The 72,089-nt window shown below is 41.1% G+C and overlaps 1 protein-coding gene and 1 pseudogene across 1 annotated transcript; both read right to left on the bottom strand.

The window, feature by feature from the left end:
* Window positions 1–11,748: 11,748 nt before the first annotated feature.
* LOC125165805 (putative olfactory receptor 2B8) lies at window positions 11,749–12,687 on the bottom strand. The gene has a single exon (XM_047859143.1). It carries the CDS (start codon window positions 12,685–12,687, stop codon window positions 11,749–11,751), a length of 939 nt encoding a protein of 312 aa, XP_047715099.1.
* A 26,351-nt stretch (window positions 12,688–39,038) lies between these two features.
* LOC125165960 (putative olfactory receptor 2B8) lies at window positions 39,039–39,992 on the bottom strand (annotated as a pseudogene).
* Window positions 39,993–72,089: the final 32,097 nt, after the last annotated feature.

Genomic DNA, 72,089 nt, shown 5'->3' with positions numbered 1-72,089 from the left:
TCTCAGGTGACTTCACAGGTCCTCATGTGACACCAGAGATCTGCACTTTGCCTCTCGGAGGTAGAAGGTGAAGGCAGTCACAAACTCTCAGTATGGTTTCCCGAATACAATGACCTGCCTGTGTGACTCTGAGACCCTTATGAGCAGGCGAGAGGGTGCCGTGACTCTGAGCTGTGGCTGGGCTGGCACACAGAACCAAGTCCCTTCCTCCTTGACGTCTCTGGGGAACGGATGCCCCACACTCTTAATGAGCCTTTGTCACTGAGCTGCCCAGACATGGCAATCCTGAGGGACAATGACTGTGGGGGACAATGCCAGAGGAGACCAATCGGACTCTTATTAGTTCACATATCTCACAGAGGACAAGTAACTCCCTAGACCTCCCAGCTACCTTAGCTCCCATCTGTGAATGACCTACATGTTTTAGAAGACTTCAGATGTTTTTCTCACCATTGCCCAAAATATTTACATATAAATATATAAGGAAGAATCCATTCAGTTACTTCATTTTAAATGTAAATATATGAATAAATTTTGTATTTAATTTCATTCATTGACAACTTGTATGGAATCACACAGCTAATAATTAGGCACATTTTAATCTTTAGCATGAAGGTAAAGGAAAGCCACCAAATTCTATGAAACTTCTAATGCTGTTGTGGGGAAAAAACTCAATTTCTCTACACCACTGTTCCGTTTATATCTATAGGTTTTAATGATGTTCTCAAAGAATTTAAAAATTTATGTCTTTTTAATAAAATGGATGTGATTTTCTTAAATTCAGCTAGTCTTGCTGTTAAAATCAAATTGATTTTGAATTATCAGGAGAGTTATAAATAATTACTGAGAAAAATGGAAGGAAGTTGATGGGTACTTTATGGCTGTTTCTCAAAGATCTATAACTTCCAGTTTCCTTTGTCATGTTCTGCCTAAAGAGATAAACCACCTCCTGCTAAAAACATTCTTACATTTAAGGGCGCCTGGGGGGTCAGTCGCTTAAGCTTCCGGCTTTGCCTCAGGTCATGATCTCCTGGCTTGTGGGTTCGAGCCCCTTGTCAGGCTCTGTGCTGACAGCTCAGAGCCTGGAGCCTGCTTCGGATTCTGTGTCTCCCTCTCTCTCTCTGCCTCTCCCTGCTCATGCTCTGTCTCTCTCTTGCTCTCTCAAAAATAAATAAACACACAAACAAAAATTTTAAAAAGCCATTCTTACATTTGAATTTTCTACGTTATTCCCATACCAGCTAGGTCCTATCCTGAGGGTTATGGGGAAAACTGGCAAAGACAATACCCCCTGGTATCACACCTGCTATTATGCTTTTCATCCCAGGCCTCACTCACTGCTGCCAGTCGTGCGTGCTCAAATCACTTTGATAACAGTGTGGCATTATCGAGTGATGCTCACCCACACTGACATTCCTACATGCGATATGACCTAGGGGAATGCTCGGTCACCTGTCCGAAGACACGTATATAAGAACGGTCAGCAGCACCATTGTTTGTATCAAGCAAAATGTGCAACCATCCTAATGCCCGACAACCATACTGGGTGAACTGTGGTGTGTTCATACAAAAGTGTGTGCTCTACAACAATATGAATGAAACCACCGCTAAACATATTGAAATGACGCTGTTCACACAAAGGTGCTGAGCAAATGATGCAAGTTACAAAGAAATCCATCCCTCCATAAAAAAACAGGTAGATGGGGCGCCTGGGTGGCGCAGTCGGTTAAGCGTCCGACTTCAGCCAGGTCACGATCTCGCGGTCTATGACGCTGTTCACACAAAGGTGCTGAGCAAATGATGCAAGTTACAAAGAAATCCATCCCTCCATAAAAAAACAGGTAGAAAGAACGGCTGTTGATGGACTCACATATGGGTGATAAGACTGTAGTCACAGTAAAAAATTGTAATTAAATCTAAAAATGGTAACAAAGGGTTGCTTATAACAAGTCACCATAAACGCCAAGAGACAGTCTGCAGTTGGGGACAGGCCAGTCGAGGTTCCGTGCGAGGTTCTAATTTACAAGGGAGGCGACAGCATGAGCATTCCTTTGTTAATTATTCTTTAAACTGAACATATTTTACATAACAGTGTGGTGCCCAATATTATAACTATGACCATAAGACAGCAGGAAACAAGGAGGCTAATAAGAGTAAGAGATATATGATCTCAGGTAGTTTTTAAATGGATGAAATGAGAATGATAAAATCACATTTAGAAAGGCTAAGCTTAGGCAAAAAAGAAACATTATAAGGAATTTCTAAGCAATCAGAAATGTGCACCAAAAGAATGCTAATTGAACTATGATTTTACAGAAAAACAACATGATAGAGAAAGGAAGGAGCAGGAAGCTTCGCCAGCAGGGACCTGACACCATCCTCTCTGTGAAGCTAAAATCGTCGGGACAGGCCTTCATCAGAAACATGCAAATTGTCACCAGTTTAATAAATTCTCAAACGGGCCATTTCTAGTCTCGAATTGTCCCAGCCATCTGCCCCTCTTCCTCACCATCATCCTCCATCTGAGGGAAGTAGCAGGAACAGTCCGACCTTCCTAAGGGAGACAGACCGTCCTGCACTGCTACCCTGCGTTTGATTTCCATGGTCACCACTGGATACATGGGTAAAGAGCTTAAGTGGGGACAGTGAAGAGGGAAAGTCTCAAAAAAGAGGGAAAGAGACAGAAGACAAATACAGACAGACAAATATCAGAAGCTGAGACAGGAAACACATACAGAGATTCGCATTAAACAGAGAACAGAAAACTCACTAAAAGTGAACACAGAAGGAAAATGGCAGCGAAAACAACACATTGATGGGCAAGACAGTCTCAAAGTTCAAAAATCTCAGAAAAGGTTGAAGTAATCACAAGTGCGGTAACAAAGGGCCAGACTGAAAGGCAGGCATCTGGTGTCATGGTTCCACACTGAGGAGTTTGTTCCTGAAGGGACCATCACCCCCAAGGATGTCTCACACAACAGGTGGGACGTGTGCACCCACATATCCACCCAGAGTCAGCGGTAACGACACCTGCTGGCTCCCTGTTTGGCATACACACAGCCCCGCACCCTCTCTTGCAGAAGGAGAGACTCTGGAGGCCCTGGGGAAGCAGTGCTCCCAGGCTGGCGCTGCACACTCCTTTGCTCCCATGGGGTTCTGGGGGCAGGTCCTCCCAAACCAGTTCATCTTCATGGGAATCTCCTGGAATCTAAACCAACTGGGTCCATGACACTGACGAGGAAGGAACTGTGAGCACTAGAGGCCCAGACATGTGGAAAGAAGCCATAGGTCACTTGCTACATTGCTGTCATCCAGCACATCCCCTCCACACCCAAAACACACAGTCACGTCCACGCGCACAAATCACGTGCATTAGGAAGATTCCAGCATTTGGTTCACTATGCCTTAGAATATTTAACCAATGAACAAATCGCTGTTCAGGCTACTAAATATACAAGAAAAATTAAAACAGTATGAACCAATCTCTATCTTTGTGTATTAAAATTATTTTAATGTTGGCCATTTGGGGACCAATGCTACAATTATAGTGTAATTAAACTCTGAACAAAATTAATAACTTTAAATGGAAAATTATAAACATAATGCTTGTGATCACTGTTAAGAAATCTTAGTTCAGTGAGCTAAATCATTAAGAACAGTTGATCACGGCCTTTTGGTAACCTGCAGTCTTCACCTGGTAGGAGGGGTGGGCTTATTAAAAGCAATTTTCAAAAATACTCCATAGTGCCATGGAAAGAGCATATTTGGAAGTCTGTATGTGTAGGTTCACATCCTGGCCCCATCATTTAAAATTCTGTCATTTCAACTAAGAACTTAACCTCTCAGTTCCAGAGTGTGCTGGGCTGTAATGTAAGGATAATATCTCTCGGTGCTATGGGACATAAATAAGAGTATATGAAAAGGCATGAAAAATTATAAAGTGCTGTGTAAATGCAAAGAACTACTACCAGTTCTGGATAAATTCACATCTAATCTCAGTCCATTTTCCCCATCACCATCCATCGAACCTTGCTATCAGCCACTCTTTGCTAAAATGGGCTTCATGCAGCTTTTATGAAACTATTCAGCCTAATAGTCTCACATATCAGTGACCATTGCTTTTTCATTCTTCTACTGCCCAATGTCCTTTACCTTTAATTCTGTCTTTACCCATTTCCCCTTTAAAAATAATCACACTTCAACTGAACCACCAGAGATCATTGTGCCAGTGTATCAAGATCCTAGCCCTCTCTCCAAGGACAATCTCATACTTCCCAGGGCCCATCCTGATATATCTACTTGGATGTTTTCAGTAATATGGTCCCCACCCAGAGTAGCTGTACACATTCCTTGGGGCTTCCATAAAAAGTACCAGTGTTGGGGACTTAAAACAAGACACTTATTCTCTCATGGCTCTGGAGGCCAGTCCAAAATCAGGTGTCATCTGGGACACCCTCTCGTTGAAGCTTCTAAAGGATGATGTGTTCTATGCCTTTCTTAGAGCTTTGGATGTTGCCAGAAATCCTTGGCATCCTTGGTTATAGACTGAACATTGTTCCAGCTCAGCCTCTATGGTCACCTGCTCTTCTCCCTGTGCCTGTGTCTCTGTCTCTGTTTTCCCTTCTTATTCTCAGGAAATAGGCCATTCTGGATGAAAGCCGCCTTATTCATGTATGGCCTCATCTGAATTTGATCACATCTGCAAAGACTCTATGTTCAAATAAAGTCACCTTCATATGCACCAGGTATTAGATTATGGTCATATCTTGGCAGGGGGTGGGCACAATTCAACCCACACAGGAGTTTTTTCTCTTGATTCTCCACTCCTCGAAAGGGACCAACTGACCTCTCAGTCACCACCTCTGGCATCATTGATCATACCGTGGATCCCTGATAATTCCCCTAGAGTCACTTATCATGTGCTGTCCTGTCTCATGCTGCCATCAAGCTCCATGAGCTGATCCAGATTTAAAGGCAGAATTCGTGATGTACTAAATTGTGTACTTGAAAATTGCCAAGAGAATAGATGTTAAAAGTTAAATACATGGCGGTTAAATAACATTCTACAAAAGAATGAATGGGTCAGCCAGGAAATTAAAGAAGAAATTTAAACATTCATGGCAGCAAATGAAAATGAAATCACAACAGTCCAAATCCTTTGGGATGCAGCAAAGGCAGTCCTAAGAAGAAATACATTGCAATCCAGGCTTATTTCAAGAAGCAAGAAAGCTCCCAAATGCAGAACCGAATATCACACTGAAAGGAGCTAGAAAAACATTAGCAAACAAAGTCCAAAGCCAGCAGGAGAAAAGAAATTATAAATATTAGAGCAGACATAAACAATATAGAATTTTAAAAAACGGTAGAAGAAATCAAGGAATCTAAGAGCTGGTCTGGTTTTTTTCTTTTTCCTTTTTTTTTTTGGAAGAATAAACAAAATTGAGAAACTTTTAGCCAAATATCTCAAAAAGAAAAGAGAGAGGACCCCAATTGATAAAATCATGAATGAAAAAGGAGAGATCACAATCAACCCCACAGAATACAAACAATTATTGGAGAATACTATGAAAAAATTTTGGCCAGCAAACAGGACAATCTGAAAGAAATCGACAAATTTCTAGACATTTACACATGCCAAAATTCAAACAGGGAGAAATAAAAAATTTGAACAGACCCATAATCCATGAAGAAATTGAATCGTTTATCAAAAATCTCCCAACAAATAAGAATCCTGGGCCAGATGGGTTTCCTGGGGAATTCTACCAGACATTTAAAGCAGAGTTCATACCCATCCTTCTCAAGCTGTTCCAAAAAAATAGAACTGGAAGAAAAGCTCCCAGACTCATTGGATGAGGCCACAATGACCTTGATTCCCATAGCAAACAGACACGCCACTAAAAAGAAGAATTACAGGCCAATCTCCCTGATGAACGTGGATGCAAAAATTCTCAAGAAGATACTAGGCAGTTGAATTCAACAGTACATTAAAAGAATTATTCACCATAATCAAGTGGGATTTATTCCTGGGCTGCAGGGCTGGGTCAATATTCATGAATCAATCAACGTGATACTTCACATTAATAGAAGAAAGGATAAGAACCAGGTGATCCTGTCAATAGATGCAGAAAAGGCATCTGACAAAATAGAGTATCTTTTCTAAAGAAAAAGCCTCAAGAAAGTTGAGATAGAAGGAACATACCTTAGTATCATAAAGCCATATATGAAAGGCCCACAGTTCATATCATCTTCAATGGGGAAAAACTAACAGCTTTCCCCCCTATGATCAGGAACACGACAGGGATGTCCACTCTCACCACTGTTGTTTAACATAGTGTTGGAAGTCTGAGCCTCAGCCATCAGACAACAAAATGAAATAAAAGGAATACAAATTTACAAAGAAGGAATCAAACTTCTACTTTTCACAGATGACATGATAGTCTACATGGAAAACTTGAAAGCTCCACGAAAAAACTGCAAGAACTGATCCATGAATTTATGAAGTCACAGGATGTGAAAACAATGTGCAGAAATTGGTTCCATTGCTATATTCCAATGATGAAGCAACAGAAAGAGATATCAAGGAATCGATCCCATTTACAAATGCACCAAAACCCACAAAATACCTAGGAACAAACCTAACCAAAGAGGTAAAAGATATGTATGCTAAAAATTAGTGAAAGCTTATGAAAGACATTGAAGAAGACACAGAGAAATGGAAAAACATCGAATGCTCAAGAATTGGAAGAAGAGCTAATATTAACATGTCAATAATGTCCAAAGCAACCAACACAGGCAATGCAATCCCCATCAAAGCAGCACCAGCATTCTTCAGAGCTAGAACAATCCTAAAATTTGTATGGAACCATAAAGACACCAAATAGTCAAAGTAATGTTGAAAAAGAAAACCAAAGCAGGAGGCATCACAATCCGGGACCTAGTCTTTGTTACAGAGTTGTAATCATCAAGACAGTATGGTATTGGCATAAAACAGACACATACTCCAGTGGAATAGAATAGGTAACCCAGAAATGGACTCACAGATATACATCCAAAATTTTTCAACAAGCATGAAAGAGTATCCAATGGGAAAAAGACAGTCTCTTTAGCAAATGGCGCTGGAAGAACTGGACAGCAACATGCATAAAAATGACATTGGGCCACTGTCTTAGACCATACACAAACATGAATTCAAAATGGATGAAAGGCCTAAATGTGAGACAGGGAATCATCAAAACCCCAGAGGAGAAAGCAGGCAGCAACTTCTTCGACCTTGGCCACAGCAACTTTGTACTTGACATGTCTCCAAAGGCAAGGGATATAAAAGCAAAAGAGAACTAGTGGGACTCATCAAGATAAAAAGTTTCAGCACAGCAAAGGAGACAATTAACAAAACTAAAAGGAAACCGATGAAATGGTAGAAGATATTTGCAAATGACATATCAGATAAAGGGTTGTATCCATAATCTATGAAGAAGAACTTGCCAAACTCAACACCAGAAAAACAAAGAGTCCAGTGAGGAAATGGAAAGGAGATATGAATAGACACTTTGCCGAAGAAGACATGCAGATGGCCAACAGACATGTGAACAGATGTTCCCCATCAGGGAGCAAATCAAATACAAATCAAAACCACAGTGAGATAAACCACACCGGTCAGAATGGCTAAAATGAACAACTCAGGAACCAACAGCTGTTGGCAAGGATGTGGACAAAAGGGAATCTTCTTGAACCGTTGGTAGGAATTCATACAGTTCAGCCACTCTGGAAAACAGCGTGGAGGTTCCTCAAAAAATTAAAAATAGGTTTACCCTACAACCCAGCAATAAAGCTACTAGGAATTTACCCAAAGGATACAGGAGGGCTGATTTGTAGGGGCACATGTACTCTGATGTTTAGAGCAGTGCTATCAACAAGAGCCAAATTATGGAAAGTGCCTGAGTATCCATCAACTGATGAATGGATAAAGAAGATGTGATATAGGTACACAATGGAAGACATCGCAGCAAGAAAAACAGAATGGAATCTTTTCATTTGCCACAACGTGGATGGAACTGGAAGGTAGCATGCTAAGGAAAAAAGGTCAGTCAGAGAAAGACAGATGTCACATCATTTCGTGCCTATGTGGAATTTGAGAAACTTAACACAAGACCACAGGGAAGGGAAGGAAAACTAAGTTATAAACAGAGAGGGAGGCAAACCGTAAAAGACTCTTAAATACAGAGAGCAAATTCAGGTTGAGGGAGGTGGGAGGTTGAGGGGGTGGGGAAAATGGGTGATGAGCATTGAGGAGGGCACTTGGGATGAGCACTGGGTTTTGTATGAAAGGGATGAATTACAGGAATCTATTCCTGAAGCCAAGATTATACTGTATGTTAGCTAACTTGACAATAAATTTTAAAAAATCTAATACATGTTATGTAAAAATTGTATGTCATTTAAAAAATGAATCCGAAGACTACCCAAAATATGTTAGCCAATAATATGAAATAGCTTTGGTAAATGGAAGTTAAGAAGAGACAATCGTTTCACTCCTAGTCAATTTGGCAGGGAAAGATTGACTACCTGCTCATCTCACACCTCCAGAGCCTTCCGTCCTCTTTGGCTGCCTTTGGGGAGCCAAACTCTGAATACTGGGACTGAGACAAATAGTTACATGGGGCAGGCCCCTCCTGGGGCTCTAAAAATACACACATCCTCGGTCCCTAGAGCACATACTTTGACTTTGGTGCTTATAAAAATATCCCTCAGATACAACATTAGCCCTTTTATTCATGGGCAGATCCATAGAATTCATAAATTCCAACTTCTGTTTACCTCCGGGCTCCATTGTCCACTCTAAACTACACCTCTTCGCTTGTGCCAAAACACTCTGCAATGAGTGGACAATCTTTCTGGGTAAACCCTGGGGATGACAGAACTTATGCTAACAGTAATGATGGAGAGAAGCATTATTACCTTGAACAGAGCCTGAACAAAGTCGTCCCTTGTGACTTCCCTTCCCTTCAATTGTGACTTCCCTTGCCTTTCAGATTCACCATTTTCAAAGACTATCCTGTCCAAGGTTGCCATACGGTAAATACACGAATCTGTCTTTATTCTAAGGGCTCTCTTCTACCTATTGTATCCCCTAACGCTTTCCTACAGATCCACAACCACACACCACTGGGCAGTGTCTGAGTGTCCAAGCTTTCACAGGGACAACGGTCATGTACTTTCATCTGCAGGACCTTCACTTTCCCATCCATATGCCAATCTCTTCACTTCTTACAACTGTAGTGGTTCTTCAAAGACCATTGGCTGCTTCCAAAAGTTAGGTGGATATCTGTAATCTTTGTTATTCTTCCTTGAAAGGAGAGGCCACATTCTTACCTAAACATGGTAACATGACCTTGTTCCCTTTACTCCTGATTGCTTAGACTCAAAAAGGTGTGGCACGACCTGCAGAACTTGTGTCTATGGATGAGGCTGCTCTTCTTTAGACCAAGTTCTAGAAGGAAGTGAAATATGAACTCCCAATTAGCCAATTACCACTTCACTGGAGAAGGAAAGACTGTAAGTATTTTCTCTTCCAGCTCAAACCAAATGCTCAGGGGCAGGTCTTTCCAGCATGCAATCTGTGTTTGTCTTTTATCTGTAAGCATAACAAATGGGAGTCAGGAGAATAGCCTTTTTTGACAATCAAGCCAGATAAGGGGAATCTGGTGATTCTTATTGCTGCGGGTTTCTGCTATCTAGACAACAATAAGAATAAAAGAAATCCCAACATTCTCAATAAGAATCGTAGCAATTACCATGACCACAATGTACCTCATTTATGAACTTGGAACAGGATAGAAATAATACCTGCATCTTGGTCTCACTACTGCATGTAGGAATTTGTGTATAATAAAGAATTTTGAAATCTGCTCAGATAATCACATTAACTATTGCTATGGGGTTGAATGCTGCATGAAATCCTAATGCCCAGCTCAAGTTAATGAGAATTTATGTGAAAATAGGGTTTTGCCGGGGGAGGGAGGGTGTGCCTAGGTGGCTCATTTGGTTGAGCAACCAACTGTTGATTTCAGCTCAGGTCATGATCTCACAGTTTGTGAGTTCAAGCCCTGCACTGGGCTCTGTGATGATGTTGCAGAGCCTGCTTGGTATTTTCTCTCTCCCCCTCTCACTCTGACCCTGCCTGGCTCACACAAACATGCAATCTTCTTCTTTCTCAAAAACAAAAGAAAGCATAAGGAAGAGTAAAGGGGATGGAAATGTAGGAGGACTCTGGGCTCTCCTCCCTAAAACACAGTTGTATTAATGTCTGATTACTTGAAATAACCAGGAAATGGATCTCCATTTCAGCTTGCTTTGGTCATTTCTTTGGGTCTCAATTTCCAGATTGGGCCTCCCTGTGCAGGTAATAAAACTCTGGGTGTTTTCTCCAGTTACTCTGTCTCATATCAGTTTGATTCCAAAACAGGTGGAAAAGCCCTGGGGAAAAAGGAAATGTCTCCTCCCCAAAACCAGGTCCTGTTCTAAGGCCACCTCAGGAACACCTGCCCCTGATTCTCTGATCTCCAGTCATTCACCATCCCCTTTCCACTTTGATACCCAGCCTCCCTTCCCAGGGAGGGAAGGTCCATACATGGTGGTTCCCAGTCTACACCATAAGGGCTCAAACATGCCACAACACCACTGTGGTGAAAGAGAGCTCTCATTCGTGTCACAAAACAAGCATCCAAAAAGCAGTCACCTGCAAAGGAGGGGTTGCCAGGGGTCTGTGACCTGTTCCTGCCTCCTCTGTGAGCCCGGTCAGAGCAGGACTCTGGCAAACAGTACCTGCGAAATGTGCAGACCAGGAGGTACAGGAGGGTCTCACAGGGGTGACAGTCCTAAGGCCAGGACAGGGCTAGGAATTAGGGATGCATGAACTGAGAATCTCCCTTCCCTTCTCTGGGCTCACTGGTGCCACAGTGGATGGTCTGGGGGGAGGGATTAAATAGGTGATGGAGATTAAAGAGAGTACATGTGATGATGAAATGTGGAATCACTGTATTGTACACCAGAAAGTAATATTAATACTGTAGTTAACTCTAATGGAATGACAATAAAAATTTAATTGAACACTAAAATCAAAAAATCAATTCTAACGAAAAAATTTTTTTGAAAAACAACTGCGTTTCAAGACGAAAACAGTATCACAAGGGCGACATTACACCACGGCTTGATAGCTGAATTGCTCTATCAGGATAGATGTTGGCATATTTTCTCTCACCTAAGTTTGATTTCCCACAGTTGTCCTCCTACTCTGGGAAAAAGCTGTGATCCAGTCAGGCCACAGACGTTGTAATTGAGCCATGATCTGACTGTGAGAAAAAGAAATAGCCTCCAGAAATTGCTAGAATTTTCTACAATATTGATATTTATTAGTGTTCTGGTCATTTTTATTCTTATATTGGTATGCTTTCATGGTGTGTGTGTCACTGTCCTTTGCAATTAGAAATGGGATAGTGTTCCCAAATGGGGGTGAACTAAGAAAATCCTCTGAAACTTTTTACAATATTAATATGATGCAGATGGTGTAGGTACATTACCTCAGCATCTCTGGAGGCTGCAATGCATCCATGAACTTAGAGTTTGAATACTCACTTGCATAAAGAATGAATTAAGAAAGTTCCCTTGAGAGTTGTCAGGGGAAATGTTGAGGACACAGAAACCATAAAGACTCTGTATTCAATGCCTTTCATGAAAGGGTCTTCCCCTCAGTCATCTGGAGTCATAGCCCCTACACAATACCTTTCTCACTGCTCCCATCACATCCTTGTTCCGCAGGGTATATATGAAGGGGTTGACCATGGGGGTGACGATGGTGTAGAAGAGAGAAATGAACTTGCCCAGATCTTGGGAGTAGTTGTTGCTGGGCTGGAGGTAAGCATAGATGGCCGTGCCATAGAACAGGGAGACCACAGTGAGGTGGGACCCACATGTCCCAAACACTTTCCTCTGTCCAGCGGCTGACTTTATTCTTAACACTGCCCTGACGATTCGACCATAGGAGAACGTGATTAATGCCACAGGTATGAGGAGAATGATCACACCGACAAAGAAGAGCTCAGACTCATTCACAGTGGTGTCAACACAGGAAAGCTTGAGCAGTGGGGGGACCTCACAAAAGAAGTGGTCTATTTTATTTCTCCCACAAAGTGGTACAAGGAAGGTGAGCACCGTCTGCAACGAGGCGTTGGCAAAACCAATGAACCATGATGCAGAAGCCATCAGGGCACAGAGACGGGGGTGCATGATCACTGTGTAGTGCAGGGGCCTGCAGACGGCTGTGTAGCGGTCAAATGCCATCACCCCTAACAGAATGCATTCTGTGGATCCCAACCCTAGAGCGATGAACAGCTGAGCTACACAGGCACCAAAGGAGATAGACTTCTCTGCTCCCCTGAGATGAACCAGCAGCTGAGGAACAGTGCTGGTTGTGTAACACAGGTCCAGAAAGCTTAGGTTGGACAGGAAAAAGTACATGGGAGTCTGCAGGTGTGGGTCCAGGCGGGCCAACGCAATGATGGTTGTGTTTCCCAGCAGGGTGAGCAGATAGAAGATGAGAAGAACCACAAAGAGGACTCGCTCCAGCTGAGGCCGGTCAGAGAAACCCAGCAGGATAAAGCCAGTGAGAGAACTTCCATTTTTTGGGTCCATCCTTTCTTACCACATGTTTCCTGTCAAGACCAAGTATTTAGCAATTTTTAAAAGAAATCTTCAAAAAGAAAACAACTTGGTAGGGGGTTGAAATGATCTTATGAAAAGACAAGGGCATGGAATTTATCAGCAATAACGTGAATAAATGCTGTACTCCCTGAAATTGACGTAGCTTATATCAATATAGTTCCACATTATCGCCAAAAGTTGATTATTAATATTTAATATGAGAAAAGTGAAATAATGGACATTTTGTTTGCATCAGTCAAAGGAATATAGGGTGTATCAGTCTGCACTTACTAGAACTTGAAGTACTGTAAAAATGTGTGTACATTCCAGACTTAAAGTTCTATAAAATGTATAAGGGAAAAGAGGAAGAGCTCAGAAAGAATCAGAAAGAGATGCAGAGAGAAGGAGAGATGTTAATACAAATATGTGTCTCCTGATTCTGCACAACTGGATTTGCACACACCTCACATGTAATAAAATATAACAACAGGGGCACGTAAGTGGCTCAGTGGGTTAAGCATCCGACTCGATTTCACCTGGGGCCATGATCTCATGCAGCATGGAATTGATCCCTATGTCAGACTCTTTGATGACAGCACTGAGTCTGCTTGAGATTCCACCTCTCTCTGTCTCTCTGCACCTTCCCTGCTCCCCTACTCTCTCTCTCCCTCTAAAATATAATAAACATTAAGATAAAATAAACATTAATAAACATTAAATAAAGAATAAAATAAACATTAAAATATATAAAATAAACGTATGTATGTATATCTACATACATATATGTATATATATGTATGTATATATAACTTAATGTGTACAAGCATTCTGACATATGAAATTATTACCTAGGATGTACTTATATGAAGAATTCAATTACATTCAAAATCTCACCACTATTTCTGCATAAACATTTTTTTTTTTTTTTCAACGTTTATTTATTTTTGGGACAGAGAGAGACAGAGCATGAACGGGGGAGGGGCAGAGAGAGAGGGAGACACAGAATCGGAAACAGGCTCCAGGCTCTGAGCCATCAGCCCAGAGCCCGACGCGGGGCTCGAACCCACGGACCGTGAGATCGTGACCTGGCTAAGTCGGACGCTTAACCGACTGCGCCACCCAGGCGCCCCTGCATAAACATTTTAGCAGTATTGCCTCTCTAACTACTGTATTATATTTGGGAAAGACACAGTTTTGGGGGGATTTTTTTGGTATTTGTAAAACAATAAACAATCAGAGAGAACCCGAAAAACCACTGTTCAATTACAGCGATCAACTTTTCCTGAAAAATGCTTCAAATGACCATACCAAGTTAACAGGAACTTGGAAAATTCATTGGCCATGCAAAGCCAGCTGGAATTTGAACTCTAAAATCCAGTGACCAACACTTTCCTCTTCCTTCTGCAGATTTCCATTGCACATATTACCAATTAGAGTTCTTAAAATTTCTGAAACAGTTAGGATTATTCCTTACCGACATCTTAATCAGAATAAACATTTTAGAAAGTTATCCGACCATGTAATTATGTACAACCTGACATGTTTTACATCACTCCCTATGATAAAATAAAGAGATAAACACACAGAGATAAAGACAGTTACGTTCTCAAAGCAATGACGGGTCAAAGAGCTATAATGCAAAACTTAAAGTAGTATAAGGAAAGGCATAAAGAAACCAATATTTTGGTATTATACAATATCAGACATCTGTCCACATTATGTCAATGATCACCTTTCTGGGAGCTACCTTGCGGAGTTAGTGACACTGGACCAAACACATTGCCAGGTTCGAGGTTGGGTGATGACCATTTTCACCAATGCTTACTGTAACTGAAGAAGATGAATAGTTATACACTGACCAAAGAGGCATCAGAAACTGAGTCCTTCAGTTGTATCATATTCAAATGGTTGGCCATAGCGTGCATTTTTAATTCTTCTAAGACTTTAAAATCTGAATCAGGTTCAATGGGGAAGACCCATTGGTGTGTGAAAGAAACAGGTACAAAATGTGCATAAAATATTCATAATATTTGAAGAGAGGATATGGTATTTCAAGCTATTTTTACCTCCTATGATTTTGTATAAACATCTGATCTGTGGTCTCCCCAAAAAAAAATCTATTCAGAAAAATTTTCTTATTAGAAATTGACAGTCTAAGTGTGCAAAACAGGACATGTCCTCTGACTAACACCTGCTCAGAAGAACAAAACAAAAAAAAACCCTGCTTCAGTCTCATGCACACACGCACACATATCGATACATTTACCTGAAAAAAATTGACCAGAAACTTTTTAATGTGCCTGCTTAAGGAAGCACTACCAAAGTGAGGAAAGACAAAAATAAAATGTAAACTCATCCCAAGAAAACACTGATATGCTACTGCACCTTTAGAATAAAATCATGATATATGTTAACAATATTATGTCAATCAGGACAAAGAAGACAGTTGAGAAAACATAAAATCCTGGTGAGATGAACTTGTACATATTATTTGCCGCTTTCCAGGATCGTGTGTGTGTGTGTGTGTATGTGTGTATGTGTAAAAGAATAAGTAATGGCTATCTATCTGACAGGGACAAAAATGATTATGATTTTCAGTTGAAAAATAAAATATCAGACAAAGGAGATGCTCACTGAAGAAGACACAAGAATGTCATCATCCCTGAGTGGTACAATTGCTCCCAGTGTCGTGCTGGAGAGCACACGGGGAGGGAACTACAGCACTCATATCATAGTCTACCATGTTACTGCTATTGTTGTTCTCAATAAAATTCAGGAAAACTATTATCCTTTAGTAACTCCAGACATGGGAAAGATCAGGCTGGGAAGCGCTTTCTCCCATTGATTCTCAGGAGTATGTTCTGGTCATCTGGGTCACTCTGTTCTTTCCTCCTCCCCTTCTCCACATCAACCCCTCTTAAAGCTTGTGCACCACACAGAGCAATCTTCCAAGAGAAAGGACATGTGTCCCCTGCGGTTAATGGGAAATTGCATTTCATTTCCTTCTTACCATATTTAAAGACTGGTGAAATTAGACTAGGAACCATCATCTGTTTGGTACCATCAAATGACTGATTGCAGTAAGAGGGATGGATTCATCTGGAAAACTACGTAATTGAAATTGGCTGGAAATATTGAACACGTCCTTCCTGGGCACAGGAGCAACGTCTGGGTCCCTAGCAACTATCATGATATGACACGATACAGGAAAGTCCAGTGATAGATTACACCTATGTAATGTTATGACTTTGCATATGAGAGATAAATATTTGGAAAAAGCACAGATCATATATGAAGAGAAAGAAATGTTATTATTGAAAATAAAATTAAACAGAACTACAAAACAAAGACATTGCCATTCTATGTAATAATTCACATCAAAAAAGTGTATTATTCAAATGACATCTCAGAAGAACACAATGTTCCAATAATTAACTGAACTGAATCAAATGTGAGAGGTTAAATGCTTAGTACTGACACACATAAGGTGATAGAGTAGGAATTTCCAATTACCGTAATAGCTCAATGCTGACATAAAATTCTAAGTTTTAGTGGAAGAATACATATGTCCACAAGACTAGATACTAGTCTATGCACACTACACATCTTAAAGGAAAAAATATCAGGATAATGTCTCCATTTAAGACATTTCAAATATAAAACATTCACTGATATATTTGACATGAACAAGCTGCCCTATCTGGTTCCTGAATGAATCCTGAAAAAGCAGGGGCAAGGTTTCCACAGCATTAGTGCTACAACTGAATCGCTGTTGTTTTCTTGATGCTTCCGTCTCATGGGTCTGAGCTGACCTCAGACATATGAGAACAGGCCCCTGATGACGAGGGAGTTTGAGCAAATGAGGGGAATGCAGCCATCACTACATAGGAAATGACAGATGTGATGAACACTGACAGGGCTGTAGGGTAGGAAGAAGACGATGAGGTAGGATTTCAACGGGGTGTTGTTTAGCCAGAGAATGCTCTCGGGATCAACAGGGTGAAGGAAGGAAAACAGCAGAAAATGTTGCTAAGCAAGGATGTAGTCTCCAGTGGAACAGCAGGATCCTGATCCCATGAGAAGCTGGCCAGAAATCTCCAGAAGAACCATCCATCTGTGATGGTAGAAATTCTCTGTCCTCACTGTCCAATACTATGCCCACTCTCTACCTGTCATACCTGAGCATTTTAAATGTCCTAGCTAAGAGACTCAATTTTACATTTTATTTAATTCTAATGAATTTGAGTTTAAAAAACGTATGTGTCTACTTAATAAACTATTGGGCAGCACAGCTCTGGAGCATGGATTGCATCAGATTCAGGCCTGCCTTGGCATTGGCAACTATTGTACATCCCATAGTCTGTCACTGGCTGTGAGCTGTCCCCACAATGTATGTCCCCCAGACTGCTTGGCAATGTGGCTCCCTTACAGCTGAGGGCAATTCTCTCAAAGAGGGAATGGCTCTGAACCTTGGAGCCCATACTCATAATAAGTAGGGTTTGGATTGGAGGCACAGCAGGTAAACAGCATCTGGGCAGGTCACCAACAGCGTTGATGCAAGAGTCCATTCATGATCGTGTGCAAGGAGAGAAGGATGGAACCTAGTGTATTTTACACAACACCTCAGTGCAATCACACACACACACATTCACACACACATACACACTACGTCATTTCTCTAATTCATCAATATGTAAATGTTTAGGTTTGTTATTACTTTTTTCTCTCCAAATGGTATTTTTAGAATTTATTGTCAGAGAGGGAGAGAGACAGAAAGAGAGGGAAAGTGGGGGAGGGGCAGAGAGAAGAACAGAGAGAATCTCAAGCAGGCACTGCACTCTCAGCACAGAGAGATGCGGGTCTCAAACCCACAAGCCATGAGATCATGGCCTGGCTGAAATCAAGAGTCAGACGCCTAACTGATTGAGCCACCAGGCTGCCCGTTGAAATCGGTATTAGAACTCATTTGAAGGATCACCACTTCTTGTGAAAATAAAGTCAAAATTATTTTCCTTGACAAAATATACATGGAACTTCCCTGTTGTAATTTTCAACATCGGTTTTTAAAATTCCATGAACACTTTAGATATTTGGGGAGAAAATACATATTTACTAATGATAGCCACTGACAATAAGTTTTACGCATAGAGAAGAAATATTATCTAAATGCACACACAATAAGGAACCAAAGGGAAAGTATGAAAGCATATAGTGTCATACTCTAGTATTCTAATACTGAAGGCCATATGTTATTCCCAGAAACAAGGCATATTTAATTATTTTCCACATGTACACAGAGAGTGCAATGCATGTACTACATTAATCAAAAGTCTAGGAATTACCTGGTGGCATCAGTAAAGAACAATTACACTCAGTTCTTATATTTCATGACCTTTCAGGGTCTGTTACGTTACACAATTCACCATGTAAGCATACAGATAAACCACTTTGTTTTGTGAACAATTGCAACTGAAAATAATCTATTCCTAGAGCAACACAGAGACTTAGTGCCATTTTACCCACCTTTACTCACCTTCTCAGTGGGATCTAAGCCACTTTCCTACCTCATTCCAAGTTACTGCCTAATTACAGCTCTACGGATAGGAACACGGACATGTAGGATCAGTGTCTCCAGGAAATGCAAAGGCTAACTATACCAGAACTGGGCCATCCATGCATTTTTCTTAAGCAAAAGGACACTATCTCAGGATGACTTCACAGATCCTCATGTCGCACCAGAGATCTGCCCTTTGCCTCTGGGAGGTAGAAGATGAAGGCAGTCACAAACTCTCAGTATCGTTTCCTGAGTACGGTGACCTGCCAGTGTGACACTGAGACCCTTATGAGCAGGCAAGAGGGTGCCTTGACTCTGCGCTGTGGCTGGGCTGGCACAGAGAACCAAGTCCCTTACCCTGCTGATGTCTCTGGGGAACGGATGCCCCACACTCTTAATGAGCCCTGCCCAGACATGGCAATCCTCAGGGACAATGACTATGGAGGACAAGGCCAGAGGAGACATAATCTGTCTCTTCTATTGGTTCACAGATCTGACAGAGGACAAGTAACCGCCTAGACCAACCCAGCTACACTAGCTTTCATCTGTGCTTACCTAGAGGTTTTACAAAGCAGTTAAGATTGTCTTCACAATTGCCAAATATTTACATATACATCTATAAGGAGGAACCATTGACTTACTTAATTTTAAATGTGAATGAATTCTGGATGGGGGATGGGGCGCTGACCTGGACTGGGTTGTGGACCAGGATTCTTCCAGACATCAGGGTTGGAATCCCAGTGAAGCACCTGGGAGATGCCAGTTCTGCAGAGCAGGACACCCCGGGGCACTGGCACCCCCGCGACACTGAGAGGACGGCCTCAACAGGGAGGCTTCTGATAACCTGTCCCGGGAGCGAGGCTGAGGTGGCATCATTGTTCTCCCCATCACCGCATGGCAGGGCTTCAGGGATGGGACAGCAGGGCCACAGGGGACCGGGACCACACCCCTGGCCAAACCCTGACCCACCCCACCTGCTAACTGCAGATCCACAGGAGCGGCATTGACACTGACCGAACCAGGTGGCCCCTCCCCCAGGCCAGCGCTGTCACCGGCTCCAAAGCACCATCAGATATCGGTCCAGCCCATTTACATTTTCTGATTTGATTGTTGGAAAATTCTTATTATACATATATTTTTTTTCCTTTTCTTCCTCTTCTTTCTTCCCTTCTCGATCCTCGATCCTCATTGTTAGTTTCTTTAAACAGACATTTTTAATATATTATGTTTATACCTCTTGTGTATCACCTTTTAATGTTCCTCTCTCTCTGGATTAAGCTACAAAGTTTCTCTGATTCCCTCCTGGGTCAATTCTTTCCCGTTTTTTCCTTTACTTTTTCCCCTCCCCTGTCATTTCACTCTTTGTGTGGGGTAAGGTTTCTTCCACCACCACACCCCCCCCTTTTAAAATTTTCCAGGGTTACTTTAATGAACACATCAAAGCACACCTGGTGGAAAGTCCAAACCACCACTATAACTAGGGACATAAAGGAACCAGACTCACAACAACAGAGAGCAAGCAACACGCTCAAAAACACACCCTGAAGTGCCAGGCCCTAGACAGCATTATGACCCCTTTTAAATATAGTACTACTCGCTGGTACAGGACACATAACAAATTGTTAAAATACATAAAGGACAGAAAACTAGCCAAAATGACAAAAAGGAAGAATTCTCCTCAAAAGAAATTCCAGGGAAAATGACACTAGAGAATTGCTCACAACAGATATAAATAATATATCTGATCAAGAGCTTAACATAATAATCGTAAGATTAATCACCAGGCTTGAAAAGCATAGAAGAGCAGAGAATCTATTGCTGCAGACATCAAGGAACTAAGAAAGAGTTATGATGAGTCAAGAAATGTTGTAAATGACTGTAAAATAAACTAGAGGCAGTGACAGCAAGGAAGGAGGAAGCAGAGGGGAAAATTAGTGAAACAGAAGTTAAAGTAATGGAAAAGAGGAAGCCGCGAAAAACAGGTAAGAAAATAGTAGCCCATGAAGGGATCATTAGAGAAATAAGCAATTCAAAGAAACGTAGTAATAGTCCATGTCATCTGAGTTCCAGAGGAAGTGGAAGAGATTGAGAAAGGGGCAGAAGGTTTATCTGAACAAGTTATAGCTGAGAACTTCCCTCAGCTGGGGAAGAAAGCAGACATCCACATCCAGGAGGCACAGAGAACTCCCTTCAGATTCAACAGGAATAGGCCTTCTCCATGGCATATCATTATGAAAATGGCAAAACACAAAGATAGAGACTTCTGAAAGCAGCTAGGGACAAACAGGCCTTAGCCACACGGGTAGATGCATAAGGGTAGTACACACCTGACCCTGTCCACTGAAACTTGGCAGGCCAGAAGGGAGTGGCAGGAAATATTCAATGTGCTGAATAGGAAAACCATGCAGCCAATAATCCTTTATCCAGCAAGGGAGCCTGTCACTCAGAATGGAATGAAAGATAAAGGTTTTCCCACACAAACAAAAACTGAAGGAGTTCATGACCACTATACAAACCCCGCAAGAGATCCTGAAGGGCATTCTGTGAGTGGAACAATGCAAAGACTACAAAGGACTAGAGACATCTCCAGAAACATGAAACCTGCAGATAACACAATGACACTAAATCCCTAGCTTTCAATAATAACTCTGAATGTACACAGACTAAATGCCCCAAACAAAATGCATAGGATATCAGAATGGATAAAAAATGAGACCCGTCTATATGTTGTCTACAAGAGGTCAATTTTAGACCTGAGGACACCTTCAGCTTGAAAGTCAGGGGATGGAGAACCATCTATCATGCTACTGGAAGTCAAAAGAATGCTGGAGTAGCCATCCTTATATCAGACAAACTAGGTTTTAAACTAAAGACTGAAACAAGAGGTGAAGACCGGCATTATATCATAATTATGGGGTCTATCCAAAAAGAAGAGCTAACATTTGTAAATGTTTAAGCCACCAACATGAAAGAACCCGAATGTATAAACCCACTAATGATAAACATACATGAACTGATTGGTAAGAATATGGTAATTACAGGAAATTTTAACACTCCACTAACAACAATGGAGAAATCATGTAGGCAGAAACTCAAGAAGGAAACAATCAACAAAGAAGTTAAAGGCCTGATAGACTGGACAGATATATTCAGAAGTTTTCATCCAAAAGCAGCAGAACACACATTCTTCTTGAGTACACATGGAACATTCTCCAAGATAGATCACATGCTGGCTCACAAAACGGCCCTCAATAAATGTAAAAGAATGAGATAATACCATAATCTAAAAGCTAGGAAACTTGAAATCAACCACAAGAAAAAATTTGGAAAGCTTCCAAATGTAGGGAGGTAAAGCACATCCTACTAAAGAATTAATGGGTCAACCAGGTAACTAAAGAAGAAATTTAAAAAAATACATGGAAGCAAATGAAAATGAAAACATGACAGTCCAACCCATTTGGAATGCAGCAAAGGCTGTCCTAGAGGAAAATTCATTGCAATCCTGGCTATCTCAAGAAACAAGAAAAATCCCAAATATAAAACCTAACTGCACACCTAAGGGAAGTAGAAAGAGAAGAGCAAAGAAATCCCAAAGCATACAGAAGAGAAATAAGAAAGATTAGAGAAGAAATAAACAACATGGAATCCAACTAAACACAGTAGAACAGGTCAATGAGTCTAAGAGTTATTCTGGAAGAAATAAACAAAATGATAAACGCCTAGCTACAGTGCTCAAACAGAAAACAGAGAGAGAACCCAAAGAGATAAAATCATGATTGAAAGAGGAGAGATCACAACTATCACCACAGAAATACAGACAATTATTACAGAATACTATGAAAAAGTATATGCCAACAACCTGGAAGAAATGGACCAACACACTACCAAAACTCATACAGAAAGAAATAGAAAATTTGAACAGACCCATAATCAGTGAGGAAATTGACGCAGTTATCAAAAATCTCCCAACAAATAAGAGTCCTGGGCCAGATGGCTTCCCTGGGGAATTCTACCAGACATTTAAAGCATAGTTAATAACTATCCTTCTCCGGTGGTTCCAAAAAATAGAAATAGAAGGAAAGCTCCCAGACTGACTCTATGAAACCAGCATGACCTTGATTCCCAAACCAGATAGAGACCCCACTAAAAAGGAGAATTACAGGGATGCAAAAATTCTCAACAAGATACTACCAAATTGAGTTCAACAGTATATTCAAAGAATTATCCACCATGATCAAGTGGGATTCATTCCTGGGCTGCAGGGCTGGCTCAATACTTGCAAGTCAATCGCTGTGATACATCACATCAAGAAGCTAGGATAAGAAACATATGATCCTGTCAAATGATGCAGAAAAACCATTTGACAAAATACAGCATTCTTTCTTAATAAATACCCTCAAGAAAGTAGGGATAGAAGGAGCATAACTTAACATCATAAAAGCCATATATGAAAAGCCCACAGCTAATATCATCCTTAATGGGGATAAACGAGAGCTTTCCCCCTGAGATCAGAAACATGACAGGGATGTCCACTCTTACCACTGTTGTTTAACATAGTGTTGGTAGTCCTAGCCTCAGGAATCAGACAACAAAAGAAATAAAAGGCATCCAAACTAGCAAAGAAGATGTCAAACTTTCACTTTTCACAGAGGACATGATACTCTACATGGAAAACCTGAAAGACTCCATCAAAAACCTGCTAGAGCTGGCCCATGACTTTAGCAGTTTCAGGATATGAAATCAATGTACAGAAATCAGTTGCATTTCTATACACCAATAGTGAGGCAACAGAAGGAGAAATCAAGAAATCAATCCCATTTACAACTGCATCAGGAACCATAAAATACCTAGGAATAAACTTAACCAAAGATGCAAAATACCTGTATGCTGAAAACTATAGAAAACTTATGAAAGAATATGAAGGATACATGAAGGAATGGAACAACATCCATGCCCATGGATTGGAACAACAAATATTGTTAAAATGTCAGCACAACCCAAACCAATCTACACATTCAATGCAATCCCAATCAAAATTGCACCGACATTCTTCTCAGAACAGGAACAAACAATCCTAAAATTTGTAGGGTAACATGAAAGACCCCGAATAGCCAAAGTTATGTTGAAAAAGGAAACCAACGGGGGAGGCATCACAATTCCCGACTGTAGCCTCTACTACAAAGCTGTAATCATCCAGACAGTAGGGTACTGGTACAAAAACAGACACAGAACAGTGGCACAGAAGAAAGAATCCAGAATTGGACTTACAAATATATGGCCAACTAATTTTGACAAAGCAGGATAGAGCATCCTATGGAAAAAAGACAGTCTCTTTAGCAAATGGTGCTGGCAGAAGTAGACAGCAACACGCAGAAGAATGAAACTAGAGCACTTTCTTACACCATACAAAAAAATAAACTCAAAATGGATGAAAGACCTAACTGTGAGACAGGAAACAGTCAAAACCCTAGAGGAGAAAGTAGGCAACAACCTCTTTGACCTCAGCCACAGCAATTTCTTGCTCAACCTGTCTCCAAAAGCAAGGGAATTAAAAGCAAAAATGAACTACTGGGACCTCATCAAGGTAAAAAGCTTCTGCACTGCAAAGAAAACAATCAACACAACTACAAGACAAGCAACAGAATGGGAGAAGATGTTTGCAAATGACCTATCAGATAAACGGTTAGTATCCAAAACCTATAAAGAACTTTCAACACTCAACACCCCAAACACAAATAATCCAGTGAAGACATGGGCAAAACATATGGATAGACACTTTTACAAAGACATCCAGATGCCAACAGACACATAACAAAAATGCTCAACGTCACTCATCATCAGGGAAATACAAATCAAAACCACACTGAGATACCACCTCACACCATTCAGAGTGGCTAAAATTAAGAACTCAGGCAAAAAGAGTAGTTGGAGAGGATGTGGACAAATGGGAACGGTCTTGCACTGTTGGTGGGAATGCAAACCGGTGCAGCCACTCTGGAAAATAGTGTGGAGATTTCTCAAAAAATTAAAAATAGAACTACCCTACGACCCAACCGTAGCACTACCAGGTATTTATCCAAAGAACACAGGAGTGCTGATGCGTAGGAACACGTGCACCCTAATGTTTATCACAGTACTTTCAATAGCTAAATTATGGAAAATTCCCAAATGTCCATCAAGTGACAGATGGATAAGGAAGATGTGATTTATATATACGATGGAATATACTTGGCAATGAGAAAGAATGAAATCTTGCCATTCGCAACAACGTGGATGGAACTGGAGGGCATTATGTTAAGTGAAAGAAGTCAGACAAAGACATTATTTTTTTTTAATTTTTTTGTAAGTTTATTTATTTTCAGAGAGGGAGAACATGAGCATGGAATGGACAGAGAGAGGGAGAGAGAGGATCCCAAGAAGGATCTGTGCTGTCAGCACAGAGCCTAATGTGGGGCATGAACCCCCGAGCCATGGGATCATGACCACAGCAGAAGACAAGAGTCGGATGCTCAACCGAGCCACCCATGTGCCTCCAGATCTCACTCTTTTGTGAATCACAGGAATAAAAGGTACACTACAGAAATTATAGTCAATGATATTGTAATCGTGTTGTATGGTCACAGATGGCGGCTACAGTTCTGACCACAGCACAGCATACAGGGTAGCTGAATCAATGTTGTACACCTGAAACTAATGTCACATCGCGTGTCCAACTATATTTAGATTAACAAATTCATTTTTAAGAAAGATGTCATTCCTTTTTAGGGCTGAGTAATGTAGAACTAAGATTGTAACACAAGTGTCTGAATGTATCAGGTTGGGTGTAAATGTCCTCACTTTTGAAATACAAATTTTATTTAAGGGGTTGTTAAAAGTCAGAATAATAACTAATATGAAGGCTGTGTGTATGTTGCTGTGTGTTCATAGATCTTTGTACACGCACAAGCATTGTGGGGGTTGTGCATAGTTACAAGTGATTGTCACTTAGAAGTAAGTTCAAAATTGTCTTGAGGTGCCTGAGTGGCTCAGTCAGTTAAACGTTGGAGTCTTGATTTGGGCTCAGGTCAGCATCTCACGGTTTGTGAGATTGAGCCTCGTGTTGGGCTCTGGGATGACAGTGAGGAGCTTGCTTGGGATTGTTTCTCTCTGTCAACTTCTCTCTCTGCCCCCTTCCCTGCTCATGTTCACTCTCTTTCAAGATAAATAAATAAACTTAAAAAAAATTCAAAAGTGTCTTCTCACTATGATTCACCTTAAGAATAAGGGTTATACCCTGGTGAGATGTTTAAATAGCTTCTTTTCAAATTAAAAACTTCAAGTAGACTCTGCTAGACATAGCTTTGGAACAACACATAAGATAAAAGTTAACAAAAGCAAAAATGAACTATTGGGACATCATCAAGATAAAAAGCTGCTACACAGTGAAGGACACAATCAACAAAACTCAGAGGCAGCATATGAAATGGGAGAAGATATTTGCAAATGGCATTCAGATAAAAGGTTAGTATCCCAAACCCATAAAGAACTTATCAAACTCACTAACCCCCCACAAGCCCTAAATAATCCAGTGAAGAAATGGGCAGAAGACATGAATAGACACTTTCCCAAAGAAGACATCCAGATGGCCAACAGACACATCAAAAAATAATCAACATCATTCATCATCAGGGAAATGCAAATCAAAACCACAATGAGATATGACCTCACACCTGTCACAGTGTCTGAAATGAACAAGTCAGGAAACAACAGAAACAGATGTTGGCGAGGATGCAGAGAAAGGCAAAGGCTTTTGCACTGCTGGTGGGAATGCAAACTGGTGCAGCCACTCTGCAAAACAAGATGGAGTTTCCTCAAAAAATTAAAAATAGAACTACCCTATGACCCAGAAATTGCACTAATAGGTATTTATCTAAAGGACACAAAAATGATGACTCGAAGGGGCACATCAACCCCAATGTTTAAAGCAGTACTATCAATAATAGCCAAATTATGGAAAGAACACATTTGTCCATTGACTGATGAACAGCGAATGAAGATGTGGTATATACACACACTGTGTCTGACAGCCTTTTTGAAAATAATTCTCAGGGTGCCTGCGTGGTGCAGCCAGTTAAGTGTCCAACTCTTGATTTAGGCTCAGGTCATGATCTCACAGCTGAGTCGCATGTTGGGCTCTGTGTTGACAGCATGGAGCCTGCTTGGGATTCTCTCTCTCTCCCTGTTTCTCTGCCCCTCCCCTACTTGTGCTCTCTGTCTCTCTCAAAACAAATAAATAAACTTAAAAAAATATTCTCTTGTTGGAGTGACTGGGTGGTTCATATGGTTGAGTGTACCACTCTTGATTTGAACTCAGGTCATGGGTCCCCAGGGTTCTTGGATCAAGCCCTGCATTGGGCTCCATTTTCATCATGGAACCTTCTTAAAATTGTCTCTCTCTTTCTCCTTCTGCCCTTCTCCCCCACTTGCACTCTCTCTTTCTAAAATAAAACCAAATTAATTAATTAATTAAATGAAATTAAAAAAAATAATTTTCTTGCTTTTTATAAGTGAGATAAAATTAGCATTACATTATATTAGTTTCAGGGGTACAATATGATTTGATAATTGTGTAGATTGCAAAATGATCACCACAATAAATATAATTAACATCATCACCATAAACACCTAATAAATTATTTTTGTGATGGAAATTTTCACATTTACACTCTTAGCAATTTTCAAATAATGCAATACAATATTATTAACTATTGTCACCACAATGTACATTATATCCTTATGACATTTATTTTGTAACTGAATGTTGATAGATTTTGACCCCTTTTACCCATGATGCTCATTCTCACCCTCCTTCCTTGGTAACGACCAGTCCATTAAGTCTGTTCTCTGTATCTATGAGCTCTGTTTTTTTAACGTTCCTTAGAGAAGTGAGAGTATTCAATATTTGTCTCTATTTCTCTGTTTATTTCATTTGGCGTAGTGCATTCAAGATTCACCGATCGTGCAGCAGATGGCAAAATGTCGTTTTTTATGGCTAAATAATATCTCATTGTATATACATATCACATTTTTTCTTTTAATTTAAATTTTAGTTAGTTAACATACAGTGCAATATTAGTTTCAGCAGAATTCAGTGATTCATCACTTACATAGAACACCCAGTGCTCATCACAACAAATGCTCTCCTGATACCCATCATCTCTCTAGCCCCTCCCCATCCACCTTCCCTCCATCAATGCTCAGTTTGTTCTCTATGGTTAAGAGTCTCTTCTGTTTGTCTCCCTTTATTCTCTTCCCCCATGCTTCCCATATGTTCATCTGTTTTATCTCTTCAATTCCACTTCTGAGTGAAATCATATGGTACTTGTCTCTTTCTGTTTTATTTCACTGAGCGTAATACATTCTAGCTCCATCCACATCATTGCCACTCCAAACGGGTTGGACTGTCATGTTTTCATTTTCATTTGCTTCCATGCATTTTTTAAATTTCTTCTTTAGTTGCCTGGTTGAGCCATTCATTCGTTAGTAGGATGTTCTTTAACCCCCATACATTAGGAGGCTTTCCAAACTTTTTCTTGAAGTTGATTTCAAGTTTCCTAGCATTGACATTACGGTATTATTTCACTTTGATATGCCATGGAGAAGGCCTATTCCCGTTGAATCTGAAGGGAGTTCTCTGTGCCTCCCGATGTGGATGGCTGCTTCCTTCCCCAGACTAGGGAAGTTCTCAGCTATAATTTGTTCAGATAAACCTTCTGCCCTTTTCTCAATCTCTTCCTCTTCCTCTGGAACTCTGATGACATGGACTATTACTACGTTTCTTTGAATTGCTTATTTCTCTAATGATCTCCGCACGGGCTCCTATTTTCTTACCTCTTTTTTGCAGCTTCCTCTTTTTCCATAACTTTAACTTCTGTTTCACTAATTTTCCCTTATGGTTCCTCCTTCCTTGCTGTCACTGCCTCTAGTTTATTTTACAGTCATTTACAACATTTCTTGACTCATCATAACTCTTTCTTAGTTCCTTGATGTCTGCAGCAATAGATTCTCTGCTATCTCCTATGCTTTTCAAGCCTGGAGATTAATCTTACGATTATTATGTTAAACTCTTGATCAGATATATTGTTTATATCTGTTGTGAGCAATTCTCTAGGTGTCATTTTTCCTGGAATTTCTTTTGAGGAGAATTCTTCCGTTTTGTCATTTTGGCTAGTTTTCTGTCCTTTATGTATTTTAACAATTTGTTATGTGTCCTGCACCAGCGAGCACTACTGTCTTATAAAGGGGTCATAATGCTGTCTAGGGCCTGGCACTTCAGGCTTGCTCTCTGTTGTTGTGAGTTTGGTTCCTTTATGTCCCTAGTTGTAGTGGTGGTTTGGACCTTCCACCAGGTGTGCTTTGATGTGTTCATTAAAGTAACCCTGGAAAAACTTAAAAGGGGGGTGTGGTGGTGGAAGAAACCTTACCCCACACGAAGAGAGAAATGACAGAGGAGGGGAAAAAGTAAAGGAAAAAACGGGAAAAAATTGACCCAGGAGGGAATCAGAGAAACTTTGAAGCTTAATCCAGAGAGAGAGGAACATTAAAAGGTGATACACAAGAGGTATAAACATAATACATTAAAAATGTCTGTTTAAAGAAACTAACAACTAGGATCGAGAAGGGAATAAAGAAGAGGAAGAAAAGGAAAAAAATAATACGTGTATAATAAGAATTTTCCATCAATCAAATCAGAAATGCAAAAGCATTAGACCGATATCTGATGGCACCATGGAACCGGTGACAGCGCTGGCCTGGGGGAGGGGCCGTCAGGTCGGTCAGTGGCAATGCTGCTCCTGTCGATCTGCAGTTAGCGGGTGGGGTGCGGTCAGGGTTTGGTGTACGGGGTCCCACCTCCTCTGTGGCCCTGCTGCCCCATCCCTGAAGCCCCGCCATGCGGTGATGGGGAGAACCATGGTGCCACCCCAGTCTCGCTCGCGGGACAGGTTGTCACAAGCCACTCTGTTGAGGCCGTCCTCTCAGTGTCGCGGGGGTGCGAGTACCCCAGGGTGTCCTGCTCTGCGGAAAAGGCACCCCCCAGGTGTTCCACTGGGATTCTAACCCTGATGTCTGGAAGAATCCTGGTCCACAACCCAGTCCAAGTCAGCGCCCCATCCCCCATCCAGAATTCATTCACATTTAAAATTAAGTAACTGAATGGTTCCTCCTTATAGATGTATATGTAAATATTTGGCAATTGTGAAGACAATCTTAACTGCTTTGTAAAACATCTAGGTAAGCACAGATGAAAGCTAGTGTAGCTGGGGTGGTCTAGGCGGTTACTTGTCCTCTGTCAGATCTGTGAACCTTAGAAGAGACAGATTATGTCTCCTCTGGCCTTGTCCTCCATAGTCATTGTCCCTGAGAATTGCCATGTCTGGGCAGCTCAGTGACAAGGGCTCATTAAGAGCGTGGGGCATCCATTCCCCAGAGACGTCAGCAGGGGAAGGGACTTGGTTCTGTGTGCCAGCCCAGCCACAGCTCAGAGTCACGGCACCCTCTCGCCTGCTCATAAGGGTCTCAGTGTCACATCTGCAGGTCACCGTACTCAGGAAACGATACTGAGAGTTTGTGACTGCCTTCATCTTCTACATCCCAGAGGCAAAGGGCAGATCTCTGGTGCGACATGAGGATCTGTGAAGTCATCCTGAGATAGTGTCCTTTTGCTTAAGAAAAATGCATGGATGAACCAGTTCTGGTATAGTCAGCCTTTGCATTTCCTGGAGACACTGATCCTACATGTCCGTGTTCCTATCCGTAGAGCTATAATTAGGCAGTAACTTGAAATGAGGTAGGAAAGTGGCTTAGATCCCACTGAGAAGGTGAGTAAAGGTGGGTAAAATGGCACTAAGTCTCTGTGTTGCTCTAGGAATAGATTACTTTATTTTCAGTTGCAATTGTTCACAAAACAAAGTGGTTTATCTGTATGCTTACATAGTGAATTGTGTAAAGTAACAGACCCTGAAAGTTCATGAAATATAAGAACTGAGTGTAATTGTTCTTTACTGATGCCACCAGGTAATTCCTAGACGTTTGATTAATGTAGTACATGCAATGCAACTCTCTGTGTACATGTGGAAAATAATTAAATATGCCTTGTTTCTGGGAATAACATATGGCCTTCAGTATTAGAATACTAGAGTATGACACTATATGCTTTCATACTTTCCCTTTGGTTCCTTATTGTGTGTGAATTTAGATAATATTTCTTCTCTATGCGTAAAACTTATTGTCAATAGCTATCATTAGTAAATATGTATTTTATCCCCAAATATCTAAAGTGTTCATGGAATTTTAAAAACCGATGTTGAAAATTACAACAGGGAAGTTCCATTTTATGTATATTTTGTCAAGGAAAATTATTTTGACTTTATTTTCACAAGAAGTGGTGATCCTTCAAATGAGTTCTAATACCGATTTGAACGGGCAGCCTGGTGGCTCAATCAGTTAGGCGTCTGACTCTTGATGTCAGCCAGGCCATGATCTCATGGCTTGTGGGTTTGACAGTGCAGAGCCTGCTTGAGATTCTCTCTATTCCTCTCTCTGCCCCTCCCCTGCTTGCGCTCCCTCTCTCTCTCCCTCTCTGAAAATAAATTTTAAAAACACCATTTTAAGAAGAAAAAAGGAATAACAAACCTAAATGTTTACATGTAGATGAATTAGAGAAGTGTCGTTGTGTTTATGTGTGTGCGTGTGTGATTGCACTGAGGTGATGTGTAAAGTCCTCTAGGTCCCTTCTTTCTGTCCTTGCACATGATCATGAATGGACTCTCGTATGAACGCTGTTGGTGACCTGCCCAGATGCTCTTCACCTGCTGGGGCTCCAATCCAAACCCTATTTCTTATCAGGGTGGGCTCCAAGTTTCAGAGCCATTCCCTTCTTGAGAGAATTACCCTCAGCTGAAAGGGAGCCACATTGACAGGCGGTCTGGGGGACATGATGGAGGCAGCTCACAGCCAGTGACAGACTATGGGAGGTACAAAAGGTGCCAAGACCAAGGCAGGCCTGAATCTGATACAATCCATGCTCCAGAGCTGCGCTGCCCAATAGTTTAGTAAGTAGACACATAAGTTTTTTAAATTTAAATTCATTAAAATTAAATAAAACGTAAAATTCAATTTCTTAGCTAGGACATTTTCAGTGCTCATGTATGACAGGTAAAGGGTGGGCATAGTATTGGACAGTGAGGACAGAGTATTTCCACCATCACAGATGGATGGTTCTTCTGGAGATTTCTGGCCAGCTTCTCATGGGATCAGGCACCTGCTCTGTTCCACGAGAGACGACATCCTTGCTTAGCAACATTCTCTGCTGCCTTCCTTCCCTCACCCCGTTTATCCCGAGAACATTCCCTGAATAAACAACACGCCCTGGAAATCCTACTTCATCGTCTTCTTCCACAGAACCTGCCCTACAGCCCTGTCAGTGTTTATTACATCTGTCATTTTCTATGTAGTGATGGCTGTATCCTCTCATTTGCTCATCCTCCCTCATCATCGGGGGCCTGTTCTCATATGTCTGAGGTCAGCTCAGACCCGTGAGACAGAAGCATCATGAAAGCAACAGCGATTCAGTCGTAGCACTAACGCTGTGGATACCTTGCCCCCGCTTTTTCAGGATTCCTTCAGGAACCAGACAGGGCAGCTTGTTCATGTCAAATATATCAGTGAATGTTTTGTATTTGAAATGTCTTAAATGGCGACATTATCCTGAGATATTTCCTTTAAGATGTGTTGTGTGCATAGACTAGTATCTAGTCTTGTGGACATATGTATTCGTCCACTAAAACTTAGAATTTTATGTCAGCATGGAGCTATTATGGTAATGGAAATTGCTACTCTATCACCTTATGTGTGTCAGTACTAAGTATTTAACCTCTCACATTTGATTCAGTTCTCCTAATTATTATTGGAACATTGCGTTCTTCGACATGTCATTTAAATTATATACTTTTTGATGTGAATTATTACATAGAATGGCAATGTCTTTGTAGTTCTGTTTAATTTTATTTTCAATAATAACATTTCTTTCTCTTCATATATGATCTGTGCTTTTTCCAAGTATTTATCTCTCATATGCAAAGTCATAATATAGGTGTAATCTATCACTGGACTTTCCTGTATCGTGTCATATCATGATAGTTGCTAGGGACCCAGACGTTGCTCCTGTGCCCCGGGAGGACGTGTTCAATATTTCCAGCCAGTTTCAATTACGTAGTTTTCCAGATGAATCCATCCCTCTTACTGCAATCAGTCATTTGATGGTACCAAACAGATGATGGTTCCTAGTCTAATTTCACCAGTCTTTAAATATGGTAAGAAGGAAATGAAATGCAATTTCCCATTAACCACAGGGGACACATGTCCTTTCTCTTGGAAGATTGCTCTGTGTGGTGCACAAGCTTTAAGAGGGGTTGATGTGGAGAAGGGGAGGAGGAAAGAACAGAGTGACCCAGATGACCAGAACATACTCCTGAGAATCAATGGGAGAAAGCGCTTCCCAGCCTGATCTTTCCCATGTCTGGAGTTACTAAAGGATAATAGTTTTCCTGAATTGTAATGAGAACAACAATAGCAGTAACATGGTACACTATGATATGAGTGCTGTAGTTCCCTCCCCGTGTGCTCTCCAGCACGACACTGGGAGCAATTGTACCACTCAGGGATGATGACATTCTTGTGTCTTCTTCAGTGAGCCTCTCCTTTGTCTGATATTTTATTTTTCAACTGAAAACCATAATCATTTTTGTCCCTGTCAGATAGATAGCCATTATTTATTCTTTCACACACACACACACACACACACACACACACACACACACACAATCCTGGAAAGCAGTAAATCATATGTACAAGTTCATCTCACCAGGATTTTATCTTTTCTCAACTGTCTTCTTTGTCCTGATTGACATAATATTGTTAATATATATCATAATTTTTATTCTAAAGGTGCAGTAGCATATCGGTGTTTTCTTGGGATGAGTTTACATTTTACTTTTGGCCTTCTTCACTTTGGTAGTGCTTCCTTTATCAGGCACATTAAAAGTTTGTGGGCAATCTATTTCAGGTAAATGTATCAGTATGTGTGCGTGTGTGCATGAGACTCAAGCATGGTTTGGTTTCATTTGTTCTTCTGAGCTGGTGTGACACAGAGGACACGTCCTGTTGTTGCACACTTAGCCTGTCACAAACACTTTATAATTGTTTCCATTAAGAAAATTTTTCTGCATAGGTTTCTTTGTGTGGAGACCACTGATCATATGTTTATACCAAATCAAAGGAGGTATGAAATAGTGTGAAATACCAACCCTCTCTTCAAATATTATGAATATTTTATGCCCGTTTTGCACCTGCTTCTTTCACACACCAATGGGTCCTCGCCATTGAACCTGATTCATATTTTAAAGTCTTAGAAGAAATAAAAATGCCCGGTATGCCCAGCCATTTGAATATGATACAACCGAAGGACTCATTTTCTGATGCCTCTTAGGTCAGAACTATTCATCTTCTTCAGTTACAGTAAGCATTGGATGAAAATGGTCAAACCCAGGCTCGTGCCTGGGAATGTGTTTGGTCCAGTGTCACTAACTCTGCAAGGTAGTTCCCAGAAAGGTGATGATTGACGTAATGTGGACAGATGTTTGAGATTTTGTATAATACCAAAATATTGGTTTCTTTATATCTTTCCTTATACTACTATAAGTGTTGCATCGATGGGAAGCTTTGTCAATTTATTTTTTTTTTTTTAATTTTTTTTTTTAACGTTTTATTTATTTTTGAGACAGAGAGAGACAGAGCATGAACAGGGGAGGGGCAGAGAGAGAGGGAGACACAGAATCGGAAACAGGCTCCGAGCCATCAGCCCAGAGCCTGACGCGGGGCTCGAACTCACAGACCGCGAGATCGTGACCTGGCTGAAGTCGGACGCTTAACCGACTGCGCCACCCAGGCGCCCCAACTTTGTCAATTTAAACTCATCAAATTTAGATAAACTGTAAACCCAGTTTCCTCTGCCTGAGCAGATAAGTGGGCGTCGGCAGAGGCCGCTGGTCCAGGCGGGAGCATCTGTCCGGCTGAGCCATGGCCTGGGCCCAGGAAGGGCTCCTCCCCGCAGCTGCAATCCAAAGGCCCAAAGATTCCCAGGATGCTAGGAGGTGCCAGCATGGTGAAGACTGAGATGTGAGGGTGTATGCACCTGTCCCTGGGGAGCCCAGCCTCCTGTAGGAAGCCCACTGGGCCCAGCCTGGCAGGACCCCGGGCAGAAGCCACGTGTTCCGTGTGCTAGACGAAAGGGGACCCCGGCAGCCCGCGTGTGTGCTCAGCCTGCATGGTGGCTGCAGCCGGCCATCCTGGTCTCACCTACAGGACACGCCCTGTCGCCCCTCTGCCGTCACCTGTGTCCAGGGTCAGCCGGGAAGGGTGACAGACACTACCCAGCTCCTTCCCATCCACCAGGAGCAAGGAGAAGGGGCGGGCAGAGCCCTTTGTGTGAGAAGCACAACCAGATCCTGACCCTGCTCCATGAGGAGGACCTGCAGGTGACCCGCGTGCATGCTGGCAAGGCCCTGGGGCAGACTGCCCCTCACCGCAGGCCAAGGCTCTCGGATCCCTGAAAAGCAGGTGGCTGATATGTCAGAGATTAATAAGCATTCAAAGCAAAACACCCTCAGAGCGGAGAAGGAAGGTGCAAAGGAAGGCCGGAATTACCCTCTGAATTTGAGGGCCGGAAGCAACTTCTAGAATCTGGCCAAGAAGCAGTTCTTCCGAGGTTAGCCCAGGAAGAGAAGGACATTCAGGGGAAACACAGTGCAAACATACCAGCATTTTCAAAGGACACCTGCACACCCACAGGTCTGCTGAGTAAAGTAGCAGAGGACAGTGTGCTGTCTGAACGGGACCGGCTGTCACCCATTCAACACTAATGATGTCTGTTTTGAATGAAGAGGAGGAGGCTGCAGGTTTCCTCCCCCGAATCCTGCTTGGCAGAAAAGTGTCTAAAAATTTTGAGTGGACACTCTCTGAACCCTGAGACAGCATACCCTCTGTTGATTGTCTCCGAGGACAAGAACCAGGTGAGATGTCTTTCAGAGAGAAAACAAAATGTTCCTTTTCTTCCAAAAAGATTTTCAGCTAACACTCTTGTCCTGGGTTTCCCATCGTCCTAGGTTTCCCATGGTAGGGACCTTAGAGCTGAGAAGGCTGTAGAAAAAAACCTGCTATTTCTTTACTAACCCACTACCTCAGCCCACATTCCACTTCACATTCCCTGCTAACTGCAGCTCCAAACCCCAGTTTTTTTTCTCCTGTCAATTCCACGCTCATCTATTGTCTCTCTGTATATATATATATATATATATATATATATATATATATACACACACACACACACACACACACACACACACATACATACAATGGAGTATTACTCGGCGATCAAAAGAAATGAAATATTGCCATTTGCAAGCACGTGTATGGAACTGGAAGGTATTATGCTAAGTGAAATTAATCAGTCAAGAAAGACAAAAATCATATGACTTCACTCATATAAGGAGTTTAAGAGACAAAACAGATGAAAACTGGGTAAATACATTCTGAGAAATGAAACTGGAGGCTGATAGGACACCATTCACAAAAAGGAGCTTGAAATGGATTAACATGTAAACTAAGACCTGAAAGTGTAAAGCTCCTAGAAGACAACGTAGAGAAAACAATTCTTGACATTGGACACATTGACAGTTACTAAGTGAGGCTGTTCTAGCATTGTCCTATCTCTAAAATAGCCGACTCTTTGTGATCCAAATATCAAAGCAAACACTGAAAGACTGTGACTTCTAAATTTTTTAACTTACTGTGTCTCTAGGCGTATAGTTTGTTCCATGGGGCTCTTGAGTGGTACCAGATTCTACCAATAGCCAATACCCCCACCACCCCCTGGAAAGTGTTTTTTTTTTCCTTTCAATGTGACCTGCAGGGATAAACTGTTACCACATAGTCTAGGATATGTTTGTATCTCAGAACATATTGGAAATACATCATGTATGAGCCTGGCACTTCTAAGTAGGATAAGCTCAAGGAAACATATTTTCTTGTAGTAATCATCTTCACAAAAGGGTTCAGAGATTGGCCTACAGGTGATTGGATATGGAGCACATTTTGTGCACGAGCATGTTCATGGGTGTATATGTTTAATAATATATATATATATATATATGTATATATATATATATATAAATATAAATATATATATATTGCTTCTACCTAAATGAAAACCAAAATGTAACACGTTGTGGCAGACTATGAGGAGAATCATTCTGCGGGAATAGAGATGGTTTTTCTAAGAGGGAGGGTGAAACCTGGGAGAGGTTGATTTCAAGCTAGAAAGAACACATTATTAGCCAACCTGCTTCCTTTAAATACATTAAAACCGAGTTCTCACTTGAGATAAGTTACTAAAGAAGCTCTCCAAAGAGAATCTTTCAAACTTTTTCATGTTTCCAAGTGCTTGAAATGGGGACATACAAATGTGAGAAAGCATTATGTGTGACCTGCTACCACAGATTCGGGGGGACAGGGCCCTGTCAAAGGCTCTGACCACTGATCAAGACAGGCCATTGATCATGGAAATCCAAAATAACCCAATCAGTAGAAACGTCCACGATGCTTCTCTGAGACTCAACACACAAGTACAACAACTGAACACCCTCATCCTGAAAAGGGATTGAAACCATTCTCAGAAATGGTTCAGGAAACAGAAGAACTTACACTTCCTAGAGATCTCATAGATTTCATTCCCTCCAGTGGTTCAAATAAATCCACCCAACAATGTAAATCAATAGAATTAAATTTTTTAAACGGAGCAAGTGTGGGAACCCAGGGAGGCCCCCCAACGTGGACCTCAACAGCATATTGATCACTTTGAATAGAAGAAACTAGGGAAAGAGCAGGTGTGAGGACATCACACCCTCCTCTGTCCCCTGGAAGCAGGAAATATCTCCCAAATGAAAGCCCCCTCCCAGGTCTAAGAAGGAAAAATGACCACTTATCACCACAGGTAGGGACCTTAGAGCTGAGAAGGCTGTAGAAATAAACCTGCTATTTCTTTACTAACCCATTACCTCAGCCCACATTCCACTTCGCATTCCCTGCTAAATGCAGCTCCAAACCCCAGTTTTCTTTCTCCTGTCAATTCCACGCTCATCTGTTGTCTCTCTATAAAAGGGGCAAAAGCCACCTGGTACTTCATTTCTTTGGTTCTTAATGTCCATATTGGGCCTCCATGTGGTGGTAATAAAACTTTGGGTGTTTTCTCCAGTTACTCTGTCTCATGTCAACTTAATTCCAAAACAGCGGGGAAAGAAGGAAATGTCTCCCTCCAGAAGCCAGTGTCCTGTGTCTAAGGCCACCTAGGGGAGCCCTTCCCCTGACCCCACTGATCTCCAGTCATTCATCCTCTCCTTTCCGCATCTACATGCAGCCCCCCTTTCCCCTGCGAACCACGAGTCCACACACAGTCGTTCCCACTCTGCACCATCAGGGCTCAAACATGCCACAACACCACTGCTGTGCAAGAAGGCTCTCACCCATATCACAAAACAAGGATCCAAAAAACAGTCACCTGTGAAGGGTGGAGTTGGCAGGGTCTGTGACCTGTTCCTGCCTCCTCCATAAGCCTGGTCAGAGCAGGACTCTGGCAAACAGTAGCTGCGAAATGTGCAGACTAGGAGGTACAGGAGGGTCTCACAGGGGTGACTGCGCTATGATGACTGATCCAGGAGTGAGTTTAGCAAGATGCAGAGGGCGTGTTCAGAGTGCTGTCACTCTACACTGCACACCCTGCCGTTATGCTAATGGGTGACTGTACTAAGGCCAGGACAGGGCTGCGAAGGTAGAAGGTACGGACACATGAACTCGGAATCTCCCCTCCCTTCTCTGGGCTCACTGGTGCCACAGGGGAGGTCCTGCGGGATGGGTAAAATACGTGATGGAGCTTAAAGAGAGTACATGTGATGATGGAAATGTAGAATCACTATATTGTACATCGGAAAGGAATATAACACTGTAGGTTAACTCTAATGGAATGACAATAAAAAAGTTAATTAAAAATAAAATTAAAAGCAATTCTATAGACAATTTTTTTGAAAAACAAAGAATTCTATTTCAAAGGGAAAACATTATCACAATGGCGAAATTATACCACAGACTGATATCTGACTAAATTTAACAGGATGGATGTTAGCAAGATTTCTATCAGCTAAATTTTTTTTCCTACAGTTGCCCTCCTACTTCTGGGGAAAAGCTGTGATCCAGTCAGGCTACGAATGTTGTAATAGAGCCGTGATCAAACTGCAAGAATAAGCAATAAGCTCCGGCAATTGCTAGAAAGTGCTAAAATATTAATATTTATTATAGTGTTCTGGTCGTTTTTATTCTTATTTTGCTATGTATTATGGTGTGTGTAACTGTCATTTGCAATTAGCCATGGAAAAGTGTTCCCAAAGGTAGTGAAACAAGGAAATCCTGAGAAACATTTTGAATATTAATAGGATGCAGATGGTCTAGGAACACTAAATCAGCATCTCTGGAGACTGCAATGCGTCCATGAACTTAGAGTTTGAACACTCACTTGCATAAAAGAGTGAATTAAGGAAGTCCCCATGAGAGTTGTCAGGGGAAATGTTGAGGACACAGAAATCTGAAAGACCGTGGCATTCAAAGTCTTTCATGACAGGGTCTTCCCCCACCTCCCGCCCAGTCATCTAGAGTCATAGTCCTGACAGAACACCTTCTTCATTGCTCCTGTCACATCCTTGTTCCACAGGGTATACACGAAGGGGTTGGCCATGGGGGTGACGATGGTGTAGAAGAGAGAAATGAATTTGCCCTGATCCTGGGAGTAGTTGCTGCTGGGCTGGACATAAATGTAGATGGCTGTGCCATAGAACAGGGAGACAACTGTGAGGTGGGATCCACATGTCCCAAACGCTTTCCTCTGCCCTGAAGCTGACTTTATTCTTAACACTGCCCTGACTATCTGACCATAGGAGAACGTGATTAATGCCACAGGTATGAGGAGAATGATCACACTGACAAAGAAGATCTCATTCTCATTCTCAGTGGTGTCAACACAGGCAAGCTTGAGCAGTGGGGTGACCTCACAAAAGAAGTGATCTATTTTATTTCTTCCACAAAGTGGTACAAGGAAGATGAGCCCCGACTGCAATGAGGAGTTGGCAAAACCAATGAACCACGACGCAGAAGCCATCAGGGCACAGAGACGGGGGTGCATGATCACTGTGTAGTGCAGGGGTCTGCAGACGGCTGCGTAGCGGTCAAATGCCATCACCCCTAACAGAATGCATTCTGTGCATCCCAATCCTAGAGAGACGAACAGCTGAGCTACACAGCCAGCAAAGGAGATAGACTTGTCTGCTCCCCTGAGATGAACCAGCAGCTGAGGAACAGTGCTGGTCGTGTAACACAGGTCCAGAAAGCTTAAGTTGGAAAGGAAAAAATACATGGGAGTCTGCAGGTGTGGGTCCAGGCGGGACAATGCAATAATGGTTGTGTTTCCCAGCAGGGTGAGCAGATAGAAGATCAGAAGAACCACAAAGAGGACTCGTTCCAGATGCGGCCGGTCAGAGAAACCCAGCAGGATAAAGCCAGTGAAAGAACTTCCATTTTTTTGGTCCATTCTTTCTTACCACATGTTTCCTGTCAAGATCAAGCATTTAGTAATTTTTAAGAGAAATCTTCAAAAAAATCAAAAGTTGGCAGGGGGTGTGTTTATCATGTTTAAGACCAGTCATGGCATTTTATAAGTAACTATTTGAATAAATGGTGTACTCATTACATTGATCAATTAGTTCCACTTTCGTTCCACATTACCATAAAAGTAAATCATTAATGAGGAGAGGAGCCAAGATGGTGAAACAGCATGGAAGTTTTTTGTGTGTCTCATATCCATGAAATACAGCCAGACCAACACTGAACCATCCTACACTCCTAGAAAACTGACTGGAGGATTAACACAACAATCTGCACAACCTGAACCACAGAATTCAGCAGGTACGTGGCATGGAGAAGTGAACTTGGGGAATGAGAAGGTGCAGGAAGGGAGGTGCTTTTGTGAGCAGAGAGAGGATGGAGACTGCGGGGGGTGGGGGCGGAGAATACGGGAAAAGCATCCCTCCCCAAAAGCAGCTGGAGGAAAGTGGAAAATTGGATACGGCCACAGGGACTAAACTAAAAAGGGAGAAAGGAGAAAGGAGAGGGTTTAATTTGAATTAAGACTGTAAACAAGGGGAGCGCAAAGGCTGCAACTCTGCAGCTGGATACCTGGCAGTGCTCTGGTGGGAAAGGTGAATCCCCAGGAAGAGAGTGGGGTCCGGGAGATTCCCAGGCCACACGGGGAAATGCGGTTCCACTGCCAGAAGGACGTTTGGTAGACACTGTTGAAGCCACCTGGTCCCAGCAGACCCAGGAAGGCAGCCATGTTCACTGATTCTGGGGCAAGGTTGTTGAAGGCAAAGCCTGGTGCCAGATGTGTGTTGCGATTTTCCATGGTCCCTGAAACACTGAGGCTACACTGTCTCGCGATCTTTCTTAGGGGTGGGCTGGCACCTGGCCACAGTCTCGGGGCACCAGCAACAGCAGAGTCCAGCGGGCGTTCCTGGGTGCAGCTGACATTCGGCCATTGCTCATTCGGCCATTGCTCAGTCAGACCCTCCCACAGAGGGGCTGAATGGGTCAAGGCCACAGTCCTTCGGAAGTAAGGGGCCAGGGAAAACAGCCGCATCTGAGACAAAACTCAGGAGAGAGGTGCTGCCTGGGGCCTGGTCACGGAGAGTGAGAAAGCGGGGAGTGGACAGAGCTGAAGACAGAGGACTGGTGCGTGATTGCTGCTCTGGGAGAACAGACTGGGTAGCTGGGTGGCGCCATTTTCACCATTCTTGCACATGCGCGTATGCACCTATGAGCGCTTGAACAATCCACCCCAGTAGTCTAGCAGCACCATCTAGTGGAGAATGGAGCTGTTACACCAAGCCCTGCCCAACTGGGTGAACTTTGCTCTTCAAGAACAAAACCTCACCACCAGATTAATTTAAGGACTATAAAGAGCTACAGGGACTGACATCTAAGGGAAAACGAAGTAGTTTCAGTCCTACTTCAATCTCTTAGCAGGTCCATCTATTCAATTTTCTTTCTTTCTTTTTTATCCTCTTTTACACTTCTTTTTCTTGAATACAGAAAGAGAAAACATTCATTTTTATTTTCAATTTTTATTAAAAATATTTTTCTTCAATTGTCATTACTATATTTTTTACTTTTGTCTAAGTTTTTTCAAATTTGACCTTACTTCCATCATTTTATTTTAGACTACTTCAGTGTATTCACCTTTTCAAATTTTCAAATGATCTCATTATTTTCTTTTTCCTTTTTTCCCTTTTTCATTTCTTTTTCTTGAATGCAGAAAGAGGAAAACTTCATTTTTACTTTCAATTTCTATTAAAATATTTTTCTTTAATTGTTTTGCCATGTTTGCTTTTATGTAAATTTTTCAAATTCTATTTTACTTCCATCATTTTATTTAGTCTAATACAGTGCATTCACTTTTTCAGATTTTCAAACAATTTCTTTTTTTCTTTTTCTTTTTTCCCTTTTTCATTTCGTTTCTTTTTCTTTTTTTTTTTTAATTTTTTTTTCAACTTTTTTAACTTATTTTTGGGACAGAGAGAGACAGAGCATGAACGGGGGAGGGGCAGAGAGAGAGGGAGACACAAAATCGGAAGCAGGCTCCACGCTCCGAGCCATCAGCCCAGAGGCTGACGCGGGGCTCGAACTCACGGACCGCGAGATAGTGACCTGGCTGAAGTCGGACGCTTAATGGACTGCGCCACCCAGGCGCCCCTCGTTTCTTTTTCTTGAATATAGAAACAGAAAAATTCATTTTTGTTTTTAATTTTTATTAAAAACATTTTTCTTTATTTTTTCCTACTATATTATTTATTTTTGTGTATATTTTTTCAAATTCTATTTTACCCCCATCATCTCATTTTAGTCTACTTCAGTGTATTCATTTTTTCAAAATCTCAAATGATTTCCTTTCCCCCTCTTTTTTCTCTCTAATCTGTCAAACCACTTTCAACACCCAGATCAAAACACACCTAGGATCTAGCATCATTTATTCAATTTGTGTGTGTTTTTAATTTTTTAACTTTAATACTTTTTTAATTTTAATTTTAATTTTTCTACCTCATTAATTCCTGTTCTCCCTTCAAAATGACAAAAATGAAGGTATACACCCCAAGAGAAACAGCACAAAGAAATGACAGGCAGGGATTTAACCAATGCAGATACAAGCAAGATGTCTGAACCACAATTTAGAATCATGATAACAAGAAATCTGGCTGGAGTCAAAAATAGATTAGAATCCCTTTCTATAGAGATAAAAAGGAGTAAAATATAGCCAGAATGAAATGAAAAATGCTATGAGTGAGCTGCAATTACTGATGGATGCAGCAGCAGCAAGGATGGATGAGGCAGAACAGAGAGTCAGCCATATAGAGGACAAACTACAGAGAATAATGAAGCAGAAAAAAAGAGGGAGATTAAGGCCAAAGAGCTTGATTTAAGAATTAGACAAATCAGTGACCATTCAAAGGAACACCAGAATCATAGGGGTCCCAGAAGAGGAAGAGAGAGAAATAGGGGTCGACAGGTGATGTGAGCAAATAATAGCGGAAAACTTTGCTAACCTGGGCAAAGACACAGACATCAAAATCCAGGAAGCACAGAGGACTCCCATTAGATTCAACCAAAACCAACTTCAACAAGGCATATCATAGTCAAATTCACAAATTACTCAGGAAAGGAGAGAATCATGAGAGCAGCAAGGGAAAAAAAGTCCCTAACCTACAAGGGAAGACAGATCAGGTTTGCAGCAGACCTATCTACAGAAACTCGGCAGACCGGAAAGGAGTGGCAGGATATATTCAGTGTGCAGAGTCAGAAAACTATGCAGCCAAGAATTCTTTATCCAGCAAGGCTGTCATTCTAAATAGAAGGAGAGATTAAAAGTTTCCCAGACAAACAAAAATTAAAGGAGTTTGTGACCACTAAACCAGCCCTGCAAGAAATTTTAAGGGGGACTCTCTGAGGCAAGAAACAATGAAAAATATAAATAAATAAATAAATAAATAAATACCCAAAGCAACAAAGATTAGAAAGGAGCAGAGAACACCACCAGAAACTCCAACTCTAATAAGCATCATAATGGCAATAAATTCATATCTTTCAGTACTCACTCTAAATGTCAATGGACTCAATGCTCCAATCAAAAAACACAGGGTAACAGAATGGATAAGAAAACAAGACCCAGCTATATCCTGTTTACAAGAGACACACTTTAGACCTAAAGACACCTTCAGATTGAAAATAAGGGGATGGAGAACCATCTGTCAAGCTAATGGTCAACAAAAGAAAGCCAGAGTAGCCATACTTATATCAGACAATCCAGACTTTAAAATAAAGACTCTATCAAGAGATGCAGAAGGGCATTATATTGTAATCATGGGGTCTATCCACCAAGAAGACCTAACAATTATAAATATTTATATGCCAAATGTGGAAGCACCCAAATATATAAAGCATTAATCACAAACATAAACAAACTCACCAATAGTAATACCATAATAGGAGGAGACTTCAATACCCCACTCACAACAATGGGCAGATCATCTAAACAAAATACCAACAAGAAAACAATGGCTTTGAATAACACACTGGCCCAGATGGACTTAACAGATATATTCAGAACATTTCATCCTAAAGCAGCAGAATATACATTCTTCTTCAGTGCACATGGAACATTCTCCAGAATAGACCATATGCTGGGACACAAAGCAGCCCTAAGTAAGTACAAAAAGACAGAGATCATACCGTGCATATTTTCAGACGACAATGTTATGACACTTGAAAGCAACCACAAGAAAAAATTTGGAAAGGTAACAAATACTTGGAGACTGAACAACATCCTACTAAAGAATGAATGAGCTAACCAAGAAGTGAAAGAGGAAATTAAAAAGTATAGGGAAGGCAATGAAAATGATAACAGCACAACCCAAAAACTCTGGGATGCAGCAAAGGCAGTCATAAGAGGAAAGTATACAGCAATCCAGGCCTTCCTAAAGAAGGAAGAAAGATCTCAGAAAACAGCCTAACATTACGCCTTAAGGAGCTGGAAAAAGAACAGCAATGAAACCCAAAACCAACAGAAGACAGGAAATAACAAAGATTAGAGCAGAAATTAGTGCAATTGAAACAAACAAACAAAAAAAAAAAAACACAGTAGAACAGATCAATGAAACCAGAAGCTCGTTCTTTGAAAGAATTAAAAAGATTGATAAACCACTAGGAAGTTTGATCAAAAAGAAAAAGGAAAGGGCCCAGATAAATACAATCAAGAATGAAAGAGGAGAGATCAAAACCAACACAGCAAAAATAAAAACAACAATAAGAGAATATTATGAGCAATTATACGCCAATAAAATGGGCAATCTGGAAGAAATGGACAAATTCCTAGAAACATATACAATACCAAAACTGAAACAGGAAGAAATAGAAAATTTGAACAGACCCATAACCAGTAAGGAAATCGAATTAGTAATAAAAAATCTGCCAAAAAAACAAGAGTCCAGGGCCAGATGGTTTCCAGGGGAATTCCCAAATATTTAAGGAAGAGTGAACACCTATTCTCTTGAAACTGTCCCAAAAAAATAGAAATGGAAAGAAAACTTCCAAACTCTTGCTATGAAGCCAGCATTACCCTGATTCCAAAACCAGACAGAGACCCCACTAAAAAGGAAAACTATAGACCAATATCCCTGATGAACATGGATGCAAAGATCCTCAACAAGATATTAGCCAACCGACTCCAACAATACATTAAAAAAATGGTTTACCACGACCAAGTGGGATTTATACTTGCGATGCAGGGCTGGTTCAATATCCACAGAACAATGAACGTGAGTCATCACATCAATAAAAGAAAGGACAAGAACCATATGATCCTCTCAATACACGCAGAGAAAGCATTTGACGAACTACAGCAAACTTTCTTGATAACAACTCGCAAGAAAGTAGGGATAGAAGGAGCATACCTCGAGACCATAAAAGCCATATATGAATAACCCAGCGCTAATATCATCCTCAATGGGGAAAAACTGAGAGCTTTTCCCATAAGGTCGGGAACAAGACAGGGATGTCCACTCTCGCCACTGTTATTCAACATGGTATTGGAAGTCTTAGCCTCTGCAATCAGACAACACAAAGAAATAAAAGGCATCCCAATCGACCAGGAGGAGGTCAAACTTTCACTCGTTGCAGATGACATGACACTCTATATGGAAAACCCAAAAGATGCCACCGAAAAGCTGCTAGAATTGATTCATGAATTCAGCAAACTTGCAGGATATAAAATCAACACACAGAAATCGGTTGCATTCCTAAACACCAACAATGAGGCGACACAAAGAGAAATCAAGGAATCTATCCCAGTTACAGTTGTACAAAAAAACCATAATATATCTATGAATAAATCTACCAAAGAGGTGAAAAATCTATACACTGAAAACTATAGAAAGCTTATGAAGGAAATTGAAAAAGACACACGAAAAAATGGAAAAAGATTCCATGCTCCTGGATAGGAAGAACAAAAATTGTTAAAACGTTGATACTACCCAAAGCAATCTACATATTCAGCGCAATCCCTATCAAAATAGCACCAGCATTCTTCACAGAGCTGGAACAAATAATCCTAAAATTTGTATGGAACCAGAAAAGACCCCGAATAGCCAAAGCGATCTTGAAAAACAAGATCACAATCCCAGACTTCAAGCTCTACTACCAAGTTGTAATCATCAAGACCGTATGGCACTGGCACAAGAACAGACACTCAGATCAGTGGAACAGAATAGAGAACTCAGAAATGGATCCACTAACGTATGGCCAACTAATCTTTGACAAAGCAGGAAAGACTATCCAATGGAATAAAGACAGTCTCTTCAGCAAGTTGTGCTGGGAAAACTGGACAGTGACATGCAGAAGAATGAACCTGGACCACTTTCCTACACCATACACAAAAATAAACTCAAAATGGATGAAAGACCTCAATGTAAGACAGGAAGCCATCAAAATCCTCGAGGAGAAAGGAGACAAAAACCTCTTTGATCTTGGCCACAGCAACTTCTCACTCAACACATCTCTGGAGGCAAGGGAAACAAAAGCAAAAATGAACTATTGGGACCTCATCAAAATAAAAACTTCTGTACAGCGAAGAAAACAAACAGCAAAACTAAAAGGCAAAAGGCTGAATGGGAGAAGATATTTGCAAAAGGCATATCAGCTAAAGGGTTAGTATCCAAAATCTACAAAGAATTTATCAAATTCAACACCCAAAAAAGAAATAATCCAGTGAAGAAATGGGCAAAAGACATGAATAGACACTTCTCCAAAGAAGACATCCAGATGGCCAACCGACACATGAAAAAAATGTTCAACATCACTCATCATCAAGGAAATACAAATCAAAACCACAATTAAATACCACCTGACACCTGTCAGAAAGGCTAACATTAACAATTCAGGCAACAACAGATGTTGGCCAGGATGCGGAGAAAGAGGATCTCTTTTGCTTTGTTGGTGGAAGTGCAAGCTGGTGCAGCCACTCTAGAAAACAGTATGGAGGTTCCTCAAAAAACTAAAAATAGAACTAGCCTACAACACAGCAATTGCGCTACTAGGCATTTATCCACGGGATACAGGTGTGCTGTTTCGAAGGGACACGTGCACCCCCAGGTTTATAGCAGCACTCTCAACAATAGCCAAAGTATGGAAAGAGCCCTAATGTCCATCGATGGATGAATGGATAAAGAAGATGTGGTATATATATACAATGGCGTATTATTTGACAATCAAAAACAATGAAATCTTGCCATTTGCAACTACATGGATGGAACTGGAGGGTATTATGCTAAGTAAACTTAGTAAGAGAAAGACAAAAATCACAAGACTTCACTCATATGAGGACTTCAAGAGACAAAACAGATGAACATTAGGGAAGGGAAACAAAAATAATATAAAAACAGGGAGGCGGACAAAACAGAAGAGATTCGTAAATATGGAGAACAAATTGAGGGTTACTGGAGGGGTTGTGGGAAGGGGGATGGGCTAAATGGGTAAGGGACACTAAGAAATCTACCCATGAAATCACTGTTGCACTATATGCTAACTAATTTGGATGTAAATTTTAAAATATAAAAAATAAAATTAAAAAAAAGAAAGCCTCAAAAAAAATAAATCATTAATATTTAATGTAAGAAAAATCAAATGATGGGCATTGTGTTCCCATCAGTGATAGGAATATAAGTTCCTTCAGTCTGTGCTTACTAGGACTTAAAGTACTATAAAATATATGTACGTTCCAGACTTAAGTTATGTAAAAATGTATAAGGGAAGACAGGAAGAGCTATCAGAAAGAATCAGAAAGAAATAGAGAGGAGAGATGCTATTATAAATCAGAAAGAGAGGAGAGATGCTATTATAAATATGTGTCTCATGATTCTACACAACTGGATTTGCATACACCACGTGTGCATTAAAACAATATAATGACACCTGGGTGGCTCAGTGGGTGAAGCATCTGACTCTTGATTTCAGCAGGGACCATGATCTCATGTTTTGAGGGTTCAAGCCCTGTGTTGGACTCTTCACTGACAGCCCTGACCCTGCTGGGGATTCTGTCTCCCTCTCTCTCTGCATCTCCCTGCTCCCTCACTCTTCTCTTTCTTAAAATAAACATTAAAAAATACATATGTATGTCTCTCTCTCTCTCTCTCCATATATATATATATATATATATATATATATATGTATATGTATATATATATGTGTGTGTATATGCTTTTTCCACAGTGTGTGGTCTTTATATATATGTGTGTGTGTGTGTGTGTGTGTATATATGTCTATATATATATATACATAGACATATATATACATATATATACACACATATATATGTATATATATGTATACATATATACACACATATATATACATATATATATATATATATATATACACACACACACATATATATATAAAGACCACACACTGTGGAAAAAGCATTCTGATATAGGAACTTATGAACAAGACAGTACTTATACGAAGAATTCAATTACATTCAAAATCTCACCACTATTTCTGCATAAACATTTTGGCAGTATTGCCTCTCTATCTAATGTATTATATTTGGGAAAGACACAGTTTCTTTTCTTGTTTTTTCTTTTTTTTTTTATGGTAGTAAAACAAAAAAATCAGACAGAACCCGAAAAACCACCATTCAATTACAGTGCTCAACTTTTCCCTGAAAAATGCCTCTAATTACCATACCAATTTAACAGGAACTCGAAAAATTCATTGGCCATGCAGAGCCAGCTGGAATCAGAACTCTAAAATCCACTGACCAACGCTTTCCTCTTCCTTCTACAGATTTCCATTGCACATATTACCAATTAGAGTTTGTAAAATTCCTCAAAGAGGTAGGATTATTCCTTATTGACATCTTAAGCAGCATAAATATTTTAGAAAGTTATCCAACCATGTAATTATGTACAACCTGACATGTTTTACATCACTCCCCAGGATAAAATAAAGAGATAAAGACACAGAGATAAAGACAGATACATTCTAAAGCAATGACGGGTCAAAGAGCTATAATGCAAAACTTAAAGTAGTATAAGGAAAGGCATAAAGAAACCAATATTTTGGTATTATACAAAACCAGACATCTGTCCACATTATGTCAATGATCATCTTTCTGGGAGCTACCCTGCAGTATGGTAGTAAAACCAGTGACACTGGACCAAACACATTGCCAGGTTCAAGGCTGGGTGATGACCATTTTCATCCAATGCTTACTGTAACTGAAGAAAATGAATAGTTATAGACTGACCTATGAGGCATCAGAAAATGAGACCTTCAGTTGTATCATACTCAAATGGTTGGGCATACTGTGAATTTTTATCTTCTAAGACTTTACAATCTGAATCAGGTTTAGGGGAGGACCCATTTAAGTGTGAAAGAAACAGGTACAAAACGGGCATAAAATATTCATACTATTTGAAGAGAGGATACGGTATTTCACACTGTTTTATACCTCCTTTGATTTCATATAAACATATGATCAGTGGTCTCCATGCAAAAAAACCTGTGCAAAAATTTTTCTTAATGGAAACAATTATAAAGTGATTTGTGACAGGCTAAGTGTGCAACAGCAGGACGTGTCCTCTGAGTCACACCAGCTCAGAAGAACAAATGAAACCAAACCATGCTTGAGTCTCATGCACACACTCACACATATCGATACATTTACCTGAAATAGATTGCCCACAACTTTTAATGTGCCTGATAAAGGAAACACTACCTAAGCGAAGAAGGGCAAAAGTAGAATGAAAACTCATCCCAAGAAAACACCGATACACTACTGCACCTTTAGAATAAAAGCACGATATATGTTAACAATATTATGTCAATCAGGACAAAGAAGACAGTTGAGAAAAGATAAAATCCTGGTGAGATGAACTTGTGAATATGATTTGCTGCTTTCCAGGATCGTGTGTGTGTGTGTGTGTGTGTGTGTGTGTGTGTGTGTGTGTGTAAAAGAATACATAATGGCTATCTATCTGACAGGTACAAAAATGGTTATGATTTTCAGTTGAAAAATAAAATATCAGACAAAGGAGATGCTCACTGAAGCAGACACAAGAATGTCATCATCCCTGTGTGGTACAATTGCTCCCAATGTCGTGCTGGAGAGCACACGGGGAGGAAACTACAGGACTCATATCATAGTCTACCATGTTACTGCTATTGTTTTTCTCAATACAATTCAGGAAAATTATTATCCTTTAGTAACTCTACACATGGGAAAGATCAGACTTCGAAATGCATTCTCCCATCGATACTCAGGAGTATGTTCTGGTCATCTGGGTCACTCTGTTCCTTCCTCCTCTCCTTTTCCGTATCCACCCCTCTTAAAGCTTGTGCACCACACAGAGCAATCTTCCAAGAGAAGGGACATGTGTCCACTGAGTTTAATGGAAAATTGCATTTCATTTCCTTCTTACAATATTTAAAGACTGGTGAAATTAGACTTAGAACCATCATCTATGATTGGTACCATCAAATAACTGATTGCAGTAAGAGGAATGGATTCATCTGAGAAAACTATGTAATTAAAACTTGCTGGAAATATTGAACATGCCCTTCCTGTGCAAAGGAGCAAAGTATGGGTCCCTAGCAACTATCATAATATGACACGATACAGGAAAGTCCAGTGATAGATTACACCTATATTATGACTTTGCATATGAGAGATAAATACTTGGAAAAAGCACAGATCATATATGGAGAGAAAGAAAGGTTATTAATGAAAATAAAATTATACAGAACCTACAAAACAAACACATTGCCATTCTATGTAATAATTCACATGAAAAAAGTATATAATTCAATGACATGTCAGAAGAACGCAATGTTCCAATAATAATTAAGAGAACTGAATCAAATGTGAGAGGTTAAATACGTAGTACTGACACACATAAGGTGATAAAGTAGGAATTTCCAATTACCATAATAGCTCAATGTTGACATACAATTCTAAGTTTTAGTGGAAAAAATACATAGTTTCACAAAACTGGATACTAGTCTATGCACACTACACATCTTAAAGGAAAAGATCTCAAGCTAATGTCTCTAAGACATTTCAAATATATAATATTCACTGATATATTTAGCATACACATGCTGCCCTATCCGGTTCCTGAATGAATCCTGAAAAAGTGGGGGCAAGATTTCCACAGCCTCAGGGCTATGACTGAATCACTGTTGTTTTCTTGATGCTTCTGTCTCATGGGTCTGAGCTGACCTCAGATATATGAGAAGAGCCCCCGGATGATGATGGGGGACAAGCAAATGCGGGGAATGCAGCCATCAGTACATAGGAAATGACAGATGTGATGAACACTGATAGGGCAGTAGGGCAAGGTTCTATGGAAGAAGACAATGAAGTAGGATTTCCACTGCATGTTGTTTATTCAGGGAATGCTCTCGGGATAAACGGGGTGAGAGAAGGAAAACAGCAGAGAATGTTGCTAAGCAAGGATGTGGTCTCCAGTGGAACAGAGCAGGAGACTGATCCCATGAGAAGCTGGCCAGAAATCTCCAGAAGAACCATCCATCTGCGATGGTAGAAATTCTCTGTCCTCACTGTCCAATACTATGCCCACTCTCTACCTGTCATACCTGAGCATTTTAAATGTCCTAGCTAAGAAACTCAATTTTACATTTTATTTAATTCTAATGAATTTGAATTTTAAAAACTTATGTGTCTACTTACTAAACTATAGGGCAGCACAGCTCTGGAGCATGGATTGTATCAGATTCAGTCCTGCCCTGGCATTGGCACCTTTTGTACATCCCATAAGTCTGTCACTGGCTATAAGCTGCCCCCACCATGTCCCCAGAGCTCTTGGCAATGTGGCTCCCTCTCAGCTGAGGGAAATTCTCTTAAGAAGAGAATGGCTCTGAACCTTGGAGCCCACACTCATACCCAGTAGGGTTTGGATAGGAGCCCCAGCAGGTAAAGAGCATCTGGGCAGGTCACCAACAGCGTTCATACAAGAGTCCATTCATGATCGTGTGCAAGGACAGAAAGAAGGGACCTAGAGGACTTTACACATCACCTCAGTGCAATCACACACACACACACATACACACAACGACACTTCTCTAATTCATCTACATGTAAACATTTAGGTTTGTTATTCCTTTTTTCTTCTTAAAATGGTGTTTTTAAAATTTATTTTCAGAGAGGGAGAGAGAGAGAGGGAGCGCAAGCAGGGGAGGGGCAGAGAGAGGAATAGAGAGAATCTCAAGCAGGCTCTGCACTGTCAGCACAGAGACAGGTGTGGGTCTCGAACCCACAAGCCATGAGATCATGGCCTGGCTGAAATCAAGAGTCAGACGCCTAACTGATTGAGCCACCAGGCTGCCCGTTCAAATCAGTATTAGAACTCATTTGAAGGATCACCACTTCTTGTGAAAATAAAGTCAAAATAATTTTCCTTGACAAAATATACATAAAATGGAACTTCCCTGTTGTAATTTTCAACATCGGTTTTTAAAATTCCATGAACACTTTAGATATTTGGGGAGAAAATACATATTTAATAATGATAGCCACTGACAATAAGTTTTATGCACAGAGAAGAAATATTATCTAAATTCACACATAATAAGGAACCAAAGGGAAAGTATGAAAGCATATAGTGTCATACTCTAGTATTCTAATACTGAAGGCTATATATTATTCCCAGAAACAAGGCATATTTTTTTCCACATGTACACAGAGAGTTGCATTGCATGTACTACATTAATCAAAAGTCTAGGAATTACCTGGTGGCATCAGTAAAGAACAATTACACTCAGTTCTTATATTTCATGAACTTTCAGGGTCTGTTACATTACACAATTCACCATGTAAGCATACAAATAAACCACCTTGTTTGTGAACAATTGCAACTGAAAATAAAGTAATCTATTCCTAGAGCAACACAGAGACTTAGTGCCATTTTACCCACCTTTACTCACCTTCTCAGTGGGATCTAAGCCACTTTCCTACCTCATTCCAAGTTACTGCCTAATTACAGCTCTGGGGATGGAAGCAGGAACATGTAGGATCAGTGTCTCCAGGAAATACAAAGGCTGACTATACCAGAACTGGTTCATCCATGCATTTTTCTTAAGCAAAAGGACACTTTCTCAGGATGACTTCACAGATCCTCATGTCGCACCAGAGATCTGCCCTTTGCCTCTGGGAGGTAGAAGATGAAGGCAGTCACAAACTCTCAGTATTGTTTCCCGAGTACGGTGACCTGCTGGTGTGACAGTGAGACCCTTATGAGCAGGTGAGAGGGTTCTCTGACTCTGAGCTGTGGCTGGGCTGGCACAGAGAACCAAGTCCCTTACCCTGCTGATGTCTCTGGGGAACGGATGCCCCACACTCTTAATGAGCCCTTGTCATTAAGCTTCCCAGACATGGCAATCCTCAGGGACAATGACTGTGGAGGACAATGACAGAGGAGACGTAATCTGTCTCATCTATTGGTTCACAGATCTGACAGAGGACAAGTAACTCCCTAGACCACACCAGCTACACTAGCTTTCATCTGTGCTTACCTAGATGTTTTACAAAGCAGTTAAGATTTTCTTCACATTGGCCCAAATATTTACATATACATCTATAAGTAGGAAGCATTCAGTTATTAATTTTAAATGTGAATGAATTCTGGCTGGGGGATGTGGCACTGACATGGACTGGGTTGTTGAGCAGGATTCTTCCAGACATCAGGGTTAGAATTCCAGTGGAGCAGCTGGGTGGTGCCTATTGAGCAGAGTGGGACACCCCGGGGCACGCGCACCCCTGCAACACCGCGAGGATGGCCTGAACAGAGTGGCTTGTGACACCCGGTCTGGGGAGGAGAGACTGGGGTGGCACTATTGTTCTCCCCATCACTATACGCCTGGGCTTCAGGGATGGGACAGCAGGGCCACAGAGGAGGTGGGTCCCGTACACCAAACCCTGACCGCACCCCACCTGCTAACTGCAGATCCACAGGAGCAGCATTGACACTGACCGAACCAGACGGCCCCTCCCCCAGGTCAGTGCTGTCACCGGCTCCAAGGCGCCATCAGATATCGGTCCAGCACTTTTACATTTTCTGATTTGATTGTTGGAAAATTCTTATTATACATATATTATTTTTTTCCTTCTCTTCCTCTTATTTCTTCCCTTCTCGATCCTAGTTGTTAGTTACTTTAAGCAGACATTTTTAATCTATTCTGTCTATACCTCTTGTGTATTGCCTTTTTATTTTTCTCTCTCTCTGTATTAAGCTATATAGTTTCTCTGATTCTCTCCTGGGTCAATTTTTTCCCGTTTTTTCCTTTACGTTTTCCCCTCCCCTGTCATTTCTCTCTTTGTGCAGGATAAGGTTTCTTCCACCACCACTCCTGCCCTTTTAATATTTTTCCAGGGTTACTTTAATGAACAAATCAAACCACACCTGGTGGAAGGTCCAAACCACCACTACAAGTATGGACATAAAGAAACAAGACTCACAACAACAGAGAACAAGCAACACGCTCAAAAAGACCCCATGAAGTGCCAGGCCCTGGACAGCATTATGACCCCTTTATACAATAGTAGTGCTCGCTGGTGCAGGACACATAACAAATTGTTAAAATACATAAAGGACAGAAAACTAGCCAAAATGAAAAAAAGGAAGAATTCTCCTCAAAAGAAATTCCAGGGAAAATGACACCTAGAGAATTGCTCACAACAGATATAAACAACATATCTGATTGAGTTTAACATAATAATCATATGATTAATCGCCAGGCTTGAAAAAAGCATAGGAGATAGCAGAGAGTCTATTGCTGCAGACATTAAGGAACTAAGAAATAGTTACCATGAAACAAGAAATGCTGTGAATGACATGTAAAATAAACTAGAGGCAGTGACAGCAAGGAAGGAGGAATCAGAGGGGAAAATTAGTGAAACAGAAGTTAAAGTAATGGAAAAAGAGGAAAAAGAGAGGTAAGAAAATAAGAGCCCATGAAGGGATCATTAGAGAAATAAGCGATTCAAAGAAACGTAGTAATAGTCCATTTTTATCAGAGTTCCAGAGGAAGAGGAAGAGATTGAGAAAGGGGCAGAAGGGTTACCTGAACAAATTATAGCTGAGAACTTCCCTCTTCTGATGAAGGAGGCAGATATCCACATCCAGGAGGCACAGAGAGCTCCCTTCAGATTCAATACGAATAGGCCTTCTCCATGGCATATCATTATGAAAATGGCAAAACACAAAGAAAAAGCCTTCTGAAAGCAGCTAGGAACAAAGAGGCCTTAGCCCACACAGGTAGATGCATAAGGGTAGTACACACCTGTCCACTGAAACTTGGCAGGCCAGAAGGGAGTGGCAGGAAGTATTCAATGAACTGAATAGGAAAAACATGCAGCCAAGAATCCTTTATCCAGCAAGACAGTCCGTCACTCAGAATGGAAGGAGAGATAAAGGCTTTCCCAGACAAACAAAAACTGAAGGAGTTCATGACCACTAAACAAACCCTGCAAGAGATCCTGAAGAGCATTCTGTGAGTGGAACAATGCAAAGACTACAAAGGACTAGAGACATCTCCAGAAACATGAAACCTGCAGATAACACAATGACACTAAATCCACAACTTTAAATAATAACTCTGAATGTACATGGACTAAATGCCCCAATCAAAATACATAGGATACCAGAATGGATAAAAAATGAGACCCATCGGCAGCAGCAGAAGATGGCGGCATAGGAGGACGCTGGGCTCACCACGCGTCCTGCTCATCACTTAGATTCCACCTACACCTGCCAGAAAACCATGAGAAGACTAGCAGAACGGAGTCTCTGGAGCCAAGCGCAGACGAGAGGCCCACGGAAGAGGGTAGGAAGGGTGGAGAGGCGGTGCGCACTGCACGGACTGGCGGGAGGGAGCCGGGTTAGGGGCAACCTGCCGGCCAAGCAGAACCCCTGAGTCTGGCTTGCAAAAGCGGAGGGGCCATAGGGAGTGTGTTCTGACAGCAAGCGTGACTTAGCATCTGGGAGGTCATAAGTTAACAGCTCGGCTCAGAAAGTGGGAAGGCTGGAGGACAAAAGGAGGGAGAGTTGCTGAGCCCGGGACAGCAGAGCTCAGTTTGTTGGGGAACAAAGGCGCTCTCCAGCGCCATCTTCCTCGCCCATCCCCCAGCCAAAATCCCAAAGGGAACCAGTTCCTGCCAGAGAACTTGCTTACTCCGCACAAACACCCAATGCTGTGCTTCTGCGGAGCCACCCCTCTGTCAGCGGGTCTGACTCCCTCCCACTGCCACAGGGCCCCTCCTGAAGTGGATCACCTAAGGAGAAGCGAGCTAAGCCTGCCCCTCCTGCCCCCGTGCACCTTGCCTACCCACCCCAGCTAATACACCAGATCCCCAGCACCACAAGCCTGGCAGTGTGCAAGTAGCCCAGACGGGCCATGCCACCCCACAGTGAATCCCACCCCTAGGAGAGGGGAAGAGAAGGCACACACCACTCTGACTGTGGCCCCAGCGGTGGGCTGGGGACAGACATCAGGTCTGACTGCGGCCACACCCGCCAACTCCAGTTATATAACACAGCACAGGGGAAGTGCCCTGCAGGTCTGCACCACTCCAGGGACTATCCAAAATGACCAAACGAAAGAATTCCCCTCAGAAGAATCTCCAGGAAATAACAGCCAATGAACTGATCAAAAAGGATTTAAATAATATAACAGAAAGTGAATTTAGAATAATAGTCATAAAATTAATCACTGGGCTTGAAAACAGTATAGAGGACAGCAGTGAATCTATTGCTACGGAGACCAAGGGACTAAGGAATAGTTAGGAGGAGCTGAAAAACGCATTAAACGAGATGCAAAATAAAATGGAAACATCCACGGCTCGGATTGAAGAGGTGGAGGAGAGAATAGGTGAACTAGAAGATAAAATTATGGAAAAAGAGGAAGCTGAGAAAAAGAGAGATTAAAAAATCCAGGAGTATGAGGGGAAAATTAGAGAACTAAGTGATGTACTAAAAAGAAATAATATATGCATAATTGGTATCCCAGAGGAGGAAGAGAGAGGGAAAGGTGCTGAAGGGGTACTTGAAGAAATAATAGCTGAGAACTTCCCTGAACTGGGGAAGGAAAAAGGCATTGAAATCCAAGAGGCACAGAGAACTCCCTTCAGAGGTAACTTGAATCGATCTTCTGCACGACATATCATAGTGAAACTGGCAAAATACAAGGATAAAGAGAAAATTCTGAAGCAGCAAGGGATAAACGTGCCCTAACATATAAAGGGAGACCTATAAGACTCGTGACTGATCTCTCTTCTGAAACTTGGCAGGCCAGAAAGGATTGGTACGAGATCTTCAATGTGCTGAAGAAAAAAATATGCAGCCGAGAATCCTTTATCCAGCAAGTCTGTCATTTAGAATAGAAGGAGAGATAAAGGTCTTCCCAAACAAACAAAAACTGAAGGAATTCGTCACCACTAAACCAGCCCTACAAGAGATCCTAAGGGGGATCCTGTGAGACAAAGTACCAGAGACATCGCTACAAGCATAAAACATACAGACATCACAATGACTCTAAACCTGTATCTTTCTATAATAACACTGAATGTAAATAGATTAAATGTGCCAACAAAAAGACATAGAGTATCAGAATGGATAAAAAAACAAGACCCATTTATTTGTTGTCTACAAGAGACTCATTTTAGACCTGAGGACACCTTTGGATTGAGAGTGAGGGGATGGAGAACTATTTATCATGCAACTGGAAGCCAAAAGAAAGCTGGAGTAGCCATACTTATATCAGACAAACTAGACTTTAAATTAAAGGCTGTAACAAGAGATGAAGAAGGGCATTATATAATAATTACAGGGTCTATCCATCAGGAAGAGCTAACAATTATAAATGTCTATGCACCGAATACCGGAGCCCCCAAATATATAAAACAATTACTCATAAACATAAGCAACCTTATTGATAAGAATGTGGTAATTGCAGGGTACTTTAACACTCCACTCACAGAAATGGATAGATCATCTAGACACACGGTCAATAAAGAAAAGGGCCCTAAATCAACATTGGATCAGATGGACTTGACAGATATATTTAGAACTCTGCATCCCAAAGCAACAGAATATACTTTCTTCTCAAGTGCACATGGAACATTCTCCAAGATAGATCATATACTGGGTCACAAATCAGCCCTTCATAAGTATACAAGAATTGAAATCATAGCATGCATACTTTCAGACCACAATGCTATGAAGCTTGAAATCAACCACAGGAAAAAGTCTGGAAAACCTCCAAAAGCATGGAGGTTAAAGCACACCCTACTAAAGAATGAATGGGTCAATTAGGCAATTAGAGAAGAAGTTCAAAAGTATATGGAAACAAACGAAAATGAAACTACAACAATCCAAACGCTTTGGGATGCAGCAAAGGCAGTCCTGAGAGGAAAATACATTGCAACCCAGGCCTATCTCAAGAAACAAGAAAAATCCCAAATACAAAATCTAACAGCACACCTAAAGGAAATAGAAGCAGTGCAGCAAAGACACCCCATACCCAGCAGAAGAGAAATAATAAAGATCAGAACAGATTAAACAATATAGAATCTAAAAAAACTGTAGAGCAGATCAACGAAACCAAGAGTTGGTTTTTTGAAAAAAATAGACAAAATTGACAAACCTCTAGCCAGGCTTCTCAAAAAGAAAAGGAAGATGACCCAAATAGATAAAATCATGAATGAAAATGGAATTATTACAACCAATCCCTCATAGATACAAGCAATTATCAGGAAATACTATGAAAAATTATATGCCAACAAACTGGACAACCTGGAAGAAATGGACAAATTCCTAAACACCCGCACACTTCCAAAACTCAAACAGGAGGAAATAGAAAGCTTGAACAGGGGCGCCTGGGTGGCACAGTCGGTTGAGCATCCGACTTCGGCCAGGTCACGATCTCGCGGTCCGGGAGTTCAAGCCCCGCGTCGGGCTCTGGGCTGATGGCTCAGAGCCTGGAGCCTGTTTCCGATTCTATGTCTCCCTCTCTCTCTGCCCCTCCCCCGTTCATGCTCTGTCTCTCTCTGTCCCAAAAATAAATAAACGTTGGAAAAAAAATTTAAAAAAAAAAAAAAAAGAAAGCTTGAACAGACCCATAACCGGCAAAAATTGAATCAGTCATCAAAAATCTCCCAGCAAATAAGAGTCCAGGACCAGATGGCTTCCCAGGGGAGTTCTACCAGATGTTTAAAGCTGAGATAATATCCATCCTTCTCAAGCTATTCCAAGAAATAGAAAGGGAAGGAAAACTTCCAGACTCATTCTATGAAGCCAGTTTTACTTTGCTTCCTCAACCAGACAGACACCCAGTAAAAAAAGAGAACTACAGGCCAATATCCCTGATGAATATGGATGCAAAAATTCTCAATAAGATACTAGAAAATCGAATTCAACAGCTTATAAAAAGAATTATTCACCATGATCAAGTGGGATTCATTCCTGGGATGCAGGCTGGTTCAACATTCGCAAATCAATCAACGTGATACATCACATTAATAAAAGAAATATAAGAACCATATGATCCTGTCAATCGATGCAGAAAAGGCCTTTGACAAAATCCAGCACCCTTTCTTAATAAACACCCTTCAGAAAGTCAGGATAGAAGGAACATACTTAAACATCATAAAAGTCATTTTTAAAAAGCCCACAGCTAACATCATCCTCAATGGGGAAAAACAGAGCTTTTTCCCTGAGATCAGGAACACAACAGGGATGTCCACTCTCACCAATGTTGTTTAACATAGTGTTGGAAGTTCTAGCATCAGCAATCAGACAACAAAAGGAAATCAAAGGCATCAAAATTGGCAAAGATGAAGTCAAGCTTTCACTTTTTTCAGATGGCATGATACTATACATGGAAAATCTGATAGACTCCACCAAAAGTCTCTAGAACTGATACAAGAATTCAGCAAAGTTGCAGGATACAAAATCAATGTACAGAAATCAGTTGCATTCTTATACACTAACAATTAAGCAACAGAAAGACAAATAAAGAAACTGATCCCACTCACAATTGCACCAAGAAGCATAAAATACCTAGGAATAAATCTAACCAAAGATGTAAAAGACCTGTATGCTGAAAACTATAGAAAGCTTATGAAGGTAATTGAAGAAGATATAAAGAAATGGAAAAACATTCCGTGCTCATGGATTGGAAGAATAAATATTGTCAAAATGTCAATATTACCCAAAGCTATCTATACATTCAATGCAATCCCAATCAAAATTGCACCAGCATTCTTCTTGAAACTAGAACAAGCAATCCTAAAATTCATATGGAACCACAAAAGGCCCCGAATAGCCAAAGGAATTTTGAAGAAGAAGACCAAAGCAGGAGGCATCACAATCCCAGACTTTAGCCTCGACTACAAGGCTGTAATCATCAACACAGCATGGTATTGGCACAAAAACAGGCACATAGACCAATGGAATAGAATAGAAACCCCAGAACTAGACCCACAAACGTATGGCCAACTCATCTTTGACAAAGCAGGAAAGAACATCCAATGGAAAAAAGACAGTCTCTTCAACAAATGGTGCTGGGAGAACTGGACAGCAACATGCAGAAGAATGAAACTAGACCACTTTCTCACACCATTCACAAAAATAAACTCAAAATGGATAAAGGACCTGAATGTGAGACAGGAAACCATCAAAACCCTAGAGGAGAAAGCAGGAAAAGACCTCTCTGACCTCAGCCATAGCAATCTCTTACTCGACACATCCCCAAAGGCAAGGGAATTAAAAGCAAAAATGAATTACTGGCACCTTATGAAGATAAAAAGCTTATGCACAACAAAGGAAACAACCAACAAAACGAAAAGGCAACCAACAGAATGGGAAAAGATAGTTGCAAATGACATATCGGACTAAGGGCTAGTATCCAAAATCTATAAAGAGCTCACCAAACTCCACACCCAAAACACAAATAACCCAGTGAAGAAATGGGCAGAAAACATGAATAGACACTTCTCTAAAGAAGACATCCGGATGGCCAACAGGCACATGAAAAGATGCTCAACGTCGCTCCTCATCAGGGAAATTCAAATTAAAACCACACTGAGATACCACTTCACGCCAGTCAGAGTGGCCAAAATGAACAAATCAGGAGACTATAGATGCTGGCAAGGATGTGGAGAAATGAGATCCCTCTTGCGCTGTTGGTGGGAATGCAAACTGTTGCAGCCGCTCTGGAAAACAGTGTGGAGGTTCCTTAGAAAATTAAAAATAGTCCTACCCTATGACCCAGCAATAGCACTGCTAGGAATTTACCCAAGAAATACAGGAGTATTGATGCATAGGGGCACTTGTACCCCAATGTTTCTAGCAGCACTCTCAACAATAGCCAAATTATGGAAAGAGCCTAAATGTCCATCAACTGATGAATGGATAAAGAAATTGTGGTTTATATACACAATGGAGTACTATGTGGCAATGAGAAAGAATGAAATATGGCTCTTTGTAGCAACGTGGATGGAACTGGAGAGTGTGATGCTAAGTGAAATAAGCCATACAGAGAAAGACAGATACCATATGCTTTCACTCTTATGTGGATCCTGAGAAACTTAACAGGAACCCATGGGGGAGGGGAAGGAAAAAAAAAAAAAGAGGTTAGAGTGCAAGAGAGCCAAAGCATAAGAGACTCTTAAAATCTGAGAACAAACTGAGGGTTGATGGGGGGTGGGAGGGAGGGGAGGGTGGGTGATGGGTATTGAGGAGGGCACCTGTTGGGACGAGCACTGGGTGTTGTATGGAAACCAATTTGACAATAAATTTCATATAACGAAAAAAAATAAAATTAAATTAAATTTAAAAAATGTATGTACGTTGCAGACTTAAGTTGTAAAAATGTATAAGGGAAAAGAAGAAGGGCTATCAGAAAGAAATTCAGAGAGAAGGAGAGATGTTATCATAAATATGTGTCTCATGTTTCTACACAGCTGGATTCGCACACACCATACATGCATTAAAATATAGTATGGTGACACCTGAGTGGCTCAGTGGGTAAGCATTTGACTCCTGGTTTCAGCTGGGGCCATGACCTCATGCGTCATAGGTTCAAGCCCTGTGTTGGACTCTTCACTGACAGCACTGAGCCTTCATGGGATTCTGTGTCTCTCCCTCTCTCTGCACCTCCCCTGCTCCCTCACTGTCTCTCTCTCAAAATAAATAAACATTAAAAAATACATATATATATAACCACTTACTGTGGAAAAAGCATTCTGATATAGGCACTCATGACCTAGACTGTACTTATACGAAGGATTCAATTACATACAAAATCTCACCACTATTTCTCCATAAACATTTTGGCAGTATTGCATCTCTAACTACTGTGTTATATTTGGGAAAGACACAGGTTTTTGTTTTTTTGTTTTTGTTTTTGGTATGGTAGGAAAAAAATTAAATAATCAGAGAGAACCTGAAAAACCACCATTCAATTACAATTCTTAACTTTTGGCTGAAAAATGCTTCAAATTATCATACCAGTTTAACAGGAACTCTGAAAATTCATTGGCCGTGCAGAACCAGCTAGAATATGAACTCTAAAATCCATTGACCAACACTTTCCTCTTCCTTCTGGAGATTTCCATCTCACACGTTACCAATTAGAGCTCATAAAATTGCTGAAAGAGGTAGGATTATTGCTTGTCGACATCCTAATCAGAATAAACATTTTAAAAGTTATCCAACCATGTAATTATGTATAATCTGTAATGTTTTACATCACTCCCTATGATAAAATAAATACAGAGCTAAATACACAGAGATAAAGACAGATACATTCTCAAAGTAATCATGGGTCAAAGAAGTATAATGCAAAACTTTAAGTAGTATAAGGAAAGGCATAAAGAAACCAATATTTTAGTATTATACAAGGTCTCAGACATCTATCCACATTACATCAATTATCAGCTTTCTGGGAGCTACCTTGCAGAGTTAGTGACACTGGACCAAACACATTGCCACGTATGAGGCTGGGTGATGACCACTTTCTACCCATGCTTACTACTGAAGAAGATGAATAGTTATACACTGACCAAAGAGGCATCAGAAAATGAGTCCTTCAGTTGTATCATATTCAAATGCTTGGGCATACCATGCATTTTTAATTCTTCTAAGACTTTAAAAATCTGAATCACGTTTGGGGGACGACCCATTGAAGTGTGAAAGAAACAGGTACAACGCGGGCATAAAATACTCATAATATTTGAAGAGACATATGGTATTTCACACTATTTTATATCTCCTTTGATTTCATATAAACATATGATCAGTGGTCTCCACACAAAAAATCTGTGCAGAAAAATTTTCTTAATAGAAATAATTATACAGTTATTTGAGACATGCTAAGTGTGCAACAACAGGACGTGTCCTCTGACTAACACCTGCTCAGAAGAACAAATAAAAACAAACCATGCTTGAGTCTCTTGCACACATGCACACATATCGATACATTTACCTGAAATAAATTGCCAACAAAGTTTTTAATATGCCTGCTTAAGGAAGCACTACCAAAGTGAGGAAATACAAAAATAAAATGCAAACTTATCCCAAGAAAACACCGATATATTACTGCACCTTGAGAATAAAATCATGATATATGTTAATGATATTATGTCAATCAGGACAAAGAAGACAATTGAGAAAAGGTAAAATCCTGGTGAGATGAACTTGTAAATATGATTTGCTGCTTTCCAGGATCATGTGTGTGCACGTGTGTGTGTGTGTATGTGTGTGTGTGTGTGTGTGTGTGTGTGTGAAAGAATACATAATGGCTATCTATCTGACAGGTACAAAAATGATTATGATTTTCAGTTGAAAAATAAAATATCAGACAAAGGAGATGCGCACTGAAGCAGACACAAGAATGTCATCATCCCTATATGGAACAATTGCTCCCAGTGTCATGCTGGAGAGCATCTGGGGAGGGAACTACAGCACTCATATCATAGTCTATCATCTTCTGCTATTGTTGTTCTCATTAAAATTCAGGAAAATCATTATCCTTTAGTAACACCACACATGGGAAAGATCAGGTTGCAAAATGCATTCTCCCATCGATTCTCAAGAGTATGTTCTGCTGATCTGGGTCACTCTGTTCCTTCCTTGTCCCCTTGCTTGTGCACCACACAGAGCAGTCTTCCAAGAGAAAGGACATGTGTCCACTGAGGTTAATGGGAAATTGCATTTCATTTCCTTCTCACCACATTTAAAAAATGTTGTAATTGGGGGCACCCGGGTGGCTCAGTCGGTTAAGCGCCCACGTCAGCTCAGGTCATGATCTTGCGGTTCGTGGGTTCAAACCCCATGTTGGGCTTCATGCTGACAGCTTGGAGCCTGGAACCTGCTTCAGATTCTGTGTCTCCTTCTCTCTCTGCCCCTCCCCTGCACGCACTCAGGCTTTCCCTCTAAAACAAACAAACATTTAAAAAAATTTTGAAGAATGGTGTAATTAGACAAAACACCATCATCTAAGTTTGGTAGCATGAAATAACTGAATGCAGTAAGACGGACTGATTCATCAGAGAAAAACTATATAAGTAAAACTGGATGGAAATATTGAACATGTCCTTCCTGGGCACAGGAGCAAAGTATGCGTCCCTAGAAATTAATATGATATGACACGGTACAGGAAAGCCCAGTGATAGATTACACCTATATCATTAATTTGCATATGAAAGACAAATACTTGAAAAAAACCCAGAGATTATACACGGAGAGAAATAAGTTATTACTGAAAATAAAAATTAACAGAATCTACAAAATAAAGACACTGCCAATCTATGTAATAATTCACATCAAAAAAGTATATATTCAAATGACATCTCAGAAGAACACAATGTTACAGTAATAACGAAGAGAAATGCATCAAATATGAGAGGTTAAATTCATAGTACTGACACACGTAAGGTGATAGAGTAGTAATTTCCAATTACCATAATAGCTCAATGCTGACATACAATTCTAAGTTTTAGCGCGAGAACACTTATGTCCACAAAACTAGATACTAGTGTATGCACACTACACGTCTTAAAGGAAAAGATCTCAAGATAATGTTTCTATTTAAGACATTTCAAATATATAACATTCACTGATATATTTGACATACACACGCTGCCCTATCCAGTTCCTGAATGAATCCTGAAAAAGTGCGGGCAAGATTTCTGCAGCCTCAGTGTTATGACTGAATTGCTGTTGGTTGCTTGATGCTTCTGTCTCATGGGTCTGAGCTGACCTCAGACATATGAGAACAGGCCCCCAATGATGATGGGGGATGAGAAAATGAGGGGAATGCAGCCATCACTATATAGGAAATGACAGATGCGATGAACACAGACAGGGCTGTAGGGCAGGTTCTATGGAAGAAGACGATGAAGTAGGATTTCCACTGCGTGTTGTTTATTCACGGAATGCTCTTGGGAAAATGGGGTGAGGGAAGGAAAACAGCAGGGAATGTTGCTAAGCAAGGATGTGGTCTCCAGTGAACAGAGCAGGAGCCTGATCCCACGGAAGCTGGACAGAACTCTCCAGTAGAACAATCCATCTGTGATGGTAGAAATACTCCGTCTTCACTGTCCAATACTATGCCCACTCTCTACCTGTCATACCTGAGCATTTAAAATGTCCTAGGTAAGAAACTGAATTTTATATTTATTTAATTTAATGAATTTAAATGTAAGCAGGTAATGTGGCTACTTACTAAAGTATTGGACAGCACAGCTCTGGAGCATGAATTGCAGTCCTGCCTTGGCATTGGCACCTTCTATCCATCCCATAGTCTGTCACTGGCTGTGAGCTTCCCCCACCAGTTTCCCCAGACCGCCTGGCAATGTGGCTACCTTTCAGCTAAGGGAAATTCTCTCATGAAAGGAATGGCCATGAACTCTGGAGCCCACACTCATACCACGTAGGGTTTGGATTAGAGCCCCTGTAGGTAAAGAGCGTCTGGGCAGGTCACCAACAGTGTTCATACAAGAGTCCACCCATGATCGTGTGCAAGGATAGAAGGACTTTACACATCACCTCAGTGCAATCACACACACACAGGAACACACACACACACACATACACACAAACACATGCACACAAGTTGTCATTTGACAATGTGGTCTCGAGTGGCAATTATAAATGAATGAACATTCAACTATCTTCATAACTTTGTCTTTTTCATATTGGTATCTGTATTCACATGAATGATCATCATAAAGTCAACATAAAGATGCATTGACACAATATTCACAGAATGGAACTTCCCTGTTGTAATTTTCAACATAGCATTTAAAATGTCCATGCATATTTTAAATATTTTGGTAACCCATAAGGGATAAAATGAGCATTTAGAAAATGTAAATACTGATAATGAGTTTTTGCATAGAGAACAAATATTATCCCATTTCACAGACAGTAAGGAAACAAAGAGAAAGCATGGGAGCACGTAATCTAATACTTTTACACTTATGCAGAAAGGGCACATTTTATTATCACTAAAAGTGAATATTTAATAATTTTCCACACGTACATCCAGAGGTATAATGAATGTACTGAAATAGAATGAAAAGTCTAGGGATGACTTGGTGGCATTTCTAATGAACAATTAAATTTAGTTATATTATTTGACAACTCTCATAGTCAGTTCCTTTAGACAACTGACCATACATGCAAACCATTTAGCTTTTTTGTTTCAAGATAATTTGCATCTGAAAATAACCTAATTTGCCAATTCCTAGAGCAACACAGAGACTTCGTTCCATTTTACTCACCTTCTCTCACCTCCTCTGTTGGTCTAAGCTATTTCCCTACCTCATTCCAAGTTACTGTCTAAATTCAGTTCTGGGGATGGGAACGCAGACATGTAGAATCAGTGTCTGCAGGAAATGCAAAGGTTGACTATACCAGCACTGGGTCATCCATACATTTTTCTGAAGCAAAAGGACACTTTCTCAGGATGACTTCACAGATCCTCATGTGGTACCAGAGATCTGCACTCTGGCTCTTGGAGATAGAAGATGAAGGCAGTCCCAAACTCTCAGTATGGTTTCCCAAATACAATGACCTGCCTGTGTGACTCTGAGACCCTTACGAGCAGGCAAGAGGGTGCCGTGACTGAGCTGTGGCTGGGCTGGCACACAGAACCAAGTCCCTTCCCCTGCTGATGTCTCTGGGGAACAGATGCCCCACACTCTTAATGAGCCCATGTCACTGAGCTGCCCAGACATGGCAATCCTCAGGGACAATGACTATGGAGGACAATGCCAGAGGAGACCAATCTGACTCTTCTATTAGTTCACATATCTCATACAGGTCAAGTAGCTCTCTAGACCTCCCCAGCTACCTTAGCTCCAATCTGTGAATGACCTACATGTTTCAGAACACTTAAGGTGTTTTCCTAACAATTGCCCAAAATATTTACATATAAATATGTAAGGAAGAATCCAGTTACTTGATTTTAAACATAAATATGTGAATAAATTTTTTATTTAATTTCATTTATAGCCAACTTATGTGAATTCACACAGCTAATAATTAGGCACATTTTAATCTTTAGTGTGAATATAAAGGAGGGCCACCAAATTCTATGAAACTTCTAATGTTCTCATGGGGAAAAAACTCAAATCCTCTAAACCACTGTTCTGTTTATATCCATAGGTTTTAATGATGTTCTCAAAGAATTTAAAAAATTACGTCTTTTTAATAAAATGTATGTGGTTTATTTAAATAAGCTAGTCTTGCTTTTAAGATCAAATTGATTTTGAATTATCAGGAGAGTTATAAATAATTACTAAGAAAAATGGAAGGAAGTTGATCGGTATTTGTGGCTGTTTCTCAAAGATCTGTAACTTCCAGTTTCCTTTGTCATGTTTTGCCTAAAGAGATAAACTACCTCCTGCTAAAAACATTCTTACATTTGGGGGCACCTCGGGGGGCTCAGTTGGTTAAGCATCCGGCTTTTCCTCAGGTCATGATCTCCTGGCTCCTGAGTTCGAGCCCCTTGTCAGGCTCTGTGCTGACAGCTCAGAGCCTGGAGCCTGCTTTGGATTCTGTGTCTCCCTCTCTCTCTCTGCCTCTCCCTGCTCATCCTCTGTCTCTCTCTTACTCTCTCAAAAATCAATAAATACACAAACAAAAATTCTAAAAAGCCATTCTTACATTTGAATTTTCTACATTATTCCCATACCAGCTAGACCCCATCCTGAGAGTTAAGGGGAAAACTGGCAAAGACAATACCCTCCGGGTGTCAACACCTGTTACTATGCTTTTCATCATTATGCTTTTCATTATGCTGGCAAATTTTCGCCAGCTCAGTACATTCTCAAAACGGCCATTTCTGATCTCTGAATTGTCCCGGCCATCTGACCCCCTTCCTCACCATCATCCTCCATCTGAGGGAAGTAGCGGAAACAGTCCGACCTTCCTAAGGGAGACACGACCATCCTGCACTGCTACCCTGCGTTTGATTGCCGTGGTCACCACTGGATACATGGGTAAAGAGCTTAAGTGGGGACAGTGAAGAGGGAAAGTCTCAAAAAGAGGGAAAGAGACAGAAGACAAATACAGACAGACAAATATCAGAAGCTGAAATAGACAGGAAACACATACAGAGATTCGCATTAAACAGAGAACAGAAAACTCACTAAAAGTGAAAACAGAAGGAAAATGGCAGCGAAAACAATACATTGATGGGCAAGACAGTTTCAAAGTTCGAGAAGTTCAGAAAGGGTTGAAGTAATCACAAGTGCGGTAACACAGGGCCAGACTGAAAGGCAGGCATCTGGTGTCATGGTTCCACACTGAGAAGGAGTTTGTTCCTGAAGGGACCATCACCCCCAAGGATGTCTCACACAACAGGTGGGACGTGTGCACCCACATATCCACCCAGAGTCAGCGGTAACGACACCTGCTGGCTCCCTGTTTGGCATACACACAGCCCCGCACCCTCTCTTGCAGAAGGAGAGACTCTGGAGGCCCTGGGGAAGCAGTGCTCCCAGGCTGGCGCTGCACACTCCTTTGCTCCCATGGGGTTCTGGGGGCAGGTCCTCCCAAACCAGTTCATCTTCATGGGAATCTCCTGGAATCTAAACCAACTGGGTCCATGACACTGACGAGGAAGGAACTGTGAGCACTAGAGGCCCAGACATGTGGAAAGAAGCCATAGGTCACTTGCTACATTGCTGTCATCCAGCACATCCCCTCCACACCCAAAACACACAGTCACGTCCACGCGCACAAATCACGTGCATTAGGAAGATTCCAGCATTTGGTTCACTATGCCTTAGAATATTTAACCAATGAACAAATCGCTGTTCAGGCTACTAAATATACAAGAAAAATTAAAACAGTATGAACCAATCTCTATCTTTGTGTATTAAAATTATTTTAATGTTGGCCATTTGGGGACCAATGCTACAATTATTGTGTAATTAAACTCTGAACAAAATTAATAACTTTAAATGGAAAATTATAAACATAATGCTTGTGATCACTGTTAAGAAATCTTAGTTCAGTGAGCTAAATCATTAAGAACAGTTGATCACGGCCTTTTGGTAATCTGTAGTCTGCACCTGGTAGGAGGGGTGGGCTTATTAAAAGCAATTTTCAAAAATACTCCATAGTGCCATGGAAAGAGCATATTTGGAAGTCTGTATGTGTAGGTTCACATCATGACCCCACCATTTAAAATTCTGTCATTTCATGGGGCGACGGGGTGGTGCAGTCGGTTAAGCGGCCGACTTGAGCCAGGTCACGATCTCCTGGTCGGGGAGTTCGAGCCCCGCGTCGGGCTCTGGGCTGATGGCTCAGAGCCTGGAGCCTGTTTCCGATTCTGTGTCTCCCTTTCTCTCTGCCCCTCCCCCGTTCATGCTCTGTCTCTCTGTGTCCCAAAAATAAATAAATGTTGAAAAAAAAAGATTTTTAAAATTCTGTCATTTCAACTAAGAACTTAACCTCTCAGTTCCAGAGTGTGCTTGGCTATAACGTAAGGATAATATCTCTCGGTGCTATGGGAAATAAAGAAGAGTATATGAAAAGGCATGAAAAACTGTAAAGTGCTGTGTAAATGCAAAGAACTACTAGCAGTTCTGGATAAAGTCACATCTATTCTCAGTCCATTTTCCCCATCACCATCCATTGAACCTTGCTATCAGCCACTCTTTGCTAAAATGGGCTTCATGCAGCTTTTATGAAACTATTCAGCCTAATAGTCTCACTTATCAGTGACCATTGCTTTCTCATTCTTCTACAGCCTGAAGTCCTTTACCTTTAATTCTGTCTTTACCCATTTCCCCTTTAAAAATAATCACACTTCAATTGAACCACCAGAGATCATTGTGCCAGTGTATCAAGATCCTAGCCCTCTCTCCAAGGACAATCTCATACTTCCCAGGGCCCAATCCGGCATATCTACTTGGATGATTTCAGTAAATGTCTCCCCACCCATAGTAGCTGTACACATTCCTTGGGGCTTCCATAAAAAGTACCAGTGTTGGGGACTTAAAACAAGACACTTATTCTCTCATGGCTCTGGAGGCCAGTCCAAAATCAGGTGTCATCTGGGACACCCTCTCGTTGAAGCTTCTAAAGGATGATGTGTTCTATGCCTTTCTTAGAGCTTCGGATGTTGCCAGAAATCCTTGACATTCTTAGTGTAGACTGAACATTGTTCCAGCTCGGCCTCTATGGCCACCTGGTCTTCTCCCTGTGCCTGTGTCTCTGTCTCTGTTTTCCCTTCTTATTCTCAAGAAATAGGCCATTCTTGGGGCGCCTGGGTGGCGCAGTCGGTTAAGCGTCCGACTTCAGCCAGGTCACGATCTCATGGTCCATGAGTTCGAGCCCCGCGTCAGGCTCTGGGCTGACGGCTCAGAGCCTGGAGCCTGTTTCCGATTCTGTGTCTCCCTCTCTCTCTGCCCCTCCCCCGTTCATGCTCTGTCTCTCTCTGTCCCAAAAATAAATAAACGTTGAAAAAAAAAAAAAAAAAAAAAAAGAAATAGGCCATTCTGGATGAAAGCCACCTTATTCATGTATGGCCTCATCTGAATTTGATCACATCTGCAAAGACTCTATTTTCAAATAAAGTCACCTTCATATGCACCAAGTGTTAGATTATGGACATATCTTGGTGGGGGGGGGGTGGGCACAATTCAATACACACAGGAGTTTTTTCTCTTGATTCTCCACTCCTAGAAAGGGACCAACTGTCCTCTCAGTCACCACCTCTGGCATCCTTGATCATGCTGTGGATTCCCTGATAATTCCCCTAGAGTCACTTATCATGTGCTGTCCTGTCTTATGCTGCCATCAAGATCCATGAGCTGATCCAGATTTAAAGGCAGAATTCGTGATTTACTAAATTGTGTACTTGAAAATTGCTAAAAGAATCGATGTAAAAAGTTCTCCTCACAAGACAATAAAAGGTAACTATGTTCAGCAACACATGCTAAACAGATTTATTGTGGTGATCATTCCAGAATATATACAAATACTGAATCATTATGTTGTATGCCAAAATCTAATACATGTTGGAAGAAGAGTTAAGATAGCAGAGAAGTAGGGAGACCAGGATTTCCCTTGTCCCTCAAAGACAGCTGTATTGAGGTCAGAATACTTGGAATACCCAGAAATACAGGCTGCTGAATGACAGAAAAATCTCTGAGCTTGGTGGGACAGAGGTGCTATGTTTGAGAACTGGGGGAGACAAAATTGGAGGTGTAGACATGGAGGGGAGGGAACACATTCTATGGAGAGATGAAGAGAAAGGGAGGCGGTGAAAGTTTTGGATTGTACTTAGACAAGAGAAAAACCTCTCCAGACCACTGAGGGGAATGAGAAATAAAGAGAAAGCCAGTTTCTACTTTGCAAACAGACTTAGGAATGAAGATCAGAGTTTTCAGGGGTGTTCAACTTTCTCAGGACCAAAGCCTGCCATGTGTGTGTGCCTTTGTGGCACACCTGGGGGGAGGGGAGCTGGCCCCCTGGGGGTAGCAGTCTCAGGGGCTCAGTAGCCA

The sequence above is a fragment of the Prionailurus viverrinus genome, chromosome B2 (genome assembly GCF_022837055.1).
Source record: "Prionailurus viverrinus isolate Anna chromosome B2, UM_Priviv_1.0, whole genome shotgun sequence".
NCBI classification, from domain to species: Eukaryota; Metazoa; Chordata; class Mammalia; order Carnivora; family Felidae; genus Prionailurus; species Prionailurus viverrinus.
This window is presented reverse-complemented; position numbering and strand designations above follow the sequence as displayed.

Excerpts from the sequence above, each read along its gene's own strand:
- LOC125165805 (XM_047859143.1), bottom strand. The coding sequence starts at position 12,687 with ATGGACCCAAAAAATGGAAGTTCTCTCACTGGCTTTATCCTGCTGGGT.